Below are 72,089 nucleotides of genomic sequence, written 5' to 3'. Positions count from 1 at the left end.
TCTCATTGTTATATGAAGCAAGGCGCTGAGTGTGCTCTGAGCTTGACAAGTAGTCACCTCAAACCCTGCCCAACATTACCTCCTTTGGTCTTTATTGAATATTCTAGCATTTGTCACGTTCTTCAGTGCTGAACTGTTGCACTGTGTTGGGATTCCATGACACATGCATCAACCATGGAATCCCAGCACAGGGCAACAACCATGGAATCCCAGCACAGGGCACCACAGCATTCTCCCTGCTCTGCACAGTTATCTGGGTATAAAACAAGAACACTGATTCTATTGCTCAAAGTTAGGACAGAAATGCTGAAGTGCAGTTGTAGGATTACATGGAACATGCACAAGAAACAAACCCTGGAGCCATCAGTTAACAAAACAAAGAGGAACAGGGAAAGTGTTTAATGTGGTGACTGCACGGAAGCATATATAAAGCTCAGAAATGCCCACAGGGTACTTGTGACTTTAAGAAATCACAATTTGTGAATTGCAAAACCCAGTTGCAGGATGCCACATTCATCCATCAATATAATCCTATTCTTGGTGATACTATTTTAGACAAATTTATTCATTTTATTATTACCAACCTATTATACAGTTGTCAACTTTCTTTTGCAGGTAGAAAAGCCATGAATATTGCTTTGATTGCGACATTCACCGTAATTACACTAGTTCTACCCCTAGTGCTGATATTCCTTCACAAGAGAAGGCGCTGGTCCAATAGGCTACATAGTGCAGACATTCTCCCATACAGCGATGATGCGGTGCTGGTGGACACCATGGAGAGAGAAGACTATACCTGAAATGTCCAGGCCACGCCAACAATGATGTTCAGCAAGCAAAGCCCATAATTTTTTTTTATTTTTTTTTTTTAAATGTGGAATAATGTACCGGTACTAAATCACATAAAAAAACCTAGAGCAATAAAAGTAGATTTGTTTTTTTGCATATGTACAGTGATGGCTGAGTGTTGGCACCCCTAACATGGATTCAGAAGATGAAGTATTTCACCAAGAAAATTATCGCGATTATGGTACACATTTTGTTTACACAACTATTCTTGTGTATTGGATAAAAAAAAAAAAAAAAAAAATTGGACAATTTCCCCCAACCCCATAAAATTGGCGACAAACTTGTTAGCCCTCTCATGTTAATATTTGGTTGCACAACTTTGGAAATAAGTTGCAATCACTTCCTATAACCATTTAGTCAGCCACCAATTGTGCAATTAAAAAGATGAGGCCGGTAATTGTGTGTTGACCACCGTGTGCAACATAAGAGGTTTACAACCTATGGCACTATAGCTAATCTACCTGAACTGCAGAGAAAAATTTGAAAGGTTACAATGCAGGATAGTCCAGTGTCAGCATTTTATTTCATTCAAATATGGACAGATAGTTTGCACTATGGCAGGAGGCCCAGGAGGACCCCACTGCTGACAGTTGATCACCACACCAAGCTGCTTGCATATTGCAGTTTCAGGCTTCCCAGCCTGGTGCAGGACTACAAATTTTGTTTGTGTCCTTAGCTCTTTTGTCTTCACCATAGTGAAGTTTGGAGTGTAACTGAGGTTGTGGAAAGGTGTCTTTATACTAATAAGTTTAAACAGGTGCCATTACTGCAATAACGAGTGGAGGAGAGGAGCCTCTCAATGAAGTTACAGGTCCGAGAGCCAGAAATCTTGCATGTTTAGATGACTAAATACTTATTTTCTACCTTTATTATAAAAAAAAAAAAAAAAAACCACACAAAACAAAAAACCACCATCTTGCCAAGTCAGACAAGGTGATTTTCTTGATTTTTCTCATTTTGTCTCATAGTTGTGGTCTACCTATGATGTCCATTACAGGCCTCATCTTTTTGGGGGAGAAATTGCACAATTGGTGGCTGACTAAATATTTTCCCCACCATAAGTGACTAGTTACAGTGTTCTTTTCTTTGTAGGCATCATTCTGTTTTTCAGTTAACAGAATGATGTGCTTTCCCAAAAAGCTCTGTCTTATCTAAAGACATGACATTTTACCAGAAAAATTTTGGTTACTCATGCACATTTTGTCAAATTGCACTTTGTATGTCAGCAGTGGGGTCCTCCTGGGACTTCTGCCATAGTGCAAGCTGTCCATATTTGAATGAAAAAAAAAAAAAAGTGACACTGGACTATTCTTTCAAAATGTTCCTCTGCAGTTCATGTTCAGGTAGATTAGCTATAGCGCCATAGGTTGTAAACCTCTCGATGTTGCACACAGTGGACAACACAAAAAACAACCAAAAAACCCCCCAAACCTCAAGATCTCTGGAGATTAATAAAGAAATTTGGTCCTATTCTCTGTTCTCCATTGTTAGTGTGGCACACAGACAATTCAACTTCTCCCTTTTTATCTTGTTTCAGGTGTGGTTTTCATATTACCCACACCTGTTACTTGCAATAAGAGTTTGAAAAGGCGGGGGCGTGGCCTGGACCTCATGTAGAGAGGAAGCAGCGTGGGTGAGCTCCTGCCTGGATCCTGAATCATCCTGCACACCGGCCTTGCTGACGGGCACTACCGACCCTGGAGGGCTGCAACACTACTTATAACACCCGGGGAAGCGAGCACAGCCAGGATATGCCGACCCGCAGCAGCAATAAAAGGGACAGAGACGCACAGGAGCGCGCCTCTGAAGAATCCAATATGGCGCCGCCGGCATCCACACCATCCCGAGCTGGAGCAGTGGGAGTAGCAAGCAGGTTGGAGCGGTTTGCCAGAGTGGCCCCTGGCACAGAGCCTACCTACAACGAGGCACCCGATGGCAGCACTGAACGGGCCCTGGAGCAGGGAGAAAACATACCCGACGGTGAGACTGTGAGTACCCTGGGCCCTGCATGTTCAGCAGCACAAGATATGCAGACACAGAGGCCTGCGCTGGCAGAGGGAGGAGGGGGAGATGTGGAGCAAACAACACCTGTTTTCACTGAGGCCATACTGAGAGACATTCTGGCAGCAATTAACTCTTGCAATACCACATTGGCCACTCTAAGCAGCCAGATGGGAACTGTCACCTCAGATATGGCCTGTATTAAACGTGAGCTGCAAGGGGTGACTGTCAGAATGGGGGAGCTGGAGGAAAGAGTGAGTACAACAGAGGATAAATTACCACCAATGTCACGAGAGCTGGGAAAGGCCACGCAAAATATCTCCACACTGCTAAACAAGGTGGATGATTTAGAGAACCGCTCCCGCAGAAGTAATTTGAGACTGGTGGGGGTCCCAGAGAGGATGGAGGGCAATGACCCATTGAATTTCTTTGAAAAATGGCTTAAAGACACCATGGGAAAAGACATACTATCCTCTTTTTTTCACCATTGAAAGAGCGCACAGGGTCCCTGCGCGTGCCCCACAGCCGGGAGCACCCCCACGTCCTATTCTGATTAAACTACTGCACTATAAAGATAGGGACACTATCCTGCGCAGAGCCAGAGATATCAAAGAGCTTGCAATTGATGGGAGGAAGATATCAATATTTCCTGATTTCTCCATGGAAGTGCAACGTAAAAGAGCGCAATTTATTGAGATAAAAAAAACGATTGCGCAACCTACAAGTGCCATATTCCATGATGTACCCTGCTAAGCTGCGGATTGCTGCGAACGGAGAGACTCATTTTTTGATACGGCTGGGGTGGCACTGTCTTGGCTGGATATCAATGAGAGGTCAATGAGGAGGAAGAATACCTGAGATTTCCCTTTCTGCCGCCAGGCGTTGTTTTTGTTTGGGACGCTATGCTGGTGAGCTCATTACAGTTAAATTCATCTAGGATCCAGGTTGGGAGACGGCCGGTTCATTGTGGACACACGCTGCACTAGCGAGTTGTGGACCCCCCTCCCTGCATGGACTTGGGGCGTATTTTTAGCCCTGATTCTCTCTATTTGGGAGAAATGTGTAAGAGACACTTGATTTTGAGGGCAGGGGCACTGCGCACTGGTGTGCGGAGCCCTATCTCTCTCCTTGTTTTTCTTGTTTATTGTTGTATGATGCAATCTGTTTGGGAAGCGTGGTGTGCCTCAGTCGTGTCGCTCAACCTAATGTTTTTGAGAATCGGTGGAGAACGCCTCTCTCCTCCAGGTATGAAGTATCCGTCCGGATCATATCTTAGTCTACGCTTATGGCGACATCTTTAAATATTGTAGCGTGGAATGTTAGAGGGCTCGGAGATGCGAACAAAAGATGTGCTATATTTACTCACCTACAGAAACTTTTACCGCCTATTTTATGTCTCTCCGAGACCCACATGGTCAGGGATAATGTTTATTGGCTGAGGAAGGGATGGATCGCGCATGAATATCATTCCACATACTCGACCCATGCACGGGGTGTGAGTGTGTTGGTGCACAAATCCATCCCGTTCTCATGTACCAAATCAGTGATTGACCCGGGGGGCAGATTTGTATGTTTGCTTTGCACGCTGTATGGTATACAATTTATTCTGGTTGCGATATATATCCCTCTACCATATTCAGTCGAACCGGTAAAAAGGATATTGTCTATTTTAGATTCCCTTCCATCTGTACCGACGCTTTTGATAGGGATGTAAGTAATTATTAAAATCCCCTATCTAGATAAATTACACTCGGGAAACATATCGGAGAACGCCGCCCCGACTTCATTTGCTAGAATGCTAACAGAGCTGGGTTTTGTAGATCTTTGGCGTGCCCAATACCCCACAACCAAACAATTCTCCTGTTACTCTAGCTCCCACCACACCATGTCACGGATAGACCTGGCTATTGGAAACGCACTTATGGCCTCATATACACAAAAGGTGGCCTACCTACCTACCTAGAAGTGTATCTGATCACTCACCATTACATGTCACGCTTGCATGGGGAAACCCCCTCGCTCTGCCCAGGCCTATCTGGAAACTTAATCCCTTCTGGATCCAGCTTATTGGGGGATCTTTATATGATAACATTCTGGAATACTTTCATCTTAATGAGTGCTCTGCACCACCACACATAGTTTGGGACACTATGAAAGCTGTGGTAAGGGGCATATATATTAGAGAAATATGCATACGCAAAAGTCAAACCAAATGTTACACCCAGAGTCTGATTCAGGAGGTATCTGATGCGGAGGCTGCGGTGGTGCTCAACCTGACAGTAGAAACTAAAAACACTCTAGAGAAGGCACAGATGTCACTCAAAGAAAATCTCATGTCAGTGGCAGAAAATAAACGCTATTTCCTTAAACAAAATTATTTTATGGCGAGGGAGGGCGTGGGGCACCTACTGGCCACAGTCATTAGAGCACAGGAAGGATCTTCCTATATAAATAAATAGGTTAAAGACGGAATCAGGTGACTTTGTAACAGCAAGCAAGGATATAATAAGAGAAATAAAGAGGTATTATATGCGGCTATACACATCAGACTGTGACCTCACGGAGACTGAGATTGAGCAGTATTTGAATGCTCTCTCTCTTCCTACACTGAGTGATGTAAACAGGGAATTGCTGGACCGGGACATCTCATTGGAAGAACTGGAGGAAGCGCTTGGCCAGACACAAAATGAAAAAGCTTCGTGAACGGATGGCCTGCCTGGAGAGTTTTATAAAACCTATGCACCCTTACTGCTACCCAAACTACTTAAGGTATTTGAAGAATCTGAAAGGCAGAGGGTCCTCCCGCCCTCTATGAGGGAAGCCTTAATAGTCTTAATATTAAAACCCGGAAAAGATCCAGAGATCCCGGATTCTTATCGCCCAATCTCTCTCCTACAAACAGACATTAAATTGCTGGCCAAGGTGCTCGCCAATAGGATGTCCCGAGTCATCTCATCTATAGTGCAGAGTGATCAGACAGGATTCATTCCATGCAGAGCCACATCTATGAATCTCAGGAAATTATATTTGGGAATTCAACATAGTTCTGAGGTACCGGGGGAAAGTACAATTTTGTCTTTAGACGCCGCTAAGGCGTTTGATAGCCTTGAATGGGAATATATGTGGGCTGTACTTCGGAAAATGGGCTTTGGACATAGATTCATAAATTGGGTAAAACTGCTACATGACTCACCGGTGGCGAAGGTTAGGGTTAATGGCAGGGTCTCCGAGTCTTTTCCTCTTGGAAGAGGTACTAGACAGGGGTGCCCGCTTTCACCCTTGCTATTCGCGACTGCAGTGGAGCCGTTGGCAGTGGCAATACGGAAATCCAGGGAGGTAGAGGGATTTCGGTGTGGAGCCGTGGAACAAAAGATATCATTATACGCAGACGATCTACTCTTATATTTAGACAGGGTACGTTCCTCGATTTTGCCGGCAATGAATATCATTCGGGAATTTGGACAGAGGTCTGGTCTACGAATCAACTGGTCCAAGTCGGCTTTAATGCCGTTGGACCCCCTTCCGGGGGACTTTTCGGACTTACAGATTCCAGTTCCTGTGGTCCGGGAGTTTAAATATCTGGGAGTAATTGTCAGCCCAATCCCGAAGGATTTCCAGGCCCTAAATCTGGAACCCCTGTTGCAGCGATTCAGAGCAAAAGTGCATACCTGGTGCCGTTTGCCGCTATCAAATATCGGCAGATCCAATTTAATTAAAATGGTAATGATGCCACAATTACTATATCTTATACATAATTCTCCAGTGTGGATATGTAGGGAATTTTTTGTAAAAATTAATACAATATTCCGGGAACTTATTTGGAAGAAAAAGCAAGCTAGGATTCGACTGGAAGTGCTACAGCGGGGAAAGGAGGAGGGAGGACTGGCGGTACCAAACCCATATATATATATATATGTATATATATATATATATATATATATATATAGCCTCCCAGATGCAACATCTGAGGGGTTGGGGCAAAGAAGGAGGGTATGATACCAGTGGTGATATAGTGAGAGAGGGATCAGTATGGAAGTACCCAGGTTGCCGGTTGGATGTGGGACAAAGACAGATAAATGGGGCACGATATCCCACACTGGCTATGATATTCCGGGTGTGGGACAGGGGTAAGTCTCTTTTGGGGATAAGTGGACCTACAGAGCTCTGGCCACTGTGGCAGAACCCCGACTTGCCAGAAATTAAAAAATTAGTAGGGTTCAGAGGATGGGAGGATAAAGGGATCCATTTAGTGTCACAAGTACTACAAAATAATACTCTTAAAAGCTTTGAACAACTGAGAACGGAGTTTCACCTTCCGCATGTCTTCTTTTATCAGTATTTGCAGCTGAGACATGCACTGGAAAGACAGGGGAGGACAAACCCGGTAACAGTGACACATAATCAAACATTACATAGGCTGCTTACATCTGAGTCCTCTAAGGGTCTTATTTCGGAACTATATAAAAAATTACTACCTGCCCATCTGGAAACACATCCATTGATTGTTAAAAGCAAATGGGAACGAGACGTCGGTCCCCTGACGGAAGGCCAGTGGTCTGATATATTGGAACAAGTTCCTAAACTGGCGGTATTGGAGTGCCAAAAGCTGTCTCAAATATATCTCATTCACAGGGTATATAAAACTCCCAGTCTACTATTTAAGATGGGACTCAGACCAAACACACAGTGTGTTAGGTGTGGACAGGATGATGCCCATTTGATGCATGTTATGTGGGAGTGTGGACACATTGGTGATTTCTGGAACCAAACCCTGGGACTTATAGATCAAATATATCATATCACCATACAACCGTCGCCCCGCCTGTGCCTGTTGAGTCTGTGGGAAGGAGAAGTGGATCCGGATTCTCCAACAGCTCTGGGAATAGCCCATATCTTGTACTAAGCAAGAAAGCTACTTGCATATCACTGGTTAGACCCTTCACCACCAACATTACCAGAGCTCAAAAACAAATTAAATAACGTCATAAGATTGGAAAGGGGAGTTTATTTAAAAAGAAAAACATTGAAAAAGTTTTACAGCATTTGGCGGCCATGGATGGAGTTGCCGGGCCTACCCTCTAGTGCACTGGTTCGGGATGCAATGCTGGACCGGTTACTGTTGTGCCTGCAGTGGCAGTGATGGCATGTGTGAGGAAGGAATTAAAACTAGTTTTTTCTGTGACGAAGTGGACTTTGAATGAAGAGGTGAGAGAGGACTGGACCGGTTTCATGGATGACTGCACGGAGAGGGAGGGGCGGGAGAGTATAGCAATATGATGTGGAGCGCCACGGCTGATGGAGGAGGTGTTCCTGTTAGTCTGAGGCATTATTGCATAATTTAAGTTTTGTTTATTTGTAGAGCCACGAGGTTTGTAGGCTCAAGCAATATAATTATGATTTGAGAACTCTATTATTATATTTACATACATGCAGAGAAAGCACCTGATTTATAAATCACATGTGTTTATCTGTTTATTGTTATCAGTTATATGAAAAGTGAAATACTCTGTATTGATCCCTAATGATTTAATAAAAAAAGATCTTAATAAAAAAAAAAAAAAAGTTTGAAAAGGCACCACATTCTTGAAAGTTAAATACCCAGTTTCCCCCAAAAGAAGGGAATTTTGTTTACTTACCGTAAATTCCTTTTCTTCTAGCTCCAATTGGGAGACCCAGACAATTGGGTGTATAGCTTCTGCCTCCGGAGACCACACAAAGTATTACACTTAAAAGTGTAAAGCCCCTCCCCTTCTGCCTATACACCCCCCGTGCATCACGGGCTCCTCAGTTTTGGTGCAAAAGCAAGAAGGAGGAAAAGTTATAAATTGGTTTAAAGTAAATTCAATCCGAAGAAATTTCGGAGAACTGAAACCATTCAACATGAACAACATGTGTACACAAAGAACAACAGCCCGAAGGGAACAGGGGCGGGAGCTGGGTCTCCCAATTGGAGCTAGAAGAAAAGGAATTTACGGTAAGTAAACAAAATTCCCTTCTTCTTTGTCGCTCCATTGGGAGACCCAGACAATTGGGACGTCCAAAAGCAGTCCCTGGGTGGGTAAAATAATACCTCGTAATAGAGCCGTAAAACGGCCCTTTCCTACAGGTGAGCAACCGCCGCCTGAAGGACTCGTCTACCTAGGCTGGCATCCGCCGAAGCATAGGTATGCACCTGATAGTGTTTTGTGAAAGTGTGCAGGCTCGACCAGGTAGCCGCCTGACACACCTGCTGAGCCGTAGCCTGGTGCCGCAAAGCCCAGGACGCACCCACGGCTCTGGTAGAATGGGCTTTCAGCCCTGAGGGAACCGGAAGCCCAGCCGAACGGTAAGCTTCAAGAATTGGTTCCTTGATCCACCGAGCCAGGGTTGATTTGGAAGCTTGTGACCCTTTACGCTGGCCAGCGACAAGGACAAAGAGTGCATCCGAGCGGCGCAGGGGCGCCGTACGAGAAATGTAGAGTCTGAGTGCTCTCACCAGATCTAACGAGTGCAAATCCCTTTCACACTGATGAACTGGATGAGGACAAAAAGAGGGTAAGGAGATATCCTGATTGAGATGAAAGGGGGATACCACCTTAGGGAGAAATTCCGGTACCGGACGCAGAACCACCTTGTCCTGGTGAAATACCAGGAAAGGGGCTTTGCATGACAGCGCCGCTAGCTCCGACACTCTCCGAAGAGATGTGACTGCTACAAGGAAGACCACTTTCTGCGAAAGGCGTGAGAGAGAAATATCCCTCAGTGGCTCGAAAGGTGGCTTCTGAAGAGCCATCAGCACCCTGTTCAGATCCCAGGGTTCTAACGGTCGCTTGTAAGGAGGGACTATGTGACAAACCCCCTGCAGGAACGTGCGTACCTGTGGAAGTCTGGCTAGGCGCTTCTGAAAAAACACAGAGAGCGCTGAGACTTGTCCCTTAAGAGAGCCGAGCGACAACCCTTTTTCCAATCCGGATTGAAGGAAGGAAAGAAAAGTGGGCAAGGCAAATGGCCAGGGAGAAACACCCTGAACAGAGCACCAAGATAGGAATATCCTCCACGTCCTGTGGTAGATCTTGGCGGACGTTGGTTTCCTAGCCTGTCTCATAGTGGCAATGACCTCTTGAGATAACCCTGAAGTCGCTAGGATCCAGGACTCAATGGCCACACAGTCAGGTTGAGGGCCGCCGAATTCAGATGGAAAAACGGCCCTTGAGACAGCAAGTCTGGTCGGTCTGGTAGTGCCCACGGTTGGCCCACCGTGAGATGCCACAGATCCGGGTACCACGACCTCCTCGGCCAGTCTGGCGCGACGAGGATGGCGCGGCGGCAGTCGGACCTGATCTTGCGTAACACTCTGGGCAACAGTGCCAGAGGAGGAAACACATAAGGGAGTTGAAACTGCGACCAATCCTGAACTAAGGCGTCTGCCGCCAGAGCTCTGTGATCTTGAGACCGTGCCATGAATGTTGGGACCTTGTTGTTGTGCCGGGACGCCATTAGGTCGACGTCCGGCATCCCCCAGCGGCAACAGATCTCCTGAAACACGTCCGGGTGAAGGGACCATTCCCCTGCGTCCATGCCCTGGCGACTGAGAAAGTCTGCTTCCCAGTTTTCTACGCCCGGGATGTGAACTGCGGATATGGTGGAGGCCGTGGCTTCCACCCACATCAGAATCCGCCGGACTTCCTGGAAGGCTTGCCGACTGCGTGTTCCCCCTTGGTGGTTGATGTATGCCACCGCTGTGGAGTTGTCCGACTGAATTCGGATCTGCTTGCCTTCCAGCCACGGCTGGAACGCCTTTAGGGCAAGATACACTGCCCTTATCTCCAGAACATTGATCTGAAGGGAGGACTCTGTCGGAGTCCAGGTTCCCTGAGCCCTGTGGTGGAGAAAGACCGCTCCCCACCCTGACAGGCTCGCGTCCGTCGTGACCACAGCCCATGATGGGGGAAGGAAGGATTTCCCCTTCGACAGAGAAGTGGGGAGAAGCCACCACTGAAGGGAAGCCTTGGCTGCCCGTGAAAGGGAGACGTTCCTGTCGAGGGACATCGACTTCCTGTCCCATTTGCGGAGAATGTCCCATTGAAGTGGACGCAGATGAAACTGCGCAAAAGGAACTGCCTCCATTGCTGCTACCATCTTCCCTAGGAAGTGCATGAGGCGCCTCAGGGGGTGTGACTGGCCTTGAAGGAGAGATTGCACCCCTGTCTGTAGTGAACGCTGTTTGTCCAGCGGAAGCTTCACTATCGCTGAGAGAGTATGAAACTCCATACCAAGATATGTCAGTGATTGGGCCGGTGTCAGATTTGACTTTGGGAAATTGATGATCCACCCGAAACTCTGGAGAGTCTCCAGAGCAACGTCCAGGCTGCGTTGGCATGCCACTTGAGAGGGTGCCTTGACCAGCAGATCGTCTAAGTAAGGGATCACCGAGTGTCCCTGAGAGTGTAGGACTGCTACCACTGCTGCCATGACCTTGGTGAAGACCCGTGGTGCTGTCGCCAGGCCGAAAGGCAGTGCCACGAACTGAAGGTGTTCGTCCCCTATGGCGAAACGCAGGAAGCGCTGATGCTCTGGTGCAATCGGTACGTGGAGATAAGCATCTTTGATGTCGATTGATGCCAGGAAGTCTCCTTGGGACATTGAGGCGATGACGGAGCGGAGCGATTCCATCCGGAACCGCCTGGTTTTTACGTGTTTGTTGAGCAGTTTTAGGTCCAGAACAGGACGGAAGGATCCGTCCTTTTTCGGTACCACAAACAGGTTGGAGTAAAAACCGTGACCCTGTTGCTGAAGAGGAACAGGGATCACCACTCCTTCCGCCTTCAGAGTGCACACCGCCTGAAGAAGAGCATCGGCTCTCTCGGGGGGCGGAGATGTTCTGAAAAATCGAGTCGGAGGACGAGAGCTGAAATCTATCCTGTAACCGTGGGATAGAATGTCTCTCACCCATCGGTCTTTTACCTGTGGCAGCCAGGTGTCGCAAAAGCGGGAAAGCCTGCCACTGACCGAGGATGCGGAGTGAGGAGGCCGAAAGTCATGAGGAAGGCCGCCTTGGGAGCGGTTCCTCCGGCGGTCTTTTTAGGACGTGACTTAGACCGCCATGAATCGGAGTTCCTCTGATCCTTTTGAGGCCTTTTGGACGAGGAGAACTGAGACCTTCCCGCGGGCCGAAAGGACCGAAACCTCGATTGTCCCTTCCGTGGTTGAGGTCTGTTTGGTTTGGACTGGGGTAAGGATGAGTCCTTTCCCTTGGATTGTTTAATGATTTCGTCCAATCGTTCACCAAACAGGCGGTCGCCAGAAAATGGCAAACCGGTTAAGAACTTTTTGGAAGCGGAGTCTGCCTTCCATTCACGTAACCACATGGCCCTGCGGACTACCACCGAATTGGCGGATGCTACCGCCGTACGGCTCGTAGAGTCCAGGACAGCATTAATGGCGTAGGACGCAAACGCCGACGCCTGGGCGGTTAAGGACACCACTTGTGGAGCAGATGTACGTGTGACTGCATTAATCTGCGCATGACAAGCTGAGATAGCTTGGAGTGCCCATACGGCTGCGAATGCTGGAGCAAAAGACGCGCCGATAGCTTCATAGATGGATTTCAACCAGAGCTCCATCTGTCTGTCAGTGGCATCTTTGAGTGAAGCCCCATCTTCCACTGCAACTATGGATCTAGCCGCCAGTCTGGAGACAGGAGGATCCACCTTAGGACACTGAGCCCAGCCCTTGACAACGTCAGGGGGGAAGGGATAACGTGTATCCTTAAGGCGCTTGGAAAAACGCTTATCTGGACAAGCTCGGGGTTTCTGGACTGCCTCTCTGAAGTCAGAGTGATCCAGAAACATACTCAATGGACGCTTGGGAGACCTGAAACGGAATTTCTCCTGCTGAGAAGCTGACTCCTCAATTGTAGGAGCTGGTGGAGAAATATCCAACACCTGATTGATGGTCGCTATAAGGTCATTCACTATGGCGTCACCTTCAGGTGTATCTAGGTTGAGCGCGGTCTCAGGGTCAGAATCCTGATCTGCTACCTCCGCATCATCATCCAGAGAGTCCTCCTGCTGAGACCCTGAACAATGTGATGAAGTCGAGGGAATTTCCCAGCAAGGCCGCTTAGGCGGCCTGGGACTGCGGTCCGTGTCAGAGACCTCACCTTGGGACCCATGGTTCACCCCAGGAGCACTTTGCAGCTCCAAATGAGGGGGGCCTGGGGTCAATGATTGAACAGTGCCCGGGGCCTGAGTTACCGGTCTGGACTGTAAGGCTTCTAGTATCCTAGCAGACCATTTATCCATAGTCTCAGACAGTTTGTCAGCAAATACTGCAAACTCCGTCCCTGTCACCTGGACAGTGGTAGCAGGTGGTTCCACCTGGGCCACCAGTAGCAGAGGCTCCGGCTGAGTAAGTGCCACAGGGGCCGAGCATTGCACACAATGAGGGTCAGTGGAACCTGCCGGTAGTATAGCCGCACATGAGGTACAGGTTGCAAAGTAAGCCTGTGCTTTGGCACCCTTGCTTTTTGCGGACGACATGCTGTTGTCTCCTCTGAGTACAATCCAGGAGGGTATATAGCCAAAAATCAACAGTGCGACCGTACAGTGTAGATGTATAGCATATAAGCCTATATATTATATATATATATATATATATATATACATACATATATATACATATATATATATACACATATATATATACACACACACACATACACTCCGGCACTCAGTGGGGCCAGCACCACAGGTGCTGCTTACCGACCGCTAAAAGCGGTTGTGTGATCACCAGCTTCCCTGCCTGGGCCTCCCAGAGCTTTCTCTCCTCTCCAGCGTCAGAGATGCTGACAGGAATGGCTGTCGGCGTTCTGTGGGGAGGAGGGGGCTGTGGGCGTGCCCTAGAAAGTGCGGGAATCTGGAGCCCCACTGAGCTGAATGAGGGGGGAGGAGGATACAGAGTATGCTCCAGCCCTCAGCGCTGACGTTCTGTGCAGCGTCCCGCCCTTCCCCTGACTGACAGGCCTGGGGGCGGGAATATGCGCTACTAGGCCGCAAAAGCCGGGGACTAAAGTTATAAGCGCGGCCCGCATATAAGCGCGGCCGGCGCGGTAGTCCCCGGCGCACTAACACACCCAGCAGTGCTGCAGTGTATATGGCACCAGCGCTCCATGCGCGGTCCCCCCGGGGACACAGAGTACCTCACAGTAGCAGGGCCTTGTCCCTGACGATACTCGGCTCCTGTCCAGCAGATTCCCCAGGGGCTGCGGAGGGAGCACAGTCTCCAGTGCCTGGAGACCGATAAGGATCCCACTTCGCCCAGAGCCCAGTAAGGGATGGGGAAGGAAAACAGCATGTGGCTCCTGCCTATGTACCCGCAATGGGTACCTCAACCTTAACAGCACCGCCGACTAGAGTGGGGTGAGAAGGGAGCATGCTGGGGGCCCTATATGGGCCCTCTTTTCTTCCATCCGACATAGTCAGCAGCTGCTGCTGACTAAGATGTGGAGCAATGCGTGGATGTCAGCCTCCTTCGCACAAAGCATAAAAACTGAGGAGCCCGTGATGCACGGGGGGTGTATAGGCAGAAGGGGAGGGGCTTTACACTTTTAAGTGTAATACTTTGTGTGGCCTCCGGAGGCAGAAGCTATACACCCAATTGTCTGGGTCTCCCAATAGTCTTCTGTCCCTTGAGGAGTGTCCACTGTCTATAATAAGTGTCCTGCATTGTAACTTTACTGCTGCACGGACACTTCATTATTGACCGCGGCTAGGTCTTATTTTCAGGGGAGGTCTTTTTTTTTTTTTTTTTTTTGGGAAACAGTACCCACAAATTTTGGAACAGTACCAACAATCTTTGACATTTTTGGCAATGTGTTAAATTATGTCCAATTTGCTTTAATTTTCTTTGTGTTCCAATACACAACAGAAAGATGTTTATCAAAACCTATGTAATTGCAATCATTTTCTAGAACAATTTCAAGGGTGCCAACACTTTCAGCCATGACTATTCTGGTTGACATGTGAGGTTTTGGAAGGGTGGTAACAGAGCGGGAAAAACTTTACTAAAAAGGGAAATTACCCTAGAGATTTTATTTAGAGGGGGGGTGGGGTAATTAGCAACCCCTTTAACCACTTAGTGACAGAGCTAATTTTCACCTTAATGACCAGACCAAATTTTGCAATTCTGACCAGTGTCACTTCGTGAGGTTATAACTCTGGAACGCTTCAACAGATCCCAGAGATTGTCCTAAAGTTGGTACTAACATGAAGTCCAATATGTGACGAAAAAACAATTTTTTTTTTTTTTTTTGCGTTTATGAAGAAAATTGAATATTGGCAAAAATTTTGAAAATTTTATACCGTTAAACCAGATATTTCCGTGACACAAAAATAGTTACTAAATAACATTTCCCACATGTCTACTTTACCTCAGCACAATTTTGGAAACAAATTTTTTTTTTTTTGTTAGGAAGTTACAGGGGTTCAAAGTTTCAGTGATTTCTCATTTTTACATCAAAATTTACAAAACGATTTTTTTTAGGGACCACATCACATTTGAAGTGACTTTGAGGGGCCTAGATGACAGAAAATACCCAAAAGTGACACCATTCTAAAAACTGCACCCCCCCAAAGTACTCAAAACCACATTCAAGAAGTTTATTAACCCTTCAGGTACGTCACATGAACAAAAGCAATGTAGAATGAAAAAAAGCAAAAATTAAAAATTTTACCTAAAAATGTTGCTCTAACCCAAATTTATTCATTTTTAGAAGAAACAACAAAATGGACCCAAAAACTTGTTCCCCACTTTCTTATGAGCGCGCCAATACCCCACATGTGGTCAGAAACCTCTGTTTGGACAAATGGGAGGGCTCTGAACAGAAGGAGCAATATTTGAATTTTGGAAAGCAAATTTGGCTGAAAAAGATTGCGGGCACCATGTCACATTTGGAGGACCCCTAAGGTACCTAAACAGCAGAAACCCTGCACAAGTGACCCCATTTTGGAAACTAGGCCCCTCAAGGCATTTATCTAGATGTTTGGTGAGTACCCTGAACCCCCAGGTGCTTCACAGAATTTTATAACGTTGAGCCATGAAAAAAAAAATAAAATAAAATTTTACCACAAAATTGTTGTTATTTCAACCAGGTAGCTTTTTTTTTTTTTACAAGCGTAAAAGGAAAAAATTCAGCATAACATTTATTGTGCAATTTCTCCTGAGTTTGGCGATACCTTATATGTGGTGGAAATCAACTGTTTGGGCGCATGGCAGGGCTCGGAAGGGAAGGAGTGCCATTTGACTGCAAAATTGGCTGGAATCAATAGCGGACGCCAGGTTGCATTTGGAGAGCCCCTGAGGTGCCTAAACAGTGGCGGTCCCTCACAAGTGACTCCATTCTGGAAACATACACCTAGATAAAAGCCTTGAGGTGTCTTATTGAGCAGTTTGAATCCACGAGTACTTCACAGAATTTGATAAGCTTAGGTTGCCATATTGAAAATTTTCATTTTTTTCACAAAAATGTTGCTTCAGCATCAAATTTCTTACTTTTTCAAGAGACAACAACAAACCGTGGACCCAACAGGTTGTTATCCAATGTCTTATGAGCACAGGGATACCCCACATGTGGCCAAAAACCTCTGTTTGGATAAATGGGTGGGCTTGGAATGGAAGGAGCACCATTTGAATTCTGGAAAAGTTTAAATAAATTGCGGGCACCATGTCACATTTGCAGGGCCCCTTGGGTACCTATACAGCAGAAAACGCCCCACAAGTGACCCCATTTTGGAAACTGGATTTTATTCAGGAGTATAGTAAGCATTTTGAATCCACAGGTACTTCACAAAAATGTTGCTGTAGCAACAAATGTCACTTTTAGGCTATGTGGCCATGATTCAGAGACATGGCGTCTAGTACACAGTGTCCGCCTCCTGCAGAGATGTGAGTGTTGTCCACGGGAGAACGCAGCTGCCCATGCCCACGATTTGGGTTCAGGCCGCTGTGGAGCTCTATGCTACCTGCAGAGAACACTCTTGTCTCCGCAGCATAAATTGACATGCTGAGGCTCGGGAAGCTGCGCCACAGGTCAGTGTATGCTGCGGAGAAAAGAAGCACATTGGACAAGCACATTGGGCATGGGATTTCTAAAAATCCTTCCACTGTGCTTCTACTGCACAACGCAGCGCTATAGACACAGGGAAAACTCTGCGCCCAAAACGCTGAAAATCCCGATTGTGGGCGCACAGCCTAAAATACTACAATGGATGAATGGATAGATGTCAAACATATATAACGTCCCGCCACCTGCATATTCTAAGCTGGCGCCCTTTAGTGCCTTTCATGTGGCACTAAAGGGTGCCTAGCCTTGTATTTAGCCCCCCAAAAAATTAAAATAAACGACGTGGGGTCCCCCCTATTTTTGATAGCCAGCTAGGGTAAAGCAGACAGCTGTAGCCTGCAAACCACAGCTGACAGCTTCACCTTGTCTGGTGATCAATTGAGGGCTCCCCAGGCGTTTTTTTTTTTTTAAAAACGTGGGCCCCCCCCCCCCCAAATTAGATCACCAGCCAAGGTGAAGCGGACAGCTGGGGTCTGGTATTCTCAGGGTGGGAAGAGCCATGGTTATTGGACTCTTCCCAGCCTAAAAATAGCAGGCCGCAGCCACCCCAGAAGTGGCGCATCCATTAGATGCGCCAATCCTGGCGCTTCGCCCCAGCTCATCCCGCGCCCTGGTGCGGTGGCAGATGGGGTAATATATGGGGTTGATACCAGCTGTAATGTCACCTGGCATCAAGCCCTGGGGTTAGTGATGTCACGGCATCTGAACAGATACCCGACATTACTAACCCAGTCAGTAATAGAAAAAAAAATAAAGACAAAAAAAAAAAAAATTGAAAAAACTCCGAAACATTCCTTGTTCCCCAATTTATTGAAAATAAACAAATTCCGGTCGCTGTAATCCATTTTGGAGGTCCCACGCCGACTCGATCTTCTAGAATATAGGGGGCACGTTCAGGGAACGTATCCCCCATTTTCTGGAAGAGCAAGCTCTCCATGAGCAGTGTGGGTGCAGTAATCTGAGAATACTGCACTCACACTGCCCCGGTCCAACTTTGGGCAGAGTGACCTGCAGTAACCTCATTCCAGAATATGAGGGGCACGCTCACAGAACGTACCCCCCATTTTCTGGAACAGCAGTCTCTCCATGTGAGGAGTGTGGCTGCAGATTACTGCACTCACTCTCCCCCGGTCCACAGTGGAGCAGCCTGTGCAGCAGCAACGTCAGCGTCCCTGCTTGCAGGGATCCAGCTGACAGCCGCTGTCTGCGCATGCGCCGCCAGCATTCAAGAAGGAGGCGGCGTGATCGCGGGACGGATCACCAGCCAGGTAACGTAAGACCGGGGGCGGACGCGGGGGGGGGGGGGGGGGGCGCTGCCATCTTCCACGCTCGAGGGGGGTGGCTCTGGAGAACCGGAGGGGGCTCCGGTGACCAGAAGGCTCCGGTGGACCAGAGGAGGGGTCAGGGGGGAGGACATTTCCATCCGATCTGAAATGTTTGATCATTTCAGATCAGAGGGAAATTAATGCAGAGCCGGCAGCGGCGGCAGCAGTTTTCTGTGCGCTTGGTGCCATTTTGACTGCTCCGGAGGTGGGGTAGGGGTTGGAACTCTCCGGTAACGGGGGCTTTGGGGGCACTAGGGGTTTAGATTTTTCTCATCTGACATGTTTGATCATGTCAGATGAAGAAATCAGTTTTACCGGCCATTTCTTTTTTTTTATGTGACCGTCGGTATACGGTGTATACCGGCGATCACATTATCGGGGTCCAAAAAAAAAAACCACCCCGATTCATAATCTGGGGGGGTCTCAGCTACCCCCGGTAGCTGAAACCCGAGATTTTCGGTCGCTGGGGGACGCTACAGTGGTTTTTTTTTCGGGCCGCCGCTTTAAAGCGGCGGAACAGAATAAGTACCCTGTTTTGCCGCCGCTTTAAGTCGTACGGCTGTCGCTATGAGGTTAATGTTCAATGCAATGTTGTGTAAATAAGCAAATAAGGCGAGAGCCATCATTGGATTCGTACATCTTTATTATTTTTATCATACAACTAAAACATCAATGTGCATTTAGTGAATATACAAGGGTCTACAATTTTAGCAATTACAAGTGTTTAAAATTATTTTTTTTTTTAGCATTTATATTTTTTGCAGTCTTTTTTGTAAAATGTGCTATATACTGATTCAGGAAGAGAAAGAAAAAAAAAAGTTATCAAGTCACAACTTCAAAGTAACAGCCTCATACTTAAAGGAAAAGGCAGATCTGAAAAGGAGAAGAGCAGCTGTACAAAATCCCATCAGTGGAGGCAAGACGTTCTATAAAACAGGAGCCTGCAATGTAAGGCGTGGGGGGCTTCATCCCAAAATTATCACATTTAGTACAGTTTTATCCCCTCCCCAATTCAGGATTGAGTTGCTACTTTTTTTGTTTAAAGAGTACCCATTACTCAGAACAGAGGCAGTTTTTGGTAGGCTGAATATTGGCTTGGCCTACTACTGATATCAGTCAGGCTTCAGTATTGTGGAGCCTCATGGTAACCCCATGAGCTGCTGGGCAGCCGGAAGAGCGCCCCCTTCACTATAGGCAGGTAACATGGCTGAGTTACATTGCACATAAAAAGAAAAAAAAAAAAAAAACAGACATATTGCAGCAGACACTCACAGTTTTAGCAGCATACATTAAGAAAAACAAAGCCAAAAGTAAAAAAAAAAAAAAATATAAAAAAAGGCAGAAAATATATGAATTAAAGGTTCAAGAGGCCAAACTAAGTCTGACAGATTCAATATTAGAAAATTACTCAAGTGCAACAAGTGAACAGAGGGCAGAACGGTGAGTGATACAACAGGAATGCCAGGCATGGGCACCAACAGAAATACAAAGAATGAAGCCTATGTAAGTGGATGGACTTTATTGTGAAGGCGTCTCCAAGGCTCAACATTTGCTGTTCTTTACACCCGTTCATCCTCAGAATCATCATCATCTTCTGAAGCTAAAATATAAAAAGAAATAAATTGTGAAAGCAACATTGGGTTTATGGGTTGACAGATCTCTAATAATGACCAGTTTCAGAGGACCACGCTTCAGCAAAACATTTACTAAAATCCCTGTTTGCATGCAATCACCGGATAGGACCGCCCACTGGACCACTGAATATGTAATCACTAGATGGAGAGACCACTCTGCATACACAATCATGAAATAGGAAAGACCACTGCATTTGCTTCACTAAATAGGACCGGCCAACTATGCATAGACAGGGATTTCAATGGAAAAAAAACTTGTAATGAATATCTTAAAATTGTCTTGTTGTCTTCAGCTTCTCTACACCATGCTGTACATAGATTGGACTGCAACTACAACATGACAGGGTTCCCTTTAGTGATGCAAGTCACCTCCCAACTTGCGGAATTTGCTGTGATTTTTTCATAATTTCTCAAAAATCCACAGTACAGCGAGTCCCCAGCCATTTCTATGGCATTTGGGGAGTGCTGTGCCCATGCTGCAGGCTTTTCCGCAGCGGAAATAATGCAGATTTCCCTGCGGAAAAATCTTCAGCATGTGAATTATTCCGCACGATCCCATACTTACCTGCCTTGATAGAAGACACCGGAGTCACTTCCTCTGATGCAGAGGAGCCAGGAGCAGGAGGTGGACGGGGCCTGCACGAGCTCTGGCCCGCCCACCTTCTCCTGCAAAGTGCAGACAGACAGCCAGAAAGTGAAGTGCTGCATGATGGAGGCAAGTATGAACTCATCGATCACTCCAGCACTTATTCTGCATTGAGGATGCAGTGCCAAAGCCATGGTACTGTATCCTCGATGCAGAATGTCCGCAGGACATTCCGCAATACATCTGCAGCATGTAAACAGACAAAGTTGTGCTGCGGTTTTCTGGGACCTCCTGCAGGATGTCCTGCGGATATATCCGCACAACACTTTCCCCGTGGGCACATAGCCTAAAAGAGAATTTTGTTTACTTACTGTAAATTCTCTTATAGTTCCGTATTGGGAGACCCAGACATTGGGTGTATAGCTTCTGCCTCCGGAGGACACACAAAGTACTAAACTAAAAAGTGTAGCTCCTTCCTCTGCCTCTGAGCATATACACCCCCTGGATAACCAGATCTAGCCAGTTTAGTGCAAAAGCTGAAGGAGAATAGCCACCCACAAGTAAAGACAGAGCAAGAACCGGAACAACCGGAGACTCTGTCCACGACAACAGCCGGTGATAACACGCGGAACAAGAAACTGCCAACAGGCAACAGAGAGGGTGCTGGGTCTCCCAATACGGAACTATAAGAAAAAGAATTTACGGTAAGTAAACAAAATTCTCTTTTTCTTTATCGTTCCTGTGGGAGACCCAGACATTGGGACGTCTCAAAGCAGTCCATGGGTGGGAATAAACAGAAAAACTGAGAAGTAGGCAGAGCCTAACTTCACAAATGGGCGACAGCCGCCTGAAGGATGAGTCTGCCCAAGCTCGCATCTGCCGAAGCATGAGCATGCACTTTGTAGTGCTTTGAAAAGGTATGCAGGCTAGTCCAAGTGGCAGCCTGACAGACTTTGAGCCGTAGCCTGGTGCCTGAAAGCCCAAGAGGCACCGACAGCTCTGGTCGAGTGTGCCTTGATCCCCGGCGGGGGAGGCACCCGGGTACACTGGTAGGCATCGGAAATGGCCGACCTAATCCAACGAGCTAAGGTCGGCTTAGAAGCAGAGAAGCCCTTACGCCGACCTGTGGTTAGCACAAAAAGATGTGCACCGCCTAAGAACAGCGGTGCGAGACACAGATCCGGAGCGCCCGCACCAGATCCAGAGTATGCAACGCTTTTTCAAAGCGATGAACAGGAGCCGGACAAAAAGGCAGGGAAATGTCCTGTTAAGGTGGAAAGGAGAAACCACCTTAGGGAGAAAGTCCGGAGACGGACAGAGAACCACCTTGTCTTGGTGAAAAACCAAAAAAGGTGACTCCGAAGAGAGCGCAGCCAAATCAGAGACTCTCCTGAGGGAAGTTATGGCCACTAGAAAGACCACTTTCTGTGAAAGACGAAACAAAGAAACCTCCCTAAGAGGCTCAAAGGGGGGTTTCTGCAAGGCCGTGAGAACCAAATTGAGGTCCCAGGGATCCAAGGGCCGCCGGTAAGGCGGAATGATGTGAGACGCGCCCTGCATGAAGGTGCGGACCTGAGCCAGCCGGGCGATACGCCGCTGGAACAGCACTGACAGAGCCGAGACTTGTCCCTTGAGGGAATTGAGGGATAGTCCTAGCTGCAGACCGGACTGTAGAAAGGACAGAAGAGTCGGCAAGGAAAAAAGCCAAGGAGCATGGCCGGAAGAGCGACACCAGGACAGGAAAATTTTCCAGGTCCTGTGATAGATTTTGGCCGAGGAAGACTTCCGAGCCCGAGTCATAGTGGAGATTACTTCAGGAGGAATACCAGAAGCAGTCAAGATCCAGGACTCAAGAGTCACGCCGTCAATCTGAGAGCCGCAGAATTCTGGCGGAAAAACGGACCTTGTGAGAGAAGGTCTGGACGGTCCGGAAGATGCCACGGCACCTCTACGGACAGATTGAGCAGGTCTGGGTACCAAGCTCGCCTGGGCCAGTCCGGAGCAATGAGGATGACTCGACGGCCCTCCATTCTGATCTTGCGCAGAACTCTGGGCAAGAGAGCTAGAGGGGGAAACCCGTAGGACAGACGAAACTGGGACCAATCTTGAACCAGAGCGTCCGCTGCAAAGGCCTGAGGATCGTGGGAGCAAGCCACGTAAACCAGAACCTTGTTGTTGTGCCGGGATGCCATTAGATCCACTTCTGGAGTGCCCCACTTGCGGCAGATTGACTGAAACACTGCCAGATGCAGGGACCACTCGCCACTGTCCACGGTTTGACGGCTGAGATAATCTGCTTCCCAGTTTTCCACGCCTGGGATGTGGACTGCGGATATGGTGGACTTGGAGTCCTCCGTCCATTGAAGGATGCGTTGAACCTCCAACATTGCCAGGGGCTGCGTGTCCCGCCTTGGTGATTGATGTAGGCAACCGCTGTCACGTTGTCTGACTGGACTCGGATGTGCTTGCCCGCCAAAAGGTGGTGAAAGGCTAGGAGAGCTAGAAGCACAGCTCTGGTTTCCAGCACATTGATCGAGAGGGCTGACTCGGACGGAGTCCAAGTGCCCTGCGCTCGGTGGTGGAGACATACCGCTCCCCAGCCGGATAGACTGGCATCCGTGGTGAGGATCACCCAGGACGGGGCTAGGAAAGAGCGCCCCTGAGACAGAGGGGCCGAAGCCACCACTGAAGGGAGCTCCTGGTCTGTGGCGACAGAGCCACTAGCCTGTGCAAGGAGGAAGTCCGCTTGTCCCAACAGCGGAGAATGTCCAGCTGCAGAGGACGCAGATGGAACTGGGCAAAGGGAACCGCTTCCATTTACGCCACCATCTGACCCAGCACCTGCATTAGGTGCCTGATGGAATGACGGCGGGGCCTCAGCAGAGAGCGCTCCGCCAGATGGAGGGACTGCTGTTTGACTAAGGGCAGCTTCACAAGTGCCGGCAGAGTCTCGAACTGCATCCCTAGGTACGTGAGCCTCTGGGTCGGAGTCAGAGTGGATTTGGGCAGATTGACAAGCCACCCGAATTGGGCTAGAGTGGCGAGAGTGAGCGAGACACTCCGCTGACAGTCTGCGCTGGATGAAGCCTTGACTAGAAGGTCGTCCAGGTAAGGAATCACTGCCAACCCCTGGGAGGTGCAGAACCGCAACCACTGCTGCCATGACCTTGGTGAATACTCGAGGGGCCGTGGCTAACCCGAAGGGGAGAGCCACGAATTGGAAATGTTCCTCTCCGATTGCAAAACGTAGCCAACGCTGGTGTGAAACTGCAATTGGCACATGCAGATAGGCATCTCTGATGTCGATGGATGCCAGGAAATCTCCTTGGGTCATTGAGGCAATGACTGATCGCAGAGACTCCATGCGAAAATGCCGCACCTGAACATGCTTGTTGAGAAGCTTGAGATCCAGGATGGGCCGGAAGGAACAGTCCTTTTTGGGGACTAGGAAGAGATTTGAGTAGAAACCTCTGAACTGTTCCCGGGCGGGAACCGGTACAATTACTCCGTTGGCCTGCAAGGATGCCACGGCCTGAGAAGGCGGCGGCCTTGGAGCAGGGGGGAGTTGACAAAAAAAAAAAAAAAAAATCTGTTTGACGGGCTGGAAGAGAATTCTATCCTGTAGCCGTGGGAGATTATATCCCGCACCCACTGATCGGAGACGTGTTGAAACCACACGTCGCCAAAGTGGGAGAGCCTGCCACCGACTAAGGACGTTGCTGGCGCGGCCAGATAGTCAAGAGGAGGCTGCCTTAGTGGCAGCAGCTCCTGCGGTCTTCTGTGGACGCGCCTTTGTGCGCCAGTTGGATTTTTGGTCCTTGGCTGAGTTAGTGGACGAGGCCGAGGGCTTAGAGGATGACCAGTTGGAGGAACAAAAGGAACGAAACCTCAACTGGTTCCTACCCTGGGCAGGTTTCCTGGTTTTAGTTTGTGGCATAGAAGTACTCTTCCCGCCAGTAGCTTCCTTAATAATTTCATCCAGTTGTTCACCGAATAGCCTGGATCCAGCAAAAGGGAGTCCAGCAAGGAACTTCTTTGAAGAAGCATCTGCCTTCCACTCTAAGCCACAAGATCCTGCGGATAGCGAGGGAATTAGCCGAAGCCACCGCAGTGCAGTGAGAAGCCTCCAGCATGGCAGACATGGCATAGGATGAAAAAGCTGAAGCTTGGGAAGTTAAGGTAACCATTTCGGGCATAGATTCCCTGGTGAGGGAATGCATCTCCTCTAGAGAAGCAGAGATGGCTTTGAGAGCCCACACTGCTGCAAAAGATGGGGAGAACGAGGTCCCTGCCGCCTCATACAGATTTGGCCAGAAGGTCAACCTGGCGGTCAGTGGAATCCTTGAGAGGTGCCATCAGCCACTGATACAACGGTCCGGGCTGAGAGTCTAGACACTGGAGGGTCTACCTTTGGTGAATGAGCCCACTCCTTGACCACCTCAGGTGGAAAGGGAAAACGGTCATCAGAACCACTCTTTGGGAAGCGTTTGTCAGGACAGGCCCTAGGCTTGGTCACAGTGGCCTGAAAACTGGAGTGGTTAAAGAACACACTCCTTGTCCTCTTAGGCAAGGTAAACTGGTGCTTTTCTGCCAGAGAGGGTTGCTCCTCCGATACTGGCGGATTGAGGTCCAGTACAAAATTAATGGACGCAATCAAATCACTAACATCCGAGTCACTTTCGGACAGATCAATGGGGCACATGGAGGTAGCCTCCGAGCCCCCAGTAAAGGCATCCTCCTCGTCCTGCGAGTCAGCTCTTGAAATCAGAGCCGCGGGACGAGGAAGGAGATGGGACCCTGCGTCTCCTCTTAGGAGGACGGGGTCTGGGACCAGATGAAGAATCCTCTGTGAGCTCCGCTGAGAGAGCCCTAGCAGCAGAGGCACCCTGTGAAGGGGGCTGATGCACGTTCAGCAAAGTCCGGGACAGCTGTCCCATGGAGTCGGCAAAAGACGGAGATTGACCTAGAGAAGGATTCTACCCAAGCCGGGGGTTCAGCCACAGGAGCCGGAGAGACCACTGGGGGGGCGATTCCAGGCTGAGGCATTGTCAGGGCAGAGCAGGCATCACAATGTGGATATGTGCTCGGTTCTGGCAGTAGGAGCTTACATGCAGTGCATACTGAATATAGCTTTGGAGCCTTGCTCCTCGTGTGAGACATGCTGCTGAAGTGGGGGCTCTTGCCAGAGTGACCCCCAGAGAGTATATACGGAGACCCACAACCAGAGGTTGTGGCTTACCAGACCGCTGGAGCGGTGTTGTGTGCCCTCCAGATCTCAAAGCCCGGACTCCCAAGCACCTCAGCAGGGATGCTGCAGCCAGTGCTGATTGCAGAGAAAACGCTGATAAAATGGCGCCGGAGCGAGGAGAGGGGGCGGGGCCAACCCTGAGAGCAGGATCTGGAGGGCCAAAGAGACCTACAGGGGAGGAGACATGTACTCAGTGAGGAGTGTCTCTCCCCTGTGTAGAACGGCCGCTGGGCGGAGCCGCACTGTCCCTCTGCATGAATGACATGCGAGGGCAGTGAAACCGAAAGTAGGCCTCCGGCGAAGCCGGGGCCTAAATTTGAGCGGTGCGGCCGGCGCGCAGGCACCATCGGCGCGGTTCTCAGGCGGCAGCCAGAGAACCAGCCGGAAATGTCACAAAAAACTTAGCACACTCTCCCCACATAATGAAAGTACAGGGACCCCCAGAACATAAACGTCTCAGGTACTTGGCCCTGCGTCTCAGCAAGCTATGTCCCTGGGGATGAGTACTCCGTCCAGCAGGATCCTGAAGGGCTGCGGATGGAGACCGGTCTCCTGCAAAGCATGGAGAACCGTGCTGGCTCCCACTTCAAGCCAGAGCCCGAGGGATGGTGAAGGAGCGCGGCATGTAAGGCTCCAGCCCTGGAATCAACCTTAACAACACCGCCGACACAGTGGAGTGAGAAGGGACATGCCGGGGGTCCAGACTTGGACCCGCTTTTCTTCAAAATCTTTCCAAAAATGAAAAATCAGATGAGAATGCATGTGTGGATGCCTCCTGAACACAAAGCAATGAACTGGCTAGATCTGGTTATCCAGGGGGTGTATATGCTCAGAGGGAGGAGCTACACTTTTTAGTGTAGTACTTTGTGTGTCCTCCGGAGGCAGAAGCTATACACCCAATGTCTGGGTCTCCCATAGGAACGATAAAGAAAGGTACCATCACACATAACGAGATCGCTAGCGAGATCGCAGCTGAGTCACGTTTCCCTGATGCAGTAGCAATCCCGTTGGCTATCTCATTGTGTGACACCTACCAGCGATCAGGCCCCTGCTGTGAAATCTCTGCCTTTGAAGAAAATGGGCTGGACCATTCTGCAACGACTAATGTCCTGCTGGGCAGGATGCATCGCTGTGTTTGACACTGACAGGGTCACAGTGACTGCTGAGATCGTTATAGATAGTTATTGTTCCTGCATCACTGGTAAGATCTGACTGACATCTCACCTGCGACCTCCCAGCGACTTACCTGCGATCCCTATCAGGTCTCAGTTTTCGGGATCGCTGGTAAGTCGTTGTGTGTGACTGGGCCTTAAGGCAAGAAAAAAAAATAAAACCAAAAACAAACTTAACACTGGTAATTGGGGCCATTTAAACTCCCTTCCTATTGTTTCAGAATACATGCACAGTAGCCCCAATGAACTGACCCATCTCTTGTAATGAAGCATCAGTGGCAACAGGAATTTTTTTTTTTTTTTTTTTTTTTTTTAATGTTTCTGAAAATACCCAATAGACCATTTTCTAATATGAATCCATTTATTTCTTAAAAATGGAAAGCTATGACCTTAATGTAGACAAAGAACCAAATGCATATCAAGTGACAAGGCTGAAAAGGGACAACTTACTTTCAAGATCTTCCATGTGTGCTTGAAGGGTCCGAGCAAGGTTAATGAACTAAGCAAAAAGATAAAGCATTAAACACATGGTCCAATGCATTCAAAAGCCCTAATTTTTTCCCCCCTAGCTTCCTCAACTTCCCGTCCATATCTTTGTTGCATTGCAAATATCTGATTATGTAGGTGCTAGTGTAATGAGGAGCTGCTCAACACGTTGTGGCATACTTCCTTGCTTAATTTCATGACTCTCCGAAGAGAATTGAGGGGGGGCATTGAACTGACGACCTCCTCATTTATAGAGGCTGCCAGAATGGGTACAGTTGTTTAGATCGTAGGTACCACTTCTGTGGTCTAACAGTTTATAACCTCTCCTGTCGATATATCAAAAGTGACAGATATGATGTATTCATATGTAGCGCTCAACTGACAAGTTCTCTGTAAGGTTAAAAGGAGTTGCTGAAACTTAACCCAGAAGTTGTCACTTTTACATTGATGCCTATCCTACAGATGGCTGATCAGACATGGATGACCTAATGTCTGAACCTGCACTCCCACCGATCAGCTGTTGGTGCCGGCAGCTGGAAATGCTCAGTTCCGGAGCTGCCCTGACCGATAGCGGCTGCAGCTGAGTAATGCACATCTGCCTATTTATTTGAATGGAGCGGGATGTGCAGTAGCAGGTCGCGGCCACTATCAGTTGTTGGCTGGAAATGCTCCGTTCCAGAGCTGCCCTGACTGCTGCAGCCATTGAGAATAGCTGATCGGTGGGGGTGAGGGGTGTCGGACCCTGGCCAGACATTGATGGCCTATTTTTAGGATAGGTCATCAAATTTTAAAGTAGTGGCCAACCTTTAATCTATTGGCTTACCCTCCCTCCTACAAGAGTGGTGTACTTTGGATTGAACTTGACTGTTCCAAGGGGAATTAATGTAAATGGCCGTATAACTAGGACGACAACCGCATCACAATGCTTGGACTGGCTGGTGGTGCTCTCATGACCAGAGTGACTAGCTCTGAGCACAGAGCTACCTAGAAATACATGCTCGGGTCAGGAGAGATGCTGGCCAGTCTCAGCACTGTGATGCAATTATCGTCTGAGTGGGGCCGGTTTCACACATCCGGCTTTTCCCCGGTTTGATGGATGCAGCGTACACCAGTACAGTGTATACAGTACACTGGCAGCGCAACAAGCGCTGGTCACATGCTGTGATGTGACCCGGAAGTTGCAGCACTGCCACTGTACTGTATTATACTGTACTGGCGTAGGCCGCATTCGTCAAACTGGTGAAAAGCTGGATGTGTGAAACCGACCTTACAACTGTCCGAGTCCATACAGTCAAGACTAGGGTGAGAAACTAAGTGCCAGTTACAAGCGCCATCTTTACAAGTGTGTTTCGACTTTCACCAGCAGAAGAGACTTAAGAGGCAACATTGTAAAGTACGTGAACTCACTCTAACCCGAGTGTTTGCTTCGTTGGCGGCTCCCAGCATGTCCGAAAAGCGCTGCTCACACAGGTGCAGTAAGACAACAAGATACAGACCGGAGCTGATGAATTCATATTCAGCCTAGAGAGGGAACAATTAAGTGACAGGGTTAATCAGGTGTTGCCGTGCAATAACTTCATTGATCGTACATTTCTTCTAATTTCTGGACTCTGGCTGGACTTCGATACAGCTTATACATTAATTCTTTGGTCAAGATTTCCCTGATCATTCATCAAAATCACTGCACTACATAAATACACCAGAGGGAGAAGGGGGAAGATCCTGATGCTTCTAGAATACACCATTCTTCAAGTGGGTAATAAATGTATCAAGGGGACGGCCCTGTTCATGTGCTCTGAACATGTCAGGAAGAGCTTGAGACGTACCCAAAGCTGGGATATATTGCATGGTACAAACAGTGGAAAACAGATGTTTCCATTGTAAAACCATATGCCATGCAGAATGGCCATTACTGTATACCTTCAGTATGGGATGGGAGGGGGAATCTGACTTCTACTTTTGGTCGGGTAAACAAATTTCCATGGATACATTTGGAAAATGTCCTACTTTCTGCATATAAAGGCCAACACTATAGTAAAGTTCAGTTAAAAAACACACACACACACACACACACACACACACACACAATAAGGGTGGGGACCCAATCTGAATAGCATCCCCCCCCCCAATATATATTTGTATTGCAGACTGAAGAACCAAGGCAGTAGCATGAAACATCAGCTGATCCACTGCAGCAAGTAAACTACAGAGCTAGATGGGTTACATGTTTTAACTGGAGGGTGAGCATGTCCGCAGGTACAGTACATAGCGTTCTGCAGGGCTGAGAGCAGATTTATGGAGGCTCAGTGTGCCCATATCCAAGTGCTGCAACTTTCCTCTGGGAATCAGGAGAGAAATGGTCCCTGTAAAAATGATAGGAGCCAGCAGCCGCTCACTGCAGTAGTAGGATATATTCTATAACCCGTGTATATGCTGGAGAGTGGCTCGGCCGTGCGTCCTGCAGAGGGGCCTCTGACCAGAGGTGTTGCACAACAGCACTACTTAATTTTGTAAGTCCCGGTTCATGTTAGCATTGTGGCTGCAGTTTTGCATTACTTTCAGCACCAGGAAGATACTTCTATAGAGCAGCAATGCTCATGGATTACCAGTCCTATTCAATATTGTGGAGTCGTTAATCCGAAAGACACTCACCCTCTCATTTGCATGGGCCCGATACAGCTCTTGTATGTCAAAGTCTTCCAAGTTTAAATCCAACTTCTCCTTACACAACTCACACGTTGTTATTGTCTCCAGACTAGAACCTGGAGAAAAATAGATTGTTACACAACTTTAATCCATTAGGGATAGCAATGCATCATCGAGCTGGGTCCATGCTGCGTGCGACACTAATCATGATCCCGGTGCACTCATGATGTATGGGAGATAAAATTGTATCCAGAACCCAGTTTAGAATTAGTCACAGAATGCTAGAACAGACATGGCGGTTTCCCCCCTAAAACAAAAAAAAAAAAAAAAAAAAAAATACAAAACAAAAAACACACAAAACAAAACCCCAAGTAGTCCTGATACAGGCCCCCCCTGTAGCATTCTAGTGTCCAGCAACCCCAACTCCCACTGATTCAGTATGCTGGGTAGACCATGGCAAAATAGGGTTTTGCTTTTTCACCCTTCATTTCCTAGTTTTTCAGCATATCATAAGGTAAGGTCAACAGTCAAACGCTACAACTCATCCCATAATGAACGAGCAGTTAGACCGGGGGGGTTCCCCAACTCCAGTCCTCGAGGGCCACCAACAGTGCATGTTTTCAGGATTTCCTTAGCATTGCATGGGTGTTGGAATCATCAACTGTGCAGGTGATAGTATTGCACATGTGATAATTTAAAGGAAATCCTGAAAACATGCAGTGTTGGCGGCCCTTGAGGACTGGAATTGGGGACCCATGCGTTAGACCATGTGCCCACGGGAAAGTGTCCTGTTGATCTATCCGCAGGAGCTCCCAGAAATACGCAGCACGGAAGTCCAGCGGAATGTCCTGCGGATATGCCGCAGGCATTCTGCATTGAGGATACAGTATCATGGCTTGGGCACTGCCTCCTCAATGCAGAACAAGTGCTGGAGTGATCGGCGAGTTCATACTTACCTGTATCGCACAGCAACTTGGGTTTCCGGCCGCCTCCTGGATAAGATGGGCGGGGCCTGGACGAGCTCGGGCTGTCACATGACCGCAGCTAGTGCAGGCGCCCACCTCTTGCATACGGTTCCTGGTTACGTCCCGGTCTTCTACACCAAAGGAAGAGTCTCCAATCAAGGCAGGTAAATATACAAATCCGTGCGGAAAAATCCATAGGAATACTTGACTTTGTTATGTGTGGCTGCGGGAAATCCGCAGCATATTCCACATGTGCAAAATCCACAGAATTGAAACAGCACTCCCCAAATCCCATAGGATAACATGGGGAGTGTCTGTACTTGTGTAAACCTGCATATTTGTCTGGAAATTTCTAAAAATCCACAGGTTTTCCGCAGCAAAATCTGCAGGTATTTTCTCCCGTAGGCACAGGGCCTTATACCACTACAGTGCATGTCCACTGTACCAATTTGGGGGTAGATTGGCACGAGTACCTGAGAGGACTCACCAGAATTGATTTTTGCATGAAGCCATTTCTTCATACAGTCCTGGTGAACGTACTGCAGACTTCCTGAACATTTACATGGCTCGATAAAGGGATTTGTTGGAGTGGTCATACCAGTCTGGCAGATTCGACACAAGTCACCATCTTCTTCTTCAGAGTCCTCCAGAAGAAGGCTAAAAATGACAGAAGACATTAAATCAAGGAAATAAAATAAATGCAAGTGTGAGCTTTCACAGATCATCAGGTCAGCATTAAAAAAAAAAAAAAAAAAGTTAAGTAAAGTTTTTGCCTCTGAGGTGCAATATGCACCCAGAACCACGAGCAGTTCTGGGTGCATATTGCTAATCCCTGCCTAACCGTCCCTGTATCTAGTAGCATACAGATCTTTAGAAAAAAGTATTTCTAAAGATAATTTCTTATATGCTAATTAGGTCAGCGACTAGTCCGAAGGGCGTGAATTCCCTTGGCTAGTCGGCCCCCTTAGCACGCTCTCGTAGGCATACTAACATGCTAATGAATGCGCAGCGACGCACAAATACGTCACTTATGGTGGAGGATGGATGCGCACGATCCAGAGTCACCAGGACTTTCGATCATGCTCACTAAATGGATGCCAGGTGTAAGATGCCCAGCTTCGGTGAGTATAGTATAATGCACATGAAGTCCTGGGGACTCCGAATCATGCACAGCACACATCCATCCTCTGCCGGCATTTATCAAAGACTTAGGTATGTGCGGAGTCACTGCGCATTCATTAGTATGCTAGCAGGCCCCTGTGGGTGTGCTAACATGCTAAGGGGCAGACTAGCCAAGAGACCTCACGCCCTTGGGACTAGTCCCTGGCCTCATTAGCATATAATTACAAATAAGTTTCCAAATTGTCTCTCCAGTAAAGGAGACAAACTCTAGCACAGCGCCACCTATTGGAAGTAGCGATCCTAAAAGTCACAAGCGGATTTTCAACAATCGTTTGCAATATGACTCAGGATATATAAGCCAGATCAAAATCCCAATTTGCAGACACTGTTTCGGGGTGCTTGCCCCTCGTCAGTGCAAAGTATGGGGGTGTCTGATCTGGCTCATGAGAAAGCTATGTGGGGACCACGGGGGAACACTATTCTCCTTAAGGAGACTTTGCAAGCCAGTAAAGTTTATCTATGCTAGTGTATACAGGGACTACTAGGCAGGGATTAGCAATATGCACCCAGAACTGCTCGTGGTTCTGGGTGCAGATTACAAATTACAGGTTCTCTTTAAGACATTCTACACCATAAAAAATACACTAGATTATGATTGATCCACTTTTTCCCTATTTCAGCATACCTCCCAACCATCCTGCGAGACAGTCCTGAAGGTGGGGAGCAGGGTAACTATTTGTCGGACTATAACATGCATTTTTAACAAGGAAAATGCCTACTAAAAAGTATGTGTCTTACAGCCCAACAACAGCTTCCTGTGATTGAGAACGCAGTTACGGCACCCTCCCCGATGACAGCCGCCCTATCGCCTCCTGCACTGATCTATGCGACGGTGCAGAGCAGGAGACGAAGCCAACGGGAACTAAATGTAGGCTGCACCAGCCTGAAGGACCTTTCAGGTCATGTGATAAATGTGAAAGGTCCTTCAGCCTCCATTCAGCTCCTGGTCAGAAACTACAAGAGGTGTTAATGTATATGCGCATGTAGTAAAGTTGTATTTGTGTCTGTGTATATGCATGTAGCTGAGCTGCATGCATATAGTACAGACTGCAAAGATACCAACAATAGCTTTATTGTCCCCTTATTCAACCCTAGTACAATGACCCTCTACTTTACACCACCAGGAAAGTTTACCCCCCCCCCCCCCCCAATTTTCTACAGTCTAAACCTAGGGTGTGGTGTATCTTCTTCTGGTAAGGGGAGTCTTAGTCAAAAAAATATAGTACGTCTCAACTTCAACCATGACCTCGGGACACAATTGAGCAAAATAGTGGAGAGGGGGAGTGACGGATCCTTGCTCCACCATTCTGCTCAAGTGGTGATTGAAGAACCTTTAGGTCCTGTGACTGGGAAGAAGACAGCCAGCTCCATCATTGGAGCAGAAATACAGACTGTTAGGTCCCCTATGTAAACCCAACCTTAGAGCAGCATAGAAGGAGATATTAAAAAAGGTAAAAACATAAATTCTATGTACATAATTATATAACCTATGTACAGAGGGAATATTAGTGAAGACTGGTATTAACTGGGAGTACCTTAATTTACAAACTTCGAAATTATATTCAATCTGTTGAGCTGCACTAGGCCATGTCCCTTTTACAAAATAAACTATACATCTAAGCCCAGCATCCGCCACTGTTCCAGGATCGGAAGAAGGACCCCCGAGATCTGCTTTGTCTTAGGTTATGGATGCATTATACTTAGCACTTGCCTTTCTTGAATTTTCTTAAGCTTCTCTGGATCCCTTGAGTTTTCAGATTTTTCGCTCTCTTGTCCATCATTTGTCCTACCTGAGGGAACAATGTCTACGGTTATCATGACATTGTCGGATAAGGAGTTCCCAAGTGCAGCTGGCACTGAGAAATGTAAAAAGGAGTTAGGAAGCATGCCTGATATTCCCGAATTTCTCCTACTGAAAAGGGTTTCTGCTAGAGATGCAGCCTGTGCCGAGCCCCCCAGAGAGTTCGATGACAGCGGTGAAGAGATGCTAGCTGTTGCACCTGCTCCTTGGATGGGGTGTACTTCATCTAATGAAGAGTCTTGAGAGGCTCTCCTGAATAGGTTGTGTCTTCTGCTACTGCTAGAATCAGAGGTAGACGAAGCTCTGAACGGTTCTTCTCTTCCTTCCCGTCTTCTCCTGGAGAACAGAGGTGTGCACCTATTCCTCAAGGAAGAAGGCAGCCATGACCCTGATGTCCTGCTCTCGGAATCTTCTGATCGATAACTTTCAGCATCGGAATCAGAACTTTGAATCTGAGACATTGATGACAAGCCCAATCGCCGGCGTCTGAGAAATGCAAATCCCTGAGTTTGGTCTGAAGGCCTAGTTTCTGATGTATTGGCAGGTGTGGGAGCTACTGGCTGAGGAGGAGAAGCGTTTTGTAAACTGGTTTGTGCTTCTTCTGCTTCAGTTGACCTTCCGCTTAGAGAATCTTGGCTAGATCGCCTAAAGAAGGTGGAAGACATACTAGAGGCAAGGCGGGAAAGCAAGTGCCTTGTTGTACGTCTGCCTTCACTATCCGTGCTCTGCTCACTACTGGACCTTGGAGGAGTGGGGGAGACTCTTCCTGATGTAGTCCTTGAAGTCCCTTCATTTCTACTAGAAGTATGGCGGAAGTCCAGTGAACTGTCTCTTGGTGGGGAACGCAGGTCTCGAGATGTGATGGGTCTGGAACTTCTGCTGGAATCTCTGAGCAGCGAGGAACTCTGAGAAGGCAACTGGCGGTTGATAGGTGTGTTAAGTCGAATTGTGCTTAGTGAATTCTCTTTTGGTCTTGCGCCTTGTGCATATGAAGAAACTCTGTCCTGAAGATCTACATTGAGGGGAAAGAAAAAGGGCATAAAATCAGATCCGAGCCATCAAAAATATAATAAAAATAAATATAAAAGTTATATAAAAAAATTACATAATATATTCTAATATAAGCAATATAAAATTTAGTGAAATAATAAAAGTTATTGGGAAAAAAAAACAAAAAAAAAAAAACCCCACACATTACCCTGAGACAAATGGCCCCATACCAATCCAGGGTCACCTATATTTTAGTACAGAGTTGTAGTCACAAAGGGGAGAGTGGGAAGAGAACAAAAGCCGCACATCTCCCCCTCACACTGGATATAAAAACTAGTCCATAAGCCAAAATTGTGCCTAGAGGCTTTTTTTTCTTAGGAATTTCATAAGTGCCAGGCGAAGAAAAACTAAAAATTAAAACAGCGTTTACCATTTTTAAGTTCATAAATCGTACACTTGAAAATAAGTACTATAGCATATCAAAGAAAATCAGCTTTCACCTAGACTGATTTTAAAAATAAAAAAAATAAAAAAATAATTATAATCTATCCATCTTTGGTGAGAATAGATTTACCTAATACTGAGATAGGAAGTGACCTTTAACCCTGTCAATTAACCACAAGATTCAGAACTGCATAATTTTTTTTTTTTTTTTTTTTTAACAGAACAGCAGGATTAAAGGGAACCTGTCACCACTTTTTGGCATATAAGCTGCAGCCACCACCACCAGGCTCTTATATTCTAACATGCTGTATATAAGAGCCCAGGCCGCTTTGAGAACACTACATAATACTTACCCAACGGTCGCACGGTTGGCCATATGGGAGTCTGTTGTCCGGTGCCACCTCTTTTGGCCATCTTTGTTTTCCTTCTCTAGCCGCAGTGTATGACGGGTCCGACGTCACACACTTGCAGACATTCAGGTCCTGAGCAGGGCAGATCAAAGTATTGTAGTGCGCCTGCGCAGGACCGGCAAGTGTGTATGACGTAGGACAAGTCATGCACACAGGAGTCAGAAGGACGAAGATGGCCGTAAGAGGAAGCTCCGGCACCAGACAACGAGACGCCCATATGGCCCATATGGCCAACAGTGTGACCGTTGGGCAAGTATTATAGTGTTTATGTAGTCACAGCGGCCTGGGCTCTTATATACAGCATGTTAGAATGCTGTATATACAAGAGCCTGGTGGTGGTGGCCGCAGTTTATAGGCCGAAAAAGTGGTGACAGGTTCCCTTTAAAGTTCCATAGAACTTTAAAAAAGCACCAACTGTCATTTCAGGAGACCTTGCATCAGAATGTGTCGCTTGCTCTTTCCTCTTCCATAGAATTTTAAATACACCAACTGTTCTCTCCCATCTCAGTAATAGAGGAAAAATGAAAATAAAATTGAATGAGTAAAATCTGTATTCAATCAAGACAAAGTGAAAGAAGCAGATTTCTCTGAAAAGATATATTACAAAGTTGCTTATTTTAAGGGTACTTTCACACTTGCATTAATTTCCTTCCGTCACAATCCGCCCTTTTGGAAAACAGCGGAATCCGTTAACGGATTCCGCCGTTTCCCATAGACTTGTATGGATGACGGATTGTGTGCCAAGAGAACCTGCGTTGCTTCCGCTGGCCGACGCTGCGTTGCGTTCGCCGGAAAGAACGCAGCATGTAACGTTTTTTTGAGCAGCGGAATACTCTATTTTTCACTGCACATGCTCTTTTTGTTATAAAATCAGAAACTTTATTTTGTCTCTCGGTGGCCGAACGTTCAGCCGAGCGGCCGGCCACCGGCATGTGAGAGCGCTCAGCCGAGCGCCCGGCCGCTGGGTGATCAGCTGATCGTTCACAATAGTCTGCTGCCGGTAAACCAGTAAAGAGAGGGGGGGGGGGGGGAGAAGCTTTTTATTGCTTTGTACGATCCGTTGCGCCATTATATGCAACGCATCCGTTACAACGCAATGCAACGGATGCCGTTCAACGCAAGTGTGAAACTAGCCTAATGTGTTCTCAATTTCTGAGCTTGATCCAGCACGGAATAGAAGAAGATTTCAAGATTTCATGTTCACATGTGGCACGTTTGCTGTAGTTTATACACTCCAAGAAACAAAATGCTAACAATATAGATGGGATCTATTAACACAACTGCAGTTATATCTAATGTGAAGGCCTCTTGCATCTTTTTCCAGCCAGATAGTTGGAATTCCAAAGTGAACCACTTTCCTATCACCACTTGCTGGCACTGTAGACCTGGCTTGAGTAATGGAAATTTCATGTTTTAATGGTATAATCAGTTTTAAAACTTAAGATGCACGAAGGTCTATGCAAAGACAACTCCTTGACCCGCAATAACGACAGCACTTACATGAGGGTGTGGAATCGCTGCTTCTGTGTCCATAATCCATCAGTCCATTCGCAGAGGTGTCCGTCCTCCTGTCTCTCTCACGCTCACTTGTGGGATCAGAATGAAGCATCACAGAAGAAGTCCTAGGAAAGCGCCCATACCGGCTCGACGGGTCTGAAAATAATTAAACTGTTAAGGTTGATGCTTATTAAACATTGTAAAATCTCCAAAATTCACAGGAGGAAAAAACTTGCTGAGTGCACTGCAATTTATGTGCCATAATATAATATAATATAAATATAATAATATATAATATATATATAAAAAAGATAAAATATGTGCGAATAACCTTAAAGTGCATTGGGGGTGTTGGCGCACTTCACTAGATCAACACTCCCAGGCTAAAAAAAAAAAAAAAAAAAAAAAAAAAAAAAAAAGGGAACTGTCAGTATAGAAAGACTGTTCAAACCCCAGTATGGCGTGCATGGATCATGGCGGGGCCAATTTATGTACACCTTCCCACAATCTCCACCCCCTACTCTTTGGATTGTCAGCTCTGGCTTCACAGAAGCCATTAGATGGAAAACAAGTGCATGTATTGGTTTTGAACAGTCATTCTGTGCTGACAGTCCCAATAAAGCCTCAGGCAAATCAGCCTGGAAGTGCTTGAGGAAGTGTTAGATTTAAGTGCACAGACACCCCCAGAGCACGTCCAGCATCAAAGCTCGATTTCACGGTGCTGGCACACTGGACTAAGACCAGTGTAATGCATTTTTAATTTTACCTGAAGGAACCTTGATGCTCTGAAAGCTTGAAAATTAACATTTTGCTGGTTAGCCTATAAAAAGGTATAACTCCTAAAATACTTTGATTCTTGGGACCTAGTATTTCAATTAAGACCAGTATCAATATTATTGCTGTTGTATGCCTTATATGGCCACTAGTTTGATTAGCAAAGATGTCTTGACAGGATACCTGGGAGGAATTAGGAGTGCCTTAGACTCCTAATTAGGCTTTTTTTTGCTTCAGGGAGGAATAGAAGTCCTCCTCTGCCTCCCTGCACATTCTCGGATGTCAGTAACGCCGATATGGGGCCTGATCCCATCATGCAGTAGGAATGATTGACAGTGGTCTAAACTAGTTGCCTTTTGCAGGTAGGGAGGGAAGCCGGGATGATTTAATGTCAAAGTTCTCACCACATTTACCATTAAAGGATCATTAAACACAAGGAGGCAGATAAAGCACTCCCAATACCAGGGGTAACTTCATCCGTCTGGCTCCCTTTAAGCTGCACCGTCATCTGCATACATGCCAATGTGCGTATTATGTTATAGGTGGAGGTGGTTTACATGAACTAACATTTATCACTTCTGCATTTAGATTGCAGGGGCCCCATTCTTTACTAATACAGATGACTTAGGACCCCTGTTCCTCCTCACCAGCACGGCCATTGCATGCAATGGCATTACACATACTGGATGACTGCTCCATCAAACTCCTTGTCGCACCGATGCTGTGGGCAGCCGTAGGGCTCCCAGCACCGATGCTGTGGACAGCCGTAGGGCTCCCAGCACCGATGCTGTGGACAGCCGTAGGGCTCCCAGCACCGATGCTGTGGACAGCCGTAGGGCTCCCAGCACCGATGCTGTGGACAGCCGTAGGGCTCTCAGCACCGATGCTGTGGACGTCACACATGGTGCTCAGCAGAACATGCATAAACCAGGAGAAATTGGAGGATGCCACTTTTTGTGGAGGTCACAGCAGCTATGGTGTAGGTGAAGTCAGCAAATGTCGTTGTAATACCTGGAGTAGGAGCGTAGCTTGAACTGGTACTCCTTACACCAGACAGAGGAGTACGTCCAGAATAAGACAACTTTGGTCTCTTCGAATCCCAGTCTTGCTGCTGACTATGCAATCCTGAGTAAGTGCTCGGAGACCTCTCCAATGGATCGTACCAGGACGGCTGAGAGGATGTGGACGCTGTGGACTGAATGAGAAATAGGTGACAATTTGCTCCTTTATGAATATCTACATTTTAGTCAGTTAAGATGAATGTACAGCCACACAACCATTGTGACATCATGGATTATGACATCATACAAGAAGATACCAGTGCGGACCACAAACTCTGCAAAGGCCCGGTACAGGAGCACATGACGTGTGTATGGTGTAGATACCAAATTCCAATAATTTGTCCTCTGACCTATGTTAATAACTACAGTCCAGTATTAACAGCAAATTAGCAAGAGTTTTATTTTATTAAAAAGGGAACTAATCCATTTCATGCTGCCCAAGAAGCCTGGCAACATGAAACCCGACATTACAGAAAGCCATGGTGTCAACGCTGGAGAAGAAAAAAATAAAAATGAAGGTTTAGTTTAGTTAGAGCCACTTACAATTCTGCTCCTGTTTGCCAAGTAGCTACCAGATATAGGGAGGTCATATGTTCCTGAGCAGCGCTGGTAAGTGGGAGAAGGGGTCTTCCAGGAAGGCTCGAGGTTATCCCTCTCTCTAAAAGTCCAGTCTCTGCCTGAAGACCGCAACGGGCTGGAAGCCTGAGGATAAAGAAAAATAATGGTCACATCTGAGGAATACCGGCCACCTTCACTCTTTAGGGAAGGAAAGGATCAGCAGGAAAGGAAAGGATCAGCAGGAAAGGAAAGGGAAGGAAAGGATCAGCAGGAAAGGAAAGGATCAGCAGGAAAGGAAAGGGAAGGAAAGGATCAGCAGGAAAGGAAAGGATCAGCAGGAAAGGAAAGGATCAGCAGGGAAGGAAAGGATCAGCAGGAAAGGAAAGGATCAGCAGGAAAGGAAAGGATCAGCAGGAAAGGAAAGGATCAGCAGGAAAGGAAAGGATCAGCAGGAAAGGAAAGGATCAGCAGGAAAGGAAAGGATCAGCAGGAAAGGAAAGGATCAGCAGGAAAGGAAAGGATCAGCAGGAAAGGAAAGGATCAGCAGGAAAGGAAAGGATCAGCAGGAAAGGAAAGGATCAGCAGGAAAGGAAAGGATCAGCAGGAAAGGAAAGGGAAGGAAAGGATCACCAGGAAAGGAAAGGATCAGCAGGAAAGGAAAGGGAAGGAAAGGATCAGCAGGAAAGGAAAGGATCAGCAGGAAAGGAAAGGGAAGGAAAGGATCAGCAGGGAAGGAAAGGATCAGCAGGAAAGGAAAGGATCAGCAGGAAAGGAAAGGATCAGCAGGAAAGGAAAGGATCAGCAGGAAAGGAAAGGATCAGCAGGAAAGGAAAGGATCAGCAGGAAAGGAAAGGGAAGGAAAGGATCAGCAGGAAAGGAAAGGATCAGCAGGAAAGGAAAGGGAAGGAAAGGATCAGCAGGAAAGGAAAGGATCAGCAGGAAAGGAAAGGGAAGGAAAGGATCAGCAGGAAAGGAAAGGATCAGCAGGAAAGGAAAGGGAAGGAAAGGATCAGCAGGAAAGGAAAGGATCAGCAGGGAAGGAAAGGGAAGGAAAGGATCAGCAGGAAAGGAAAGGATCAGCAGGAAAGGAAAGGGAAGGAAAGGATCAGCAGGGAAGGAGGTGGAAAGATCTTGTTTAGAGCCCAAAAATTAAAAAAAATAAATAAATAAATAAAGCCAACTTAATTTATAAGACCATTCATAGCACGCCATTGCAGCCATCTGCAGAAGTGACAGAAAGAAACGCTTATCAGAGGAGTGACATGCGCAGCGCTCAGCTCGTGTGCCTACACGCAGGCTTAGAAGCCAAGTATGCAACTATTTGGTCAGATTTTATGATAACGTCATGTTATATACAGTTTGTAAAAAATAAAACTTGCCTCCCTGGACGCCAATGTGGTTAAAAAAAAAAAAAAAAAAAAAAAAGGGAACCTGTTAGGTGCAATAAGCACCCAAAACCATGAGCAGTTCTGGGTGCATATTGCTAAAATCCCTGCATTCAATAGTACAAGGATCTTTTATAAAAATAAAAAGAAAATTCTAAAGATACTTTATGATATGCTAATGAGTGCAGGGGCTAGTCACAAGTGTTTTAGTTCCCCGACTAGTCCGCTCTCTTAGCATGTTGTCACACCCCTACTCAATGCCCATTGTTCAGCATCGTCAGCAGTGTTGCTTGTACCTGCATCAGTTGTCATCGCTTCAGAACATAGTCTTGGGGTCAGTGCAGATTATCAAAATGCCGGGCACTTCCGGTCATGCGCACAATGAAGCCAGGTGTAAGTGTCCCAGCTTCAGAAAGGTCTAGGGCGCATGACCAGAAGTGTCGGAGACATCTGAACAGCGGACACAGGTATGCACATCACCATTAGTGATGCTGCATTGAGTAGCATGTTAGCACGGTCATAGGGGTGTGCCAAGAGGGTGGATTAGTTGGGGGAACTAACACCCTTGCTACGAGTAGCTGCGCTCATTAGCATATGATAAAAGATCTTTAGAAATATTTTGACCGGAAGTGTCGGGGACTTCTGATCATGCGTAGTGACCCTATGCCCAGCGTTCTAAGTGGTGACACCTGACATAGGTCACTGCTGATTGTGCTGAGCATTGAATAGCATGCACCCGTGGGAATGCCAAGAGGGCAGAATGAGCACAGGAACTAACGCCTTTATGACTAGTCCCTGTCTCATTAGCATATCAAAGTATCTTTAGAAATAATTTTTAAAAATCTCTTTATCTATGCTAGTGTATACAGGGACGGTTAGTCAGGGATTAGCAATGTACACCCAAAACTGCTCGTGGTTCTGGGTGCATACTGCATTTGACAGGTTCACTTTAATGTTTTTTTTTTTTTTTATTTATTTCAGTTGTAGGGATTACACTAGTAACCACACACAAGTGGCCGACAACTTTGCAAGTTCACTTTTCCGCACGGGGACATAAAATACACCCCCCAACTTTAAACATAATAGGAAGAAATCCAGCAAGCTTGGTAATAAAAAAAAAAAAAAAAAAAAAAGTTAAAAACCTGCATCTTATTCAAAATATTTGTTTTAAAATTACATACACACATATACAGATATCAGCATTGGCAAAACGTAGAGGGGGAAGGGGGGGGGGGGGGAAATAGGGTCCAAGTGAAAATTTTTGCCATCACTTTCTGCCAAAGCAGATACCTGGTGTATGTAATTTATAAGAGTTTTTAACTTTTTCTACCACACTCGCAAGATTTTGTCCCATTTCCTCACCCATGTGCAGTTGGTTCTTGTACAGATCCATTGCTGAGCTGAAAGCAGAACTACATGCCAGGTTCTCTCATCATTGCTTGTTTAATACAAAGATTTGACCCCCATATATAATAGACCGGTGTCTGCAGCTCTGTCCCCCGACTTCTCCATACATAGGAGCAATTGGCTCTGCTAAAATGCTCCAGCGTTCCCTACGGAAGGGAAGGTGTCAGACATCTCTTGTGGTAGTCAACTGCACCAAGAACGAGACTGCCTGCGCATGCGCACTACAATACTTTGACCGAAGTGTGCATGCGCAAGAGCGCAATGGTGGACTGTGTGGATGATTTAGGACAAGTCATCCGCATGGGACTAGGAAGGAGGACAACAGCTGCACAGAATAGAGGAGGCGCTGGACTGAGATCAGTCATGCCCTTTGGGCTCGACTGCCCCCTAGGCGAGTATAGTGGTCTTTTTTTTTTATGTCATACAGATTGGCCTGGGCTCTTATATACAGTATTCTAGAATGCTGTATATAGCAGCTCACTGGTGGTGGCCGCAGCTTATAGATGACAAATCTGATGACAGGTTCCCTTTATTACCCCTCAAAAAAGAAGGGAATTTTGTTTACTTACCGTAAATTCCTTTTCTTCTAGCTCCAATTGGGAGACCCAGACAATTGGGTGTATAGCTATGCCTCCGGAGGCCACACAAAGTATTACACTAAAAGTGTAAAGCCCCTCCCCTTCTGCCTATACACCCCCCGTGCTCCCACGGGCTCCTCAGTTTTGGTGCAAAAGCAAGAAGGAGGAAAAAAAAATTATAAACTGGTTTAAAGTAAATTCAATCCGAAGGAATATCGGAGAACTGAAACCATTCAACATGAACAACATGTGTACACAAAAAAACAGGGGCGGGAGCTGGGTCTCCCAATTGGAGCTAGAAGAAAAGGAATTTACGGTAAGTAAACAAAATTCCCTTCTTTGTTGCTCCATTGGGAGACCCAGACAATTGGGACGTCCAAAAGCAGTCCCTGGGTGGGTAAATAATACCTCATAATAGAGCCGTAACGGCTCAGTCCTACAGGTGGGCAACCGCCGCCTGAAGGACTTGCCTACCTAGGCTGGCATCTGCCGAAGCATAGGTATGCACCTGATAGTGTTTCGTGAAAGTGTGCAGGCTCAACCAGGTAGCTGCCTGACACACCTGCTGAGCTGTAGCCTGGTGTCGCAAGGCCCAGGACGCTCCCACGGCCCTGGTAGAATGGGCCTTCAGCCCTGAGGGAACCGTAAGCCCCGAGGAACGATAAGCTTCGAGAATTGGTTCCTTGATCCACCGAGCCAGGGTTGATTTGGAAGCTTGTGTCCCTTTACGCTGGCCAGCGACAAGGACAAAGAGTGCATCCGAGCGGCGCAGGGGCGCCGTACAAGAAATGTAGAATCTGAGTGCTCTCACCAGATCTAACAAGTGCAAATCCTTTTCACACTGGTGAACTGGATGAGGGCAAAAAGAAGGTAAGGAGATATCCTGATTGAGGTGAAAGGGGGATACCACCTTAGGGAGGAATTCCGGAACCGGACGCAGAACCACCTTGTCCTGGTGAAACACCAGGAAAGGAGCTTTGCAAGACAACGCTGCTAGCTCAGACACTCTCCGAAGTGAAGTGACTGCTACTAGGAAAACCACTTTCTGCAAAAGGCGTGCGAGAGAAATATCCCTCATTGGCTCGAACGGTGGTTTCTGAAGAACCATCAGCACCCTGTTCAGATCCCAGGGTTCCAACGGACGCTTGTAAGGAGGGACGATGTGACAAACCCCTTGCAGGAATGTGCGTACCTGTGGAAGTCTGGCCAGGCGCTTCTGAAAAAACACAGAGCGCAGAGACTTGTCCCTTAAGGGAGCCGAGCGACAAACCCTTTTCCAATCCGGATTGAAGAAAGGACAAAAAAGTGGGCAAGGCAAATGGCCAGGGAGAAAAACCCTGAGCAGAGCACCACGACAGGAATATTTTCTACGTCCTGTGGTAGATCTTGGCGGACGTTGGTTTCCTAGCCTGTCTCATAGTGGCAATGACCTCGAGATAATCCTGAAGACGCTAAGATCCAGGACTCAATGGCCACACAGTCAGGTTGAGGGCCGCTGAATTCAGATGGAAAAACGGCCCTTGAGACAGCAAGTCTGGTCGGTCTGGTAGTGCCCACGGTTGGCCGACCGTGAGATGCCACAGATCCGGGTACCACGACCTCCTCGGCCAGTCTGGAGCGACGAGGATGGCGCGGCGGCAGTCGGCCCTGATCTTGCGTAACACTCTGGGCAACAGTGCCAGAGGAGGAAACACATAAGGGAGTTGAAACTGCGACCAATCCTGAACTAAGGCGTCTGCCGCCAGAGCTCTGATCGTGAGATCGTGCCATGAATGCCGTGACCTTGTTGTTGTGCCGGGACGCCATTAGGTCGACGTCCGGCATCCCCCAGCGGCAACAGATCTCCTGAAACACATCCGGGTGAAGGGACCATTCCCCTGCGTCCATGCCCTGGCGACTGAGAAAGTCTGCTTCCCAGTTTTCCACGCCCGGGATGTGAACTGCGGAGATTGTGGAGGCCGTGGTTTCCACCCACATCAAAATCCGCCGGACTTCCTGGAAGGCTTGCCGACTGCGTGTTCCCCCTTGGTGGTTGATGTAAGCCACCGCTGTGGAGTTGTCCGACTGAATTCGGATCTGCTTGCCTTCCAGCCACTGCTGGAACGCTTTTAGGGCAAGATACACTGCCCTGATCTCCAGAACATTGATCTGAAGTGAGGACTCTTGCTGAGTCCACGTAACCTGAGCCCTGTGGTGGAGGAAGACTGCTCCCCACCCTGACAGACTCGCGTCCGTCGTGACCACCGCCCAGAATGGTGGTAGGAAGGATTTCCCCTTCGATAATGAAGTGGGAAGAAGCCACCACCGAAGGGAAGCTTTGGTTGCCTGAGAGAGAGAGAGAGAGACGTTCCTGTCTAGGGACGTCGGCTTCCTGTCCCATTTTCGTAGGATGTCCCATTGAAGAGGACGCAGGTGAAACTGCGCGAAAGGGACTGCCTCCATTGCTGCCACCATCTTCCCCAGGAAGTGCATGAGGCGCCTCAAGGGGTGTGACTGACCTTGAAGGAGAGATTGCAACCCTGTCTGCAGTGACCGCTGTTTGTTCAGCGGAAGTTTCACTATCGCTGAGAGAGTATGAAACTCCATGCCAAGATATGTCAGCGATTGGACCGGTGTCAGATTTGACTTTGGAAAATTGATGATCCACCCGAAACTCTGGAGAGTCTCCAGAGTAACGTTGAGGCTGTGTTGGCATGCCTCTGGAGAGGGTGCCTTGACCAGCAGATCGTCTAAGTAAGGTATCACCGAGTGACCCTGAGAGTGGAGGACCGCAACTACTGTAGCCATGACCTTGGTGAAAACCCTTGGGGCTGTCGCCAGGCCGAACGGCAGTGCCGCGAACTGAAGGTGTTAGTCTCCCATGGCGAAGCGCAGGAAGCGCTGATGCTCTGGAGCAATCGGTACGTGGAGATAAGCATCTTTGATATCGATCGATGCTAGGAAATCTCCTTGGGACATTGAGGCGATGACGGAGCGGAGGGATTCCATCCGAAACCGCCTGGTCTTTACGTGTTTGTTGAGCAGTTTTAGGTCCAGAACAGGACGGAAAGATCCGTCCTTCTTTGGAACCACAAACAGGTTGGAGTAAAAACAGTGACCCTGTTGCTGATGAGGAACCGGGACCACCACTCCTTCTGCCTTCAGAGTGCCCACCGCCTGCAGAAGAGCATCGGCTCGCTCGGGAGGCGGAGATGTTCTGAAGAATCGAGTCGGAGGACGAGAGCTGAACTCTATCCTGTAACCGTGAGACAAAATGTCTCTCACCCAACGGTCTTTTACCTGTGGCAGCCAGGTGTCGCAAAAGCGGGAGAGCCTGCCACCGACCGAGGATGCGGTGTGAGGAGGCCGTAAGTCATGAGGAAGCCGCCTTGGTAGCGGCACCTCCGGCGGTCTTTTTAGGGCGTGACTTAGACCGCCATGAATCGGAGTTCCTCTGATCCTTCTGGGGCCTTTTGGATGAGGAGAATTGGGACCTGCCCGCACCCCGAAAGGACCGAAACCTCGACTGTCCCCTCCTCTGTTGGGATGTGTTTGGTTTGGCCTGGGGTAAGGATGTTTCCTTTCCCTTGGATTGTTTGATGATTTCATCCAATCTCTCACCAAACAAACGGTCGCCAGAAAATGGCAAACTGGTTAAGCACTTTTTGGAAGCAGAATCTGCCTTCCATTCCCGTAGCCACAAGGCCCTGCGTATTGCCACCGAATTGGCGGATGCTACCGCCGTACAGCTCGCAGAGTCCAGGACAGCATTAATAGCGTAGGACGCAAATGCCGACGTTTGAGAGGTTATGGACGCCACCTGCGGCGCAGACGTACCTGTGAGTGCGTCAATTTGCGCTTGACCCGCAGAGATAGCTTGGAGTGCCCATACGGCTGCGAATGCTGGAGCAAAAGACGCGCCGATAGCTTCATAGATGGATTTCAACCAGAGCTCCATCTGTCTGTCAGTGGCATCCTTGAGTGAAGCCCCATCTTCAACTGCAACTATGGATCTAGCCGCCAGTCTGGAGATTGGAGGATCCACCTTGGGACACTGAGTCCAGCCCTTGACCACGTCAGGGGGGGGGGGGGGGGGGGGGGGGAGGGATAACGTGTATCCTTAAGGCGCTTGGAAAAACGCTTATCTGGACAAGCTCGGTGTTTCTGGACTGCCTCTCTGAAGTCAGAGTGGTCCAGAAACATACTCGTACGCTTGGGAAACCTGAAACGGAATTTCTCCTGAGAAGCTGACTCCTCTACTGGAGGAGCTGAAGGAGAAATATCCAACATTTGATTGATGGACGCGATAAGATCATTCACTATGGCGTCCCCATCAGGCGTATCAAGGTTGAGAGCGGCCTCAGGATCAGAATCCTGATCAGCTACCTCCGCTTCATCATACAGAGAGTCCTCCCGCTGAGACCCTGAACAATGTCATGATGTCGAGGGAAATTCCCAGAGAGCTCGCTTAGGCGGTCTGGGGCTGCGGTGCGTGTCAGAGACCTCACCCTGGGATCTATGAGACACCCCGGAAGAAGATTGTTGTTCCGAATGAGGGGGACCAGGGGGGCAATGATTCCACAGTGCCCCTGGCTTGAGATGCCGGCCTGGACTGCAAGGCTTCTAATATCTTAGCCATAGTCTCAGAAAGTCTTTCAGTAAAAACTGCAAACTCTGTCCCTGTCACCTGGACAGTGTTAGCAGGTGGTTCCTCCTGGGCCACCCTTAGCAGAGGCTCCGGCTGAGTAAGTGCCACAGGGGCCGAGCATTGCACACAATGAGGGTCAGTGGAACCTGCCGGCAGTATAGCCGTACATGCTGCACAGGCAGCATAGTAAGCCTGTGCTTTGGCACCCTTGCTTCTTGTGGACGACATGCTGTTGTCTCCTCTGAGCAATCCAGGAGGGTATATAGCCAAAAATCAACCGTGCACCATACAGTGTAAAGTATAGCCTATAATCATATAATCTATAAGTACACTTCTGCACTAGTGGGGCCAGCACCTCAGGTGCTGCTTACCGCCCGCTCAAAGCGGTTGTGTGGTCACCAGAATCCCTGCCTGGGTCTCCCTGAGCTTGTCTCCCCTCTCCAGCGTCAGAAGAGCTGACAGGAATGGCTGCCGGCGTCCTGAGGAGAGGAGGGGGCCGTGGGCGTGCCCTAGAAAGTGCGGGAATCTGGTGCCCCACTGTGCACAGTGAGGGGGGTGGAGTATGCAAAGCATGTTCCAGCCCCAGTGCTGACGTCCTGTACAGCGTCCCGCCCTTCCCCTGACTGGCAGGCCTGGGGGCAGGAAAAAAGTGAGACTAGGCCGCAAAAGCCGGGGACTAAAGTTATAAGCGCGGCCGGCGTATGAGCGCGGTCGGCGCGGTAGTCCCCGGCGTACTAACATTCCCAGTCGCGCTGCAGTGTGAAATGGCAGCGCGCGGTCAGCGCGGTAGTCCCCAGTAACACTAACACACCCAGCCACGCTGCAGTGTGTGATGGCACAAGCGCGGTCAGCGCTGCGGTCCCCGGCGCACTAACACACCCAGCAAAGCTGGAGTGTTTCTGTGCGCTGTCCCTACGGGGACACAGAGTACCTCAAAGTAGCAGGGCCTTGTCCCTGACGATACTCGGCTCCTTATCCAGCAGAGTCCCCAGGAGCTGTGGATGGAGCACGGTCCCCTGTGCCTGGAGACCGATTAGGATCCCACTTCACCCAGAGCCCTAAGGGGATGGGGAAGGAAAACAGCATGTGGGCTCCAGCCTCCGTACCCGCAATGGGTACCTCAACCTTAACAACACCGCCGACAAGAGTGGGGTGAGAAGGGAGCATGCTGGGGGCCCTGTTATGGGCCCTCTTTTCTTCCATCCGACATAGTCAGCAGCTGCTGCTGACTAAGCTGTGGAGCTATGCGTGGATGTCTGCCTCCTTCGCACAAAGCATGAAAACTGAGGAGCCCGTGGGAGCACGGGGGGTGTATAGGCAGAAGGGGAGGGGCTTTACACTTTTAAGTGTAATACTTTGTGTGGCCTCCGGAGGCATAGCTATACACCCAATTGTCTGGGTCTCCCAATGGAGCGACAAAGAAATAAAGGTAAATAATTCTGGTAAAAGTGGAATTAAATATGAGACAGAACTTACCTGTGTTGCACAGAAGACATGGCGCCGGCCCGGATAGTGACTATATGACATGAATTGGTATCTTTCAGTACAGCGCTCGGGGTTTATTTTTACACATTCCACACTGATGGAGAGACCAATTCATCCCGTGGAGAGCCATAAAACTTAGGGCTGCGTTACCGAAGACTTGAGGGAGTTGCAGTTTCAATTACCTGACCTGTTGTTTCCAAGAACAGAATGAGAGAAACCAATCCTGTGTGTATTCTGGCCTCCGGGCATCACAAGTCAACAAGACGACTAGAGCAACGAACAATGTCTACACGCCAAGATGTATACACTTTCAGCACTGCGTCCAGTCAGGAGACTAGCGGAGTGCTACCACCTCGGCAAGAGGGGCCCAGCTCGAGACTCCCCCTCCAAGAGCCGGGACAGATTGTCACTCTGTACAAGAAGCTTCTATTATGGCCGCCATGTATCACCGCATACCGCCGCTAGGAGAAACGCCTGGCTGACCGCAGCCTTCCCATGTTATATGGCCGTTTGCAGGGAACAGGAATTGGGGCAATCATTCGATGGCTGCTGCAGCCAATATTTGAAAGGAATAATCTCTCGAGCCAATCCCTTTAAGCATGAGCACTATTCATTGTAGAAAGCCACAAGGGCTCACGGAGGTAGCGTTCTAAAATAGGAGCCCATACAAGTCCTCCACATTAGATGTGCCACCGAAATTAGCCAGTTCGGCCACCTTAAAGGGAACCTGTCACCAGTTTTTTTGCCCTATAAGTTGCGGCCAACATACTGTATAGAAGCGCTCAGGCCGCTGGCTATGAAACAAACTTTATAATGCTCACCTAAACCGGTCATTCCAGTGCACAACGGTCGGATGGGTGGCGCAGTTCTCCAGGATCGGCACCTCCCTTTTGGCCATCTTAGTCTTCCTTATTCCGAAGCGAGTCATGTCATACACAGGCGCCGGCATTGAGGTCCTACTCAGGGCAGATCAAAGTATTGAAGTGCGTCTGCGCAGGACCTCAGTGCCGGCATGTGTGTATGACAGACACCTCATGCACCGCGGCTTCAGAATAAGGAAGACCAAGATGGCCGAAAGGGGAGGCGCCGGTCCCGGAGAACGGCACCACCCATCTGACTGTTGTGCACCGCACTTTAGGTGAGTATTATAAAGTGATTTTTATGTTACTCAGCAGCCTGGGCTCTTATATACAACATGTTAGAATACTGTATATAAGAGCCCACGGGTGCTTTATAGGGCAAAAACACTGATGACAGGTTCTCTTTAAAAGAGTTGTCCAGAGTTGGAAATACATGGCACTACAGCCATCTGCAGGTCATATTTGGTATTTAACCCCTTAATGACCCATGACGTACTGGGTACGTCATGGAGCATGTGAGGTTAATCCCTGCCCCCTGCCGTGGGCAGGTCAAGGCGATCCGCGCACATATCAGCTGTTTTCAACAGCTGACAAGTGTGCCTGCTAGTCGCGGGTGGAATCGCTTCCATCCGCGGCCATTAACCCCTTACATCTCGCTGCCAAAATCTAGCAGCAAGATGTATATCCGCGCCGCCATGACAGTGACTTACCCCGCCCCCATCGGAAGTCATGTGACATGATCACGTGACTTTTGGTGGTTGCCATGGTAGCACAGGGTCCTGTGATGACGCTTGTAGCTAACATAAGTCACCTCCTCAATGCCAGAATACAGCCGGCATTGAAAGTAAAGCACCAAATCTGCAGTTCTCAGCTCTGTAGCTGTGATCTGCAGATAGTGATCAGCAATCCGATCGCTCTGCACTATAACCCCCTAGGGGGACTAGTTTAAAAAAAAAAAAAAAAAAGTTTTAAAAAATTAAACAAAAAGTTCAAATCACCCCATTGAAAATTAAAGGGTTAAAAAAATACACATTTGGTATCGCCGCGTTCAGAAATGCCCGATTAAAATATAAAATCAATTAATCTGATCAGTAAACGGCGTAGTGGCAAAAATAATTCCAAACGCCAAAATTATGTTTTTTGGTTGCCGCAAATTTTGCGCAAAATGCAATAACAGGCGATCAAAGCGTAGCATCTGCGCAAAAAGGGTACAATTAAAAAAAAAAAAAAGTCAGCTCGAGACGTAAAAAATAAGCCGTCACTGAGCCATAGATTGTGAAAAATGAGAATGCTATGGGTTTTGGAAAATTGCGCAAAACATGCACCCCATTTTTTGGACAAGCTTGTGATTTTTTTTAACCCCTTAAATACAAGTAAACCTATTCATGTTTGGTCTCTACAAACTCACACTGACCTCAGGCATCACAGATAGATCAGTTATACCATATAGTGAACACTGAATAAAATATCCCAAAAACTATTTTATGATCACACTTTTTGCAATTTTTCCGCACTTTGAAATTTTTTTGCCGTTTTCCAGTACACTATATGGTAAAACCTATGGTTTCATTTAAAAGTACAACTCATCCTGCAAAAAAAAAAAAAAAAAAAAAAAAAAAAAAAAAAAGTTCTCATACAGCAAGATTGACACAAAAAAAAAAAAAGAAAGTTACGGCTCTCGGAAGAAAGGGAAAAAAACAAAACTGAAAAACACAAAAAGCCCGCGGGCTGAAGGGGTTAAACATTTACTTCACAGGTAAGCTGCAATACCAGACAAAACCGTAGACCGGGATGGTGCTGTTCTGGCAAAGTGTCAGCCATGTTTTTTCTAACCCTGGACAACACAGCCAATTGCAGTAGTAAGTAGATTACCTTCAAAATATAATTAAAAAAAAAAAAAAAAAATATAGATTTTGGAGTATTTACCTGAAAGTCAGAGTCACGTCTTAGTGAACTGTCTCTCACATGATATGTCTCGTTATGGCCGCCTAATCTGCTACTTCTCAGCAATCGAGCACTTATGGGAGAAGAGGGGGAAGGCTGGACCGTTATCCTCCGGGGCAATCTTGATGGCTTGGGTTCCATATTTGTGCCTGAAGAGAAAAAAAAAAAAATACAAAAATAAATTAGTGAATAAAACCACGCGATGCATATCATCTAACTAAAACCACAGATGTTGCAGAGCTGTGGATCATTTGCCACCTTTACTATGTCCATGAACTAAATGGATCGCTTTAATCAGCCATGGCCTTTATTCTTAAAGGGAATCTGTCATCGGGTTTTTTCTACGTAATCTGAGAGCATCATTAAGTAGGGAAAGAGATCCTGATTCCAGTGATGTGTCACTTACTGTGCTGCTTGCTGTAATTTTGACTATCTGCTGCAGATTTACTAGCTGTCCAGATGCGGAGCTCTGTATAACTCCTCCCCCACCAATGATTGGCAGCTTTCTGCCTAAGCACAATGTACACAGCTGCCAGTGGTGGGGTTGGACTAAATTATCGCAGCATTACTAGTCCTCTAGTGATCAATCAGATCTACATCAAGCAGCACAGTAAATGACATCGCTGAAATCAGGGTCTCTACCTCGATCATTCTTCTCTCTGGTGACAGATTCCCTTTACAGAAAGGTGTGGGAGGGTCCTCACTTGTTACCACCAATGTCAAATTCTTGGAGGGCAAGAGACCACTTCTAAACTGAAGAGACAAGACATTTGTGCTCAGATCACGGAGCCACAGATCTTTTTGTAATGTTTCTGCCACTTTGTTCTACAGATCGAAAGTAATTGGATAACCACTAAGTGTCCATTACTGGCTTCGGTTATGGATAAGGACACAGCCACTGTAGTGCTCAAATGGTTTTCCCCACCACAAATATTTAGAGCATCACATTATGCAGGAGCCCCAAGACCTCAGAGTCCAGCCACCCCTTCCAATATTTATCAGGGCTCAGAGGCCATACATGTACACTCCATCAAAGCAGTTCACCTATACTGAGGACAAATATAAGTCAATGGAGAACTCTAGCATTTTTCTGGAAGACTTCCTGGAAAAAATGCTAGTGTTCTCCAACCGACTTCCATTATAGCCAGGAACTCGAGCGGAACCAATCCAAGCATCAGACTGCTGGTTATGAAGCAGAGCACCTGAGCATGGTAGTGCCCGCTCATCACTAGTTACCAGTACTGAGCACAGTAGTGCCCGCTCATCACTAGTTACCAGTACTGAGCACCTGAGCATGGTAGTGCTCGCTCATCACTAGTTACCAGTACTGAGCACCTGAGCATGGTAGTGCCCGCTCATCACTAGTTACCAGTACTGAGCACCTGAGCATGGTAGTGCCCGCTCATCACTAGTTACCAGTACTGAGCACAGTAGTGCCCGCTCATCACTAGTTACCAGTACTGAGCACAGTAGTGCCCGCTCATCACTAGTTACCAGTACTGAGCACAGTAGTGCCCGCTCATCACTAGTTACCAGTACTGAGCACCTGAGCATGGTAGTGCCCGCTCATCACTAGTTACCAGTACTGAGCACATGAGCATGGTAGTGCCCACTCATCACTAGTTACAAGTACTGAGCACCTGAGCATGGTAGTGCCCGCTCATCACTAGTTACAAGTACCAAGCACATGAGCATGTTAGTGCTCACTCATCACAAGTAAGGTCGGGGGAAGGGGGAGGGGGTTCAACGGACGGTGGACAGCCCCCCATAAAGGACTGAATGTGGCAGAGGTAGGTATCCCACCTTCCACTATATTGCGCGGGTATAAACAGAGTTCCCTCTGCCAGCGAGAGGTCGGACCCCACTGTTCAGTGAGGTTTTTTTTTATTGGCGAACCCTTTTAATGTCTTTAATCTTTTCCTTTCGCAATCACGATCAAGCAGGATCAGCCGACGATTTCAGGATCCTTCTTTGATCTTCTGTTTTGTCTTTATGACCATTTTAAAGACAATTAATGTAAATCTTTACCAGCCTCCTAATAGAGGGCATCCCCCCACAGTGATCTCAAAAGAGGAGCAGTCAAGAAAATATTAAAAAAAAGCGACTCCTCAAAATATTGACACCCTTAAAAACGTATACCTGAACTGCAGATGCCAAGCTCCGAGGTCTAAACTTAGCAGACCTCGGCCATTTTATCTAGGACACCAGGAGCAAAACAGATACCGAGAAGGCCGTGTCAGGCTCAGGTTGCTCTGCACAGAACACGTTGCATCAGCTCTTCCTCCGGGGAGAGGTAACATCCATTATGCAGCCCCGGAGTCGTGCAGATTAGGTTAGCTGACATGCATCAGCCATAAAGTGATTTTTCATCTGCGCTCATTTCCTGTTGGATGCGTAGCGCCATCATATACCATGTCACTGAGCTCACCCTGTCTCCGGTAGACCCTGATCAAATTTCGTCAACCCAGATAAGTCCTGGATGCAATTTCTTAGAAAGCCAGCTACTAGGGCTTCATGTACAGGCCAGTGGAGACCCTACAGATGTCATGATGAGTCCGATATCTCCTATATGGCATTTGATTGGTGCCCGGTAATAAAGGGCCACGTCTAGGTTTCCAGATTGTGAACGTCCTTGATGTGGCCCCACGTTTGAAGTCGTGGCCATGACTTAGAGACCCAAGGTATATCCCTTAGTTAATGCCTTTGTAAATACCATAGATTTAAAGAAATGTTAAACTTTCCTGGCCGGTCATCCCCCATCGCACATACGGCTCTTGCCAAACTGGTATTACATTTGGTACATAGTGCAGAGTAAACTGAAGAAGGTTGTTTGGTGCCAAAAGACAAGAAAAAAAAAAACAAACAAACTGATCAGAGGAAGTAAAGTTCAGCCCATTAAAGCCCCCGTTACATTTGACGACTTACCAGCGATCCGGAAAACGATGTGACCTGATGAGGATCGCTGGTAAGTCGCTGGTGAGATGTCACAGTCAGACCTTACCAACGACGCAGTAATGATCAGCGACCTGTATAACGCTCTCGGCAAATGTTGTGACTGTGAGCAGGTCGTTGGTAGGCGTCAAACGACGATGCGCCCTGCCCAGAAGGACATCGCCTTTGAAGAAGATGGTTCCAACCATTCTGCAACGGCCAGCGACCTCACAGCAGGGGCCTGATCGCTGGTAGGGGGGGGGGGGGGGGGGGGGGGGGGGTCACACATAACGAGAACGCTGCTACGTCACAAACTGTGACACTGCAATGATCTCGTTAGCAATGTCGTTGTGCGTGACGGGGCCTCAAGTCATCTTTCACGCTGCGTTCTTCTCCCTGTTCACTGGTCTTGTCGGGGCTTCCCCCAGCAAAATGGGTTTCGGACGTATGGACCATTGACTATAATGGTGCAGACGGAGTCACCGTGTGCTTTGTTGTGCACCATTTTCAGAAGCATGCGCTTACTGAACATAGACACCAAGACGTAGTAGGCTCCTAAGTGTCTGTAGCCAGTTAGTGTATGCTTCAAAAAAAAAAAAAAAAAAAAAAAAAGTGCACAACTAAGCACACTGACTCAGTCTGCACCACTATAGTCAATGGCCTCATTGGCGCATAAGTCCAAAATCAGTTGAGGGGGGTTTGGATGGAAGCCCCAACAGGACCACTGTACAGAGAACGGAACAGTGTGAAAGCGGCCCAACTCATCGGAGAGGTCAATATTCACAAGTCAGTTATGCAAGAGTCTCAGAATTGGGGATTATGCAGAGTACGACTGTGACCCTGAAGGAGCAAAAAATAAAAATCTGACTATCCTGCGAGGCGGAATTCCCACTATTCTCCAGGAAAGGCACCAAAAGTATCCATAGGCTCGTTAACCCCTCCAGGGTCAACGGATATAAATTTCCATGTTCGGAATAATGCAGACCTTAATGTAGTGCCAGTTTGACATTGGGGCACATGGCGCCATACACCTATACAGTGACCCGCCAGGAATCCTTCCATGTGTGGATAAAGCACAGGGTAAATGCAGATTAAAATGGGGGTTTTCACTTTTGGAAAACCCTTGTCTCCCAGGTGCAGATGTGGTTTTGAGTCTCAGCTGCTGCACCCAATGTTATTGTCTGCAGAGCAGATATCAGGTCACCAGCGCTGCAGCCAGTCATTGGATTGTGTCATCAACTAGGATAGAGCCGCTGAGCTCGATAATGGGCTGCAGTGCTAATGAGGTTGTCAATAACATACAAGGTGTAGCAGTGGAGACTGTGCTGGACCTGGGGAGCGTGAGAAGAGAACAGTTTAGAAAAAAACTGCAGCTGGGGGACAAGGTTTTCCAAAACTGGAATAACCATTTTACACTACTGTATTCCAGGTCAAATGGCTAAAAAGCAGGGCCGGAGATCTAAAAATAAAATAAGGTTTGACGCAATCAGCTGGTGTCCTTGCCCAAGAGCGTCCCTTTAATGCTACGACTTGACAGGCTGCATTTTTTACCTCTCCACATGCTGATAAAATAAAGTGCAGATGAGCCATGTACAGGTGAAAAATTGCAGCAAATAAGCCCCAATGGGTGTTAGTGAGGGTGGGCGTTCATTCTCAAAGGGCAGCAAGGCTCAGGTTCCATCTTTGCCCCCCTCTAATAGGACACCCTAGACATTCACGACAGACGGTATGGCTCATAATCTGGAAAAACGAAAGTTAAACATAACCTTCCCTGTAGGGCGTTACACAGGCATTGCTGCAGAGCTGGGGCCATATATGAACTTTACACTGCATCACGCAAGTACTTCTGTAAAAACAAACCGCAGAAGAGTAAAAAGAAAAATATGTTCCTGTTACCGAGCCCCAACGCTGCGTTTCCTGTTCAGGAGTCACCACGACAATCACCACTTAAGAAAAGTTACTCAAAAGATATGCCAAATCAAAAAAAAAAAAAAAAAAAAGGATCAGAACACAAAACAAAGTCACTTTCTGATACAAAGCAAACCTCTACATTCTTCCCACAAGTTCCCGCTGGCAGCCAGGCCAATCCCGCAGAGCTAAGCCCCTACAGAGCCTGAAATGTTTGGAAATTACCAGTCTAACGTCCCGGAGCAGATGTATCCTGAGTCTTGTTGGAGCAGGGTGACAGGATTGTCAGGAATGGGGCGGCGAGTTAAATATAAACAGCTTCCCAGTATGAGCAGGCGCAGGGCTTCCTGTACTCCGGGACAGGCGCTCGCTCTGCCTCTGGACATCTGATCTCTCCGGAGCAGAAGCCTCCGCAGAACAGACGGCTCATTCTCCTCCCTCAGGAAGAGGCTGCGGCACAATGGGGCTCACAGGCAGCAGCAACGTGCTGGAAACCGGCACCCACCCCCTTGTAGGTGGTGGCACTAACATGTTATGCTTTCCTATACAGAGAAATACTGACCAGGCAGAGACAAGGGCACTTATGTCCTGAGCCTGAAAAGTGGGGCCTAGCGCAACATTCATGTGTGTTCCAAACATGTTCACTATGCAATTAGGCTACATTCACACAGCTGCTAAATTATAGGACCAATCATGACTACAACCTACGGACCCAGCCCCACGTGCCGGACCTGCCCCGCCGGCCCCACGTGCCGGACCTGCCCCGCCGGCCCCACGTGCCGGACCTGCCCCGCCGGCCCCACGTGCCGGACCTGCCCCGCCGGCTCCCCCGGCCCCACGTGCCGGACCTGCCCCGCCGGCTCCACGTGCCGGACCTGCCCCCCCGGCCCCACGTGCCGGACCTGCCCCGCCGGCTCCCCCGGCCCCACGTGCCGGACCTGCCCCGCCGGCTCCCCCGGCCCCACGTGCCAGACCTGCACCACCAGCTCCCCCAGCCCCACGTGCCAGACCTGCCCCGCCAGTCCCACGTGCCAGACCTGCCCCGCCAGCTCCCCCAGCCCCACGTGCCAGACCTGCCCCGCCAGCTCCCCCAGCCCCACGTGCCAGACCTGCCCCGCCAAGCTCCCCCAGCCCCACGTGCCAGACCTGCCCCGCCAAGCTCCCCCAGCCCCACGTGCCAGACCTGCCCCGCCAGCTCCCCCAGCCCCACGTGCCGGACCTGCCCCGCCGGCTCCCCCGGCCCCACGTGCCGGACCTGCCCCGCCAGCTCCCCTGTACCTTTTGGGTTTATAAATAGGAACAGGTGAGAGCATGAGCAACTATTTTTGCACATGAACTTTAGGTTCAAGTGAAAAAGTAGTCCTTGTGCACCAGCATGATCCAACATTGCGTTTATGCATAGTCAGTTTCCACACGGAAACATTACATTTGTTTGGTCAGGCCCTTAGACTCATTCCTAAATAAAAGGAACTGTACATTTTTCCCATGTAGAGACTTACTTCTCCTATGATCTCAATCATAATTTCTGCCCGCTTCAATCTAACATGGACGACACAGGTGACAAGTCCAAACCAACCTCCCACACCTTTGGTGTGCTCAGGGAAGGACATACGCTGACGATGTCACAGCTATGCATCACTCCCTGCAAAAAACAAAATTACTTACTGGTAATTAGAGATTGTCCAGACACACGACAGCACCCAGGAGAGAACGGGTACACCAAAGGACAGGAAACCTACAGATTTAAGTGGAGTCACCCCGTATGCTTCAATGGTTTACAGAGCATTAGAGGAACACTGGTTAGTTAGTATGACACATAGAAATATAGACACCACTTTTTCTATAAGCATGCCCGACATGTCAACAATCTTTTTCTTTGAGTCACCTTGCGAGAATGGAAGAGCCCCCAAACTAGTGTAACATGCCATCACCAAAGGCCAAACAAGAAAAGGAGGAAACAAAAATTCAAGTTGCTGTCGTGGGTCTGGAAAATCTAATTACCGGTAAGTAATCCTGATTTTTCCCGTCCCCACACCACCCAGGAGAGATTTCAGAGAATCCCTAGGGAGGGACCACTGCTTGTAAAACTTTCCTAACAAAAGAAAGGTCATTAGCTCAAATCCAACCTATAGTGTCTGAAGAAGGTAGAAGGTGAAGACCATGAGGCAGCGCTGCAGATTTGTTCAAGAGGCGTCAGCCCATTCCAACCAAGGAGGTGAATATGGCCCTTGTGGAGTGTGCCTTTAAGACCGAAGGAAGATCCTGCCCCCTCAACTTTTATGCGAGAGATCCCCGGTTTGACCTATATGGCTAGAGACCCCCTTTATACTGCCTGGTCTCTACAGGGACCCTGAAAGAACAAAATCAGAGGTAGATTTTCTACAATATGTAGTGCATTATACCTTTTGCAGTAAGTATCTCCCAACACCCCATGTGTGAAACTCATTTTCTCCATCATTCTTGAGGTTCTCACAGAAGGAAGAACCATCTCTTGGGACCTGTGGAACATAGACTACCTTCAACAGAAAGGATGGGTCCTTTTCAAGAAAATTAATCTCAGAAAATTCTAAAAATTGCTTCCACACTGCCATAAATATTAGTGCTAACGCTTTTTCTATTTTGACACCAAGGTGGCTACCAGGATCTGAAAAGCCCTTGGCCATTAAAAGGTTCTGCTCAAAAAAACATGTCAGATGCAAGTTCTTCAAATTGGGATGCTGGAAGGGGCCATGGGACAATAGATCCAGGGTCTCTGGCAGAGCCAAGTGACCCACGTTCTCCTTGGACAGAAGGGAGCAATCAGAACCACGTCTGTCTGAAGGGTCCGAATTTTCCTCAGAACTACCGGGATTAGGGTGATCGGGGAGAAGGTGTAGACCCAACCCTTTGGGTCACTCTTCAGGTAGGGCATCCACCTCTTGTGGAGGGGGGGGGGGGGGGGGGGGGAACCATGCACAGTCATTCCATCTTTGAATCCTTTTTGAAATAGTCCTTTTCCCATTGAGGATTTCTCATCTTCACGGCCCTGGTTTGCCAGCTTCTCCTGGAAGGTCCTTCTAAAATAACTCAAGAGGAAGTCAGACTTAGGGAATGCCTTCTATCTAGGGCTGTGCCTAACAAATTCCCCTTTACAAGGGGTACCACAGAGTCTTGCCGGAGTGAAAGTCCCCTTTCCAGTCTTACCTAGAGCGCCCTCCTGGCGGAGTTCGACAGTGAGCATGTACTTGCAGCAGGTTTTACTACATCTATAAGAATTTTCTACTTTTGTGATAACCCAAGAAGTTGGCTAGTAACTGGTCCCTTGCTCTTGATCCGAGTTTCCAGCTGATTGAGCCATACACCAAGCAAGCTCGCTATACATGTGGCCTCCAAGTTTGGGTTAAAGGCCACTGCTCCCAACTCCCAAGCCCCTTTTCAAGAAGCCACGTAAGAGGTCTTTAACAGCCATATTTCAAGAAACTTGAGCCAGTGACATCCATCTTTGGGACCTTGCCCTAGACTTCTGATTTCTCTGGATCAAAAAGATATTTCCTCTTCATCTCTTTTGGAATGCAGGCCGGTCTCCCATTCTTTTTTTTTTTAATTTATGCAGTTATATATTTTTCTGGACTGGGAAGCATCTGCCTGCTCCCCCCCCCCCCCCCCAAAGCAACGTCCTGCATGGATTTAGGCTCCCCAACCTCTCCTATTCTATCCTATGGTTGATCCCCTTCATTACCTGAAAATGAGGATGAAGATTTGTCTTAAAATCCATCCAACTCAGTTCTCCCCTTATTCCTCCAGGCTAGACTCTCCCTGTGACCACAAAGATGCAGCATTTTTGGCCCACAAATGCACGCACAGCAGAAAACGCACCCAAAAAAAGCATGAGTGATGAGTTTTAGTCAAATCTATTTAACGGAAGAGCTCAAAAACGCTGGCAAAAATACTTAAAACTTGACATGCTGCATCTTCATAAACGCAGCAAAAAAAGAAAAAAAAATGCACTGTGCGGACAGTAATCTAGTAATTTCATAGACTTTGCTAGGGGAAGGAAATGCATGCATTTTGGTGCATCATTATGACCTCAAAAACGCACCAAAAAAAAAAATAAAATTCAGTAAGATCAGTAAGAGATTCAGTGTGTGAACATAGCCTTAGGGACCTCATGCATTCCAAAAGAGACGGAGACTCTTCCGAAAGCATCCCGTCCATGCAGGCCTGACAATCTCTTGCTATAGGTAGCGGCCAGCTTTACACAGCAAACATACCATGTTTAGTCTTGGACTGAGTATTCGACCTGTCAAAAAACAAACAAACACAGAAATCAATAGTGTATCAGGGAACCCCCTGGATTTACCCCACTGAGGAACCAGAATGTTGAGAAACAGCACAAGCTCTCCTGCACAGCTTATAATGTGTGCCGCTTCATGTCCTGTGATGTCAGCGGTAACCCGGAAGTACCTCCTTCCAGCCCGGGTCACAGGGGCGCCTGCAGAGTGCCCCGGGATGTCACACGCCGAGGACAACCATCTCAGGCTCACTTTTTGGCAACTGGCCCGCTTCCCTAGGAGGCACTGACATCGGACTAGGCTGGGCTCTTGATAATTACAGATCCGGTCTCTACTTCTTGATCAGACGACGTAAATTGGCATTTCCAGAAACTTGGCCTACTTCTGAATGGAAGATCTTTCTCATCTGATTGCTAAAGTCACTGCAGCCTGGACAACAGGCACAAGGATTCTCCAATAGGCAAGAAATGAGATTAATGATAGAGACCCCAATTACATTGAATCATAGGAGATTTACCTGTCCCTGCCATCTCAGTTAGGCTAGGTTCACATTTCCATTAAAAATGTATCAGTCACAATCCGCAGCTATGGTAAACATTGGCATCCGTTTAGCCCATTCCGCTGTGTCCCATAGACTTGTATTAGTGGCGGATTGCGACTGATGACCTTGCGTTGCGTTTTGGATTGACCGCCGGGCGGGAACAATGCAGAATGTAACGTTTTTCTGGCTGTCAAAAGTAACACACCGCACAGGAATCAGTCACCATCCGCAACGCTTGTATTGTTTATCTATGGTGCTGGATTCCATCGTAATACATCTTACAACGGAATCCAGTGCTGGATTCCGTCATGCTCTACTGAGCATGCCCAGCATGTTTGGCACACCCACTGGGCTGTCCCAAACACAAACGGATCAGTTTTTTCACAGGATTCCTGTGAAAAACACTTCCATTGCGTCAGTTGACATCTAAAAAAACAACTGATCCGTCGCCAACGGACCTGACAGATTTAAAACAATGGAAATGTGAGCCTAGCCTTAGTGTATGGATCAACAAAAATTTGTGTTATTCCTACATTATTAAAAAAAAAAAAAAAAAAAAAAAAAATCTGTATCTCAGGGTCAGTATGCCCCCCCCCATAAAGGGCTATACCCATCAACTGGAAATCTGGATTGGGGGAACCCCATCACCACCTTTACTGCACAACCACAGGAGTTTGAAGTATCAGTAAAGCATCGGCCCCATCTATAGAGATGGCACAGACTGACATTGCGTATGGGTATCAATGGGGAGCGCACTTTGATGATTTGACCTCAGCCATCAGGAACCAATTCAGCAGCTGGAGTGTAATACTTTGTGTTGGGGGATACACCTTTGGGCCAGATTCACACGTTTGTGAATTTTACATGCAGATTTACAAAATACAAGACTGCAGAATTGAGGCACATATGCATGTGCTTTTATGAGAGATTATGGAAGTGCACAAGCGCAAAAAAATAAAATAAATATAATATAATATATATAAAATATAATATATATAAAATTTAATATATAATATATAATATAGAGAGCTGCGCTTAAAACTGCTAAATCCCTATTAAAATGAATAGGTTAAGCTTGCACTAAGCTAACGCATAGCCAAAATAGAAAGATATGCTGCAAATGCATTTGGTTAAGTATTCATTCCCTTTTCTGGTACTCATGATTCTGCAAAAAGAAAATCTGCACCAAATATGCCAATTCAAGGGGAACTAGTCAGCCCGGGGTGTTTTGTTTTTATAACCCCTTCAGCCCCTTTCCGTTTTTTGCTCCCCTTCTTCCGAGAGCCGTAACTTTTTTATTTTTCCGTCAATCTTGCCATATGAGGGCTTGTTTTTTGCGGGACAAATTGTACTTTTAAATGAAAGCATACGTTTCACCATATACTGTACCGGAAAACAAAAAAAAAAAAAAAAAATTCCAAGTGTGGAAAAAGTGCAAAAAAAAAAAAGTGACCGCACAATAGTTTTTGGGATATTTTATTCACTGTGTTGACTATATGGTAAAACTGATGTGTCGCTGTCATGCCTGAGGTCGGTGCGAGTTTGTAGACACATACAAGTAAACCTATACATGTTTGGTAAGGGGTTAAAAAAATTCACAAGCTTGCCCAATAAAAATGGTGTACGTTTTGCGCCATTTTCCGAAACCCGTAGCGTTCTCATTTTTTTGGGATCTATGGCTCAGTGACTGCTTATTTTTTGCGTCTCAAGCTGACGACATTTTTAATGGTACCATTTTTGTGCAGATGCTACGTTTTGATCGCCTGTTATTGCATTTTACGCAAAACTTGCACCGACCAAATAACTTTGGCGTTTGGAATATTTTTCCCGCTACGCCATTTATCAGATTGATTTTTTATTTTGATAGATCGGGCGTTTCTGAACGCGGCGATACCAAATGTGTATATTTCTTTTTTTTTAACCCTTTCATTTTCAATGGGGTGAAAGGGGGGTGATTTGAACTTAGTTTAATTTTTTTAATTTGTTTTTTTTATTTTACTAGCCCCCCTAGGGGGCTATATGGATCAACAATCCGATCGCTCAGCCCTATCCGTAAATCTCAGCTACAGAGCTGAGAACTGCAGATATGCTGCGTTAAGCCTGCTTTACACCTTACGATATCACATACGATATCGTATGCGATCGTACCCGCCCCCATTGTATGTGTGGCACGTTCAATTTGTTGACCGTGTCGCAGAAACGATTATTTCCCGTCACATGTACTTAAGCCATCCATACGACCTCGATGTGGGCGGCGAACATCCACTTCCTGGAGTGGGAGGGACTTTCGGCGTCACAGCGACGTCACGCGGCCGCCGGCCAATAGAAGCGGAGGGGCGGAGATGAGCGAAACGTAAACATCCCGCCCACCTCCTTCCTTCCGCATTGCCGGCGGGAGCCGCGGGACGCAGGCAAGATCTGTTCATCATTCCTGGGGTGTCACACACTGCGATGTGTGGTACCTCGGGAACATTGAACAACCCGCCGTGCAATTTTAAGGAAATGAACGACGTGTATGCGATGAACGGTTTTACGTTCAATCGCACGTAGCTGTCACACGCTACAACAACACTAACGATGCAGGATGTGCGTCACTTACGACGTGACCCCGACGACACATCGTTGGATTTGTTGTAGCGTGTAAAGCCCGCTTTACTCTACGTGCTGGCATTATGCCGGTACTGAGAGAAAGTGACTCATGTTAGCTACAGGCATCACTACATGACCCTGTGCTACCATGGCAACCACCGAAAGTCACATGATCACGGACGTGACTTCCGGTGGGGGCGACGGTAAGTGAAAGTAATGGCCGCGCGCATATACATCTTGCTGCCAGACACTGCCAGCGAGATTTAAGGGGTTAAATGTTGCGGGTGGAACGCGATTCCACTCGTAACTTGCAGGCGCACGTCAGCTGTTAAAAACAGCTGATATGTGCGCGGATCGCCGTGACCTGCCCACGGCAGGGGGCGGGGATTAACCTCGCACGATCCATACCGGATATAGCCGTCATGGGTCGTGAAGGGGTTAATACACGCAGAGTTATGGCCACAGACGTTTGTCCTCCAATAAAAGTGACTTTTTGAAGAGATACATGTATATTCACAAAGGTGTGCACCACCATAGGGGGAAGGGAAGAGAAGCAGAGCTGAGAATGTGGCTATTTAAATATTCTTAAAATAGTCCTGACTGACCAGGATTTGGGACAATTTTAAACCTGTATGAAAAGGTTTAATATTAAGAGTCATAGTCACAACTCTGCATCACTTCTCCCTTCCCCCAATGTGGTTTCCATTTTCTCTGGAAGGGTTTCCCATCCCTAGTGAATAAAAATAATAAAAAGTTATAAAAAAAAAATTAAAAAAAGTGATCATAATGCCACGGATATATAATTGTTTTTTAAAATTATAATATATATATATATATATATATATATATATATATATATATATATATATATATATATATATATATATATATATATATATATATATATATATATATATAAAAATATATATAATTTGGATTTTTTTTTTAACATACGTACAATATAGAAATATATTATAAGAAAAATTATATAATATATAAATAAAATGTAAAATATAATAAAAAAATTATAGAGATAATCTCTCCCAAGCCACCATCATAAAATAAATCCCCGCTTGTTCACAAGCCCTTGGGTCAACCTCTCTCTCACAGGGCGAGGCGACAACCTTCCACGATACGCAAACATGGCCGACACCTATGACAACAGCCATACCTGCTCCATATGGACCATCACCCCACATTCCAATACAAGAATAGCACATTAGTGGCAATACACAGCTTTCCTAGAGGCCTGAATGTGAAGTTATCACCTACCTGACCTCATACAGGAAAGACAAGCCCAGGACAGGTCAGGCAGCCATGTTGTCACCCAGCTTTCCCAACACTTCACATTAAACATTCATTTGCATTTATTTATAATCCCCCCCCCATTAGAGAGGAGTGGACTATTCTACTCAGAAGAAAACCCAGGAGGACGTCACTAAAAAGATACAGAAAGGGGGAGGGGGGGTACTCGGGTCTATATATTCGGAGCTGTCACCATGACGCCCACCCTCCACCTACTGCCATTGCCAGACACCCGGATCTCACCCACCTCGGCCCGTCCTGAAGGAGAAAGAAGAAAATGGCGTCCTCTTTTTATTGTGTACGGGCCCCGACACGCCGGTCAGCTGACTGCTTCTTGCTTTCGTCTCCTTCTCCTTCCCTTACAAGTAATGACGTTCTGGTACATCCGGACCCCGGAAAGCAGAGTCGCCATGATAGCTATGGGCAAATTTCCGGAAGTGACGTCATTGATACGTGACGCTAAGCCTGGTCGGCCGGAAGTCGCTATCACTTACATTCTATCTGCAAAAAATACCACTTTTTTGAGGGGAAAAATATCATTTCCATGAAAAAAAACATATAAAATAGTCGAGACATACTGTAACTGCTGCAAAGCTAAAGTGAAGGAGTTTGGGTTTTAACCCTTAAAAACAGACAATTTTTTTTACCTCCCTTTCTGCCAAGAGCCATAATTTTTTTAACTTTCCGTTATAGACATAAGAGGGCTTGTTTTTTGCAGAACGAATTTTAGTTTTGAATGACCCCATTCGTTTTACCATATAATATACTGATAAACAGAGAAAAATACCAAGAAGGGTAAAATAGTGGAAAAAACCCACAACTTTGCCATTTTTGGGGGGCTTTATTTTTACGGTATTCATTATGCAGTATATAGTAGTTACATAGTAACTTAGGTTGAAAAAAGGCCCAAGTTCATCTAGTTCAACCTTCCTCCACCAGTTCTACATTTGGTCACTAAAGGGTGCTTTACACGCTGCGACATCGCTAGCGATAGCACACACCCCCGTCGTTCGTGCGACATTTGGTGATCGCTGCCGTAGCGAACAATATCGCTACGGTAGCATCACACGCACATACCTTTTCAGCGACGTCGCTGTGACCGTCGAACAATCCCTCATTCAAGGGGGAGGTTCGTTCGGCGTCACTGCGGTGTCACTAAGCGACCGCCCAATAGAAGAGGAGGGGAGGAGATGAGCGGCCGGAACATCCCGCCCAACTCCTTCCTTCCTCATTGCCGGTGGACGCAGGTAAGGAGATGTTCGTCGTTCCTGCGGTGTCACACACAGCGATGTGCGCTGCCGCAGGAACGAGGAACAACCAGCGGCATGCACCACCAACGATATTATGAAAAGGAGCAACGCGTCAACGATTTTGACGTTTTTGCGATCTTCGATCGTCGCTCCTAGCTGTCACAAGCTGCGATGTCGCTAACGACGCCGGATGTGCGTCACTAACGACGTGACCCCGACGATATATCGTTAGCGATGTCGCAGCGTGTAAAGCACCCTTAAGTCATTTATAACCAACAATATATGGCTTGGTAACATGATTCTCCAGGTCACGACGATTATGATTTGTTTTTATGTGGTGGTGAGCGCTAGTTTTTATTCATACCACTGTGGGGTACAATGTTTTGGTCACTTTTTACTTGCACCCGCGATCCTTTGATCACTATACAGTGTGTCCACCCATATCCTGTCCATAGAAGTGGTGTCTAGGTATAGTAAAGTAGCCATGCTCTACGCAATGAAACCACCTATAGCGCCACCTGGTGGAAAACAACGGAGTTAGCATTTTTATCTCGAAAATGGAACGAGATAGAGAAAAAAAGTGAATTACAAAGTTGTAGGGCATCATCAATTCAATACGAATCGACACCTTGCATACAGAAATGCTATGATATAAAACCCATGACCCCCCCACCAAACATTGAATGCTGGTCACGCATATGGCGCTCATTTAACTTTGATGCTGAAAGTGGCCCCCGTCAGCTGCAATGCACATCTGGACTCTGGACAGCATACTGTATCTTGCTGCACGTTGTGCAATATGGTAGGTGACACGTTTGCACAAGCATCTGTGATACGTCGTCGTAGACCCTGCAATGTTGGTGGAGGGGTCGCATACACCTGCTGTTTGATGTGACCTCGCAGAAAGAAGTCCAATGGGGTCAGGTCAGGTGAGCGTGGAGGCCACTCCACGCAGCCACCATACCCAATGACTTGTAGGAAGGTCTCCATGAGGTATCGCTTCCATCCGCAGCCTTGTGAGTTTTACATGTTCTAATCATAGCATTTCTGTATGCAAGGTGTCGATTCGTATTGAATTGATTATGCCCTACAACTTTGCAAATCACTTTTTTTCTCTATCTCGTTCCATTTTCGAGATAAAAACGCTAACTCCGTTGTTTTCCACCAGGTGGCGCTATAGGTGGTTTCATTGCATAGCGCATGGATTCTTTACTATACCTAGACACATCTTCTATGCCTCTAGCTGCCGCTGGTCTCAAGTTAGTGGCGGTGGACAGGATATGAGTGGACACACTGTATACTACAATACCACAGAATAAAAAAAAATATATTCTTTTTTTCTGTTTGACGGCTTTTTTTAAGTATACATTTGTTTTTTTACTTATTTTTTTTATTTATTTTTTATATGTTTTTATTTTATTTTATTATTTATTTTTATTTTATTTTTCCTTCAGCTGAGCTGTGTGGGGTTGTTTTTTTTTTTTTGTTTTTTACAACTCTTAAAAAAAAACCAAAATAACAAAACAAAACACTTTAAGGCCTTGTACACATCTTGCGTTTTTTGATGCTGTGAGGCAAATCCCGGGATATGAAGATGAATTGTGACTCCAGTCATAATCCCTCATCACTCCCTGGCAGTGCCCCCTCCCTTCTTGTTCTCAGTGTTCCACTTACACCTCCATGGCCATGTCCTGTGATATGGAGATGAGGTGGTGTGGGAACAATGGACACAGGATGACTCCCTGCCGTCACCCTGTAGTGGGGGCTGCTAGCTAGTTAGCAAGGCTATGGAAATAGCCAGACAGAACGACTCCAGTAAAAAATGGTTCATATCTCGCAAGCCATATTTCCGATAAATATGGCAACCATAAAAATGGTGTCTCCGCATGCGGACGATGCCGGCACACCCTTTTTATGGGAGCAGGACATTGGGAAATGCCCCAGGCGTGATATCAGCCAATGGGGAACTGGCAGACAGGTCATGAGTCCCCTCGTTCTGTAGCTAAATTCATAACTGTCACAATGAGAGCATTGGCGTCCGCCTACGACGCTCCCAGGCAAAGTTATGGCCCATATTCCATGTTGTGGATTGTCCATAACTCAAGCCAGGGGTGGAGCAGTGCTCCCTGTGAGGTCACTAAGGTAGGAGGGGACCTGGATCTGCCCAGGTTGATAACCCTACTTCGGCCATTTTCCAGCGTTCTTTCGCTGGGGGCACGTGCAGGAAACATCTGTGGGAGTTCCTAGAAACCTGGTCTACAGCGCCCCCCTGTGGCCAGACGCACAAGGTAACTGATTGAATTGCATACCTGTTTGTAAAACATGCTTTATCTGTAACTGTACTCTGACATATGTATATTCTGTAGATTCCCTATTGTATATATTGTAGTTTCTAGTGTGCTTTAGGCTGATTAAATTATATAATTAATCTTGGGCTGTTCTGTTATCTCGATCTTGAATCCCACGTCTGTGTGTTCGGCTAATAGTTACCGTGAAGCGGTTGGTGGCAGCGAGTTGTGCCAAGGATTATTGTGGGGAGGCCAGTGAGATTCGGGGAGATTTTATATATTCCGCCCGCGGAGGTCGGGGGAATATATACCTTACTCTCACCGGGGACCCTTCAATAATCGGCATAAGTAGTATAGCGGCCTCCTTGCTTATTGTCGGGCAATTCCATAATTGGCCTGACTATAAGAGGGGCGCTAGAGAGCGCGTCACGTGCTCTGTCTGTCGGTCGGGAGGTATAAAGGAGGGGTGACCCCCACTTGTTACCCCCCGATTGTGACGTACTGGTAGCCAGCGCGGGGGATTTCTGAGTGACCCCCCCCGGTGGTTTGTGACATATTGGTGGCATAGCGGTGGGATCGAGATAATAGTGTGTGTGAGTGTGAGACCCATACTCCCAGACACTAAAGACTGCCTGCAGCAGCTGTGGCTGCTGGGGTCTTCAGACTAGCTCAACACTAGAGTGTCAGAGTGCAGATACTGTAAGGTGTGTGGAGGCATCAGGTGTCAGTTCTGTGTCAGTGACCAAAAGTCTGCAAGAATGGCTGATGGCACCAGGAGCAGAGCTATGCAACTGGCCAATGCTAAGGCAGGAGCCGAAGAGAGGGAGGACGGTGCTGTGGACAGCAATGAGGAGGTTGCCCACGAGTCCTCCAGGAGCTCGACGCCAGAAAACCGTTCTGCCGAGGACATTGCGCAACCTGGCACTGCTGGACAAGATGAGGAGGAGCTCACCCAAGGTTCCTCAACGAGCCAGATGCCAGCCCTCCGCTCTGAAAGGGACAGTGAATCGCCTAGCTCTGCAGCGTGCCGCAGATCACCACGTGCCATTCCACCGAGCCTGGGAGGCTCGGATAGCCTTCTTCAAATGGCTATGGCCCTTCTCCAGGCTGGAGACCAGAAGGGCTACAAGGAACTCCTGGCAGAGCGCAGGGCAGAGCGGCACGCAGAGCGTGAGGCTGCGGAGCGAGAGCGGCAGGCAGCGCGTGAAGAGCGAGAGCGACAGGCAGACCGTGACTACCAGCTGCAGCTAGCTCAGCTCCGGCCCTCATCAGCCACATGTGACCTTCGAGACACCAAACTTCCAAAGGTCCGTGTTGAGGACTTCCCAGTGCTGGAGAAGGATGGAGACTTGGACTCTTTCTTGACTGCTTTTGAACGGACTTGCTTGCAGCACCATCTGGACAAGGACCAGTGGGCCAAATACCTGACCCCCCGTTTAAGGGGTAAGGCCCTGGATATCCTTGGGGACTTGCCTGCTGAGGCAGATCAGGGCTACGACACCATCAAGCGGGCCCTGATCCAACAGTACAACCTCACTCCAGAGTCCTACCGCAAGAAGTTCCGGAGCCTACAGAAGGGACCAAAGGACTCCTGGGCTGACCACCGGCGGGCACTTGCCCGAGCTGCCGACCACTGGACCCAAGGCCTGCAGCTTTCCACCGGACCGGAGATCCTGGACTTGTTCATCACGGAGCAACTCTTGTGGAACTGCCCTGAGGATCTCCGCCAGTTCATCCGAGACCAGAAGCCAAAGGGGTCCACGGCTACAGCTGCCCTTGCCGATGACTACACCAACAACCGGGCCCCTGAGGCCAGGAGAGCGGCCACCAGCAGCACCTGGAGAGGGGGTAAGATGAATTCTGCGACTGCCCCACCTGCCCCTAGACTGCAGGGGGTGTCCCCCTCAACTCCCCTCTCCAGGCCCGTGGCAGAGCCAAGACGGTGCCACCAGTGCAACCTACCTGGACACTTCAAGGCCATGTGCCCTCAGCGTCCCAAGGCCCCGGCTCCGTCCCCGTCCCAAGGGCCGCCCAAGGTGTATTGTGTGGGTGGGGGTGGTGGTAGGTCCCTGGACAGCTTCCAACCTGTCACCGTCGGCCGGTCTGTGACCATAGGACTGCGAGACAGCTTTCCAGGGATCAAGTCTTGGGGGGACACCATCTCAGGCCGCACCAGAGTCACCTCCGAGGCGCTGTCTGTTGCTGACATTTATGTGGACTGGGGCGCAGGGCGGGGGGTGAGGGAGGTGGGGGTAACTGATCGGATCCCTGCAAACGTGCTACTTGGGACAGATTTGGGGCAGATAACCTCCCAGTTTGGGCCCCAACCAAGGGCTGAACCTTCAGCCAGTACTGACATGCCTCCGGACAATGTTAATGTGTTATCTATGAATGATGTAAGGGAGGAGGGAGTGAACTCTGATATTTCTGCTTGCATAGACACCATAGACACACACACAGCTGCAGCTGTGACAGGGGAGGGGGTCAGAGAAAGGTGTGACAATGCCTCTACAAGTAATCAGCCTGTGAGCTGGGATCTGTTGCCCTCTGCAGGGATAAGCAGAGAGCAGGGTGCTGCAGGGGGAGGACCAGTGTGTGGGGTGGGGGCTACCACAGCAAATGTGGGGTCCCCAGAGATTTCACAGCGGGGTTCTGTTGCTGCAGGAGGGGAACAGGCAGGTGAGATTGGGGCCGGTCCAGGAGCGGAAGTGCTCCCAGGTAAGATCTCGGTGCATGGTTCCCCCACAACCGGGGTGTCAGGAAGCCAGGTAGGCCTGCCTGAACCGGCGACTTGGTCAGGAACGGAGGAGGAGCAGGCACGACCCACGGTCGCAGCGGCTGTGGCCGCTGTCACCCGCAGTGGGAGTGCTGGAAGCCAAGGGGCCTCCCGGAGGTCCGATAGCTCTTCCCCTTCTGACCAAGTGGCAGCCGAGTCAGGTGGAGGCCAGGACACAGGTCCCGGGGTACTGACTGAAGATGTGACAGTCTCG

At 47.8% G+C, this 72,089-nt stretch overlaps 2 protein-coding genes across 5 annotated transcripts in view; one reads left to right on the top strand and one right to left on the bottom strand.

Moving 5' to 3' along the window:
• CD302 (CD302 molecule) overlaps positions 1–926 on the top strand; it is a 17,751-nt gene extending 16,825 nt beyond the window's left edge. Inside the window, exon 6 of the mRNA XM_075317258.1 lies at positions 616–926. Within this exon, the coding sequence (XP_075173373.1) occupies positions 616–800 (185 nt within the window). The 3' untranslated portion in view covers positions 801–926. The remainder of the gene's footprint in view (positions 1–615) is intronic.
• Positions 927–18,901: 17,975 nt separating this feature from the next.
• Positions 18,902–65,926, bottom strand: MARCHF7 (membrane associated ring-CH-type finger 7). 4 transcript variants are annotated; one of them, XM_075317257.1, is made up of 12 exons: positions 65,809–65,926; positions 51,999–52,165; positions 39,716–39,874; positions 39,123–39,306; positions 37,341–37,493; positions 34,085–35,008; positions 33,907–33,985; positions 31,501–31,670; positions 30,055–30,164; positions 28,810–28,923; positions 27,367–27,415; positions 18,902–19,876 (listed from the first exon to the last, which is right to left on the bottom strand). In XM_075317257.1, the coding sequence occupies exons 2-12, from the start codon at positions 52,155–52,157 to the stop codon at positions 19,836–19,838; spliced, it is 2,142 nt and encodes a 713-aa protein (XP_075173372.1). In that variant the 5' UTR covers positions 52,158–52,165; positions 65,809–65,926; the 3' UTR covers positions 18,902–19,835. The 4 variants fall into 4 exon arrangements, with proteins under 4 accessions (XP_075173372.1, XP_075173369.1, XP_075173371.1 ...); XM_075317254.1 differs by having other exon boundaries at positions 33,907–35,008; XM_075317256.1 differs by having other exon boundaries at positions 28,816–28,923; positions 33,907–35,008.
• Between the last annotated feature and the right edge of the window lie 6,163 nt (positions 65,927–72,089).

This window comes from Anomaloglossus baeobatrachus, chromosome 7 (assembly GCF_048569485.1).
Source record: "Anomaloglossus baeobatrachus isolate aAnoBae1 chromosome 7, aAnoBae1.hap1, whole genome shotgun sequence".
NCBI lineage: Eukaryota > Metazoa > Chordata > Amphibia > Anura > Aromobatidae > Anomaloglossus > Anomaloglossus baeobatrachus.
Note: the sequence above shows the minus strand (reverse complement) of the source record. Positions and strands in the feature narration are given on the sequence as shown.

Bases quoted from the DNA above. Each gene is read 5' to 3' on its own strand.
- MARCHF7 (XM_075317254.1), bottom strand. From the start codon at position 52,157: ATGGAACCCAAGCCATCAAGATTGCCCCGGAGGATAACGGTCCAGCCT. The intron at 39,307-39,715 runs GTAAGTGGCTCT...TTTCTCATTCAG, and splicing joins TGGCAAACAGGAGCAGAATT to TCCACAGCGTCCACATCCTC. The intron at 30,165-31,500 runs GTGAGTCCTCTC...ATTTTTCTCCAG, and splicing joins TCATGCAAAAATCAATTCTG to GTTCTAGTCTGGAGACAATA.